We start from the raw sequence: 72,089 nt of genomic DNA on the forward strand, positions 1-72,089 counted from the left end.
TCAATCTCCGGGTCAGAGTCATGGCATTCTATTATTGATATCTGAGCTCCTGAAAAAATAATGAAAGAGAAGATATATACATATACATATGGGAGGATCTTTTCCCATATAAAATAAATAGAAATAAATAAATACATACATATATATAACAAAGAAGAATGAATGAAATGCATGGGAAAATGTTTGCCATTTGGAACTAACAGAATGCATCTTTTATTGAAAGCAAGAAAAAACAAACAACTTAACCCTTTACATGAAATCACCTATTTCCCAGGGTATGAACAACAAGGAGAAAGTTCCAGTGCATTACTCTGTAAAAGATTGTAAACTACAGGCAGTTCTTCCGCGGTCCAATATCAACACGAAGCCCGGCGGTGCAGGATAAATGCTCATAACTCTCATTCCTCAAATCATCATCAGTTATAACGTTAATGCCTAAATCTCCCAAGGCATCCTCAACTATCACCTCGGTTTCCTTGAATCCCTTGAAACTATGTCCCCCAGATATGAAAATGCTGCTCAACGGCGGGAAGATCATGGGTTCCCACTAAGGTCTTCATCAGCCAATCTGGCCTTTTCATTTCCTGACCCTTCTTAATTCCCCTCAGCTATCCTCGGAGTTGGCTGAACCCCAAACCAAATCGATCTCTTTTAGTAACAGGGCATATTGGATTCACTGGTCCTTGCAACTGTCGACCTAACCCTTTCCAACTTTCGCTCTCTTCCAAGAGTCAATTTAAGCCCCATTTGTACAGTTTGACAATCGCGGCTTTGGTATCTTCTGCCTTCGGCCACAACGTAGCATTGACAAACTCCAACGATCTAAAAGAACACTCGACGCTTGCTCATCCACTTCAATGTAGAGCAGTAGTAGAAACAGAAGCAATAATGTCTCTTCAGCATGAATACATACCAACCTTCCATCAATCAAATTTTTCTCTTGGTGCAATGTGGACGGAACTGCACCGGCCTGATGAATCCAAGGCCTTCCCAACAAACAATTGTACGTAGGCATAATGTCCATTACGAGAAATTACACTTCATAAGTTGCTGGACCAATATTTAGAGGAACATCATCTTGCCCAACACTCTTTTTAGTCCCATTGAAAGCTCGAACCACACTTGACAAGTTCTCATAAGTGTACTATCTAATGGAAGCTTCTTTAGTCACTAAGGGCATCACTTCAAAGCTGACCATTATCAACCAAGACCCGGGACAACACATGCCCTTTACATTTAACTGTAATGTGCAAAGCCTTCTGACTACCATCATCCAGAAGGGATTTCATCCTCAGAAAAAAGAAAAATTATCAGCTTGTACATTGGAAACTAACCGATCCAACTTTTCAATGGGCAACTCTTCGGAACAAAAGTCTGGTTCAAACCTTTAACGAGCATTCCTATGGGCCTCTGAACTCAAAGTAATGATAAAACAGAAAAACGGGCAGGCAACTTGTGTAACTGTTCCACAACATATCACTGTGTTTCAAAACTTCAAAAATTCTACCGCTTCTCTCTGGTTACTGGTTCATTGATAACAGGCTATCTTTTCTATCTGCACGTCAACCTTTTTCCCTTTATCAACTGCAACCCTCTTCTCAGATCTTTAGTGGATTAAGAGAATAACACCTACCACTTCTAGTAAAGCGTCCCACCTCATTCTTCTCATTCTCTTTTGTTACATCTCCATCTGGCAATCATAACTCCAAGGCACTTGTTTATTATCCCGATATGGGAATGGAGATGGAGGGTGTAATAACCTTTCGGGGTACCTTCTCAGCAACTCGATTTTGGGAGTAATTAGGGGACAACTGGCATTGTATACCCCTTTGACGATCCTTCTGAAGCGCAAACTTCCACTTCCTCTTCTTCAGCAATCTCTCTAAAGAACTCTTCTTTACTGTCCATCATGTTGTACAAAAGATAGGAAGTCAGGACATGCTGAATATTGTGTCCCTCGCTGTTATGATACAGACATACCTCCACTGTTAAACTGTTCACCTGTCAAACTGGGCTTCACAATCCTACCTTGACCATCTGCACCACACCCAACTCATGGGTGATACCACATCACTAACATTCCTTACAATCTCTTTCCTTCTCTTCAGTAATCACGTTAACTCCTGCCCCTGCATGGCTTGGCAACGGATTCTGAGCTATATTTGGCTGCTCACTGTCACCAAAGTTGATGACATCCTCGTTCTCAAAGCTTGGACAACCTTCTTAAAAGCAGTACAATTCTCAATGGAATGCCAGGGTTCCCTGCATGGTACTCCCACTGAGCACTAGCATCATACATTGGGAAAAGGAGGTGCATTGGTGTCACGTGATACGGCGAAACCACATGCCGATCATACAAAATCTGAAATAATTCCTATAAGCATTGGGGATGGGGTCAAATTGAGGCCTCTCTCTCCTCTGGTCCCTTGCCCCTTGTCTATGTCATTTTGTGTCGATGACCTGCTCCTTGAGGACGGGAAACAGTGATGTTATTAGAATCGTACTGCCTCACATTACTGACTTCGTTTTCCTTTTTCCTCGTTGGTGGCCTCTTACTAGACTTCCTCCTCGAGCTTCCCACTCTTAACAGCCATTTCAATCATTTTCCTGCGTCACTACATCAGCAAAACTTCGATAAGGATTACCGATAAGATGCGAGAAAAAAGGAGCCTTTAAGGTGTTGACAAAAGCATATTTGTTTCTTCCTATTCCAATGGCGGGGGACTTGCACTACTAATCTCTCCATCTTTGAGCATATTGTCTAAAAACTTCGTTAGACTTCTTTTCCATTCCTTGCAACATCATCCTGTTGGGCCTAAACCTTCCATGTTGTATTGCTCAAGAAAGGACTTAGCCAAGTCTTTCCACGATTTATATTAGCTCTACTCAGCGGATATACCGGATTGCCGAGCCAGTTAAGCTTTCCTGAAAGCAGTGTATCACAATTGATCGTCCCCTATGTATCGGTCATCTTCCTACAAAACATCGTGATATGCGCAGAGGGGACACCTAGTACCATCAAACTTTTCAAGTCAGGAACTTTAAACTTTGGAGGCAAGACTAGATCGGGAACTAGACTTAACTCCTTTGCGTCAAATCCATAGACACTGGTATCTTCCTTCATGGCTCTGATCTCTTTCTAACTGCTTCCATTTCTTCCAACAGATTGTTTTGGTCCTTCTTGGCTTCTTCATCAAGGTCCGAAAATGTATTGATGTTCTTCCTGATACGAACTAGATCCAGGTTGTACGTTAACAGAAGCACCGACTGGATTAATGTGCACCTTCCCGACATGAACAGGGGTCACTTGAACATTCTGAGATTGTTCTGGGTTAACCCTGGATGATGAAGTGGGTCTTCAGTTACACCTTCTGGCATAGGGTTTTCCCATGTTCTGGATTTCTTCCATCCAACCCATACTCGCAAATGCACATCTCTTTTGGCATCATATCTTCTTGCATTTTCTTGATATTATCTTGTAACTCCGACTGAGCCTTCTCATTTGGGCAAGTTTGTCTCTTAACTTTCTTCCTGGTTTTGTAGATTACTTTGGATTTCCAGTATTACTCTGTCACAGAGTCATTTTGTTTCGCTGATATTATTTAATGATATAAATGAATGATTATGAATGAATAAAATGCAATGCAAAAATTAAATGCATTAAAAATGCATATGCAAAATGCAGGGTGTTGATCTGGAACGACTCCTTAGAACAACTCTTTATAGAACGACGTTCAATTACAAAGTTGAAACATATCACAAATAAATCTGCACCATCTCTCCTATTTCTTGTACGTGTGCTAGTAACTCTACAATCTTCTGGTTTTCTTCAGCCTCAGGATCCAGTTCTTCAGTTACATCAGCAGCTTCCTCAGATAAAATGACCAAATATTGAGCTATTCCCCGTGCGTGTTTAGGTAACAAGTAATAAAGTCCCTCTCTGCTTGACTCTCGCCTGAGCTCGCTCCCATCGAAAACGCCATTGTATATCCCTCATAGGGAACTATCGATAGCTCACTTGTTGCCTCTGAAACTCTTGAACATGGCTTCAAGCGCTCACTTGTCTCTTCAAACTTTCAACCTCCACGGCTCGAGCTACCTTCCGCTTCGGTATCGTCGTAATGCGATCTCTAAACTTGAAATTTTCCCTTCAAACTTCATTCGGGCTTGACTCTCTTGTAACCCTGCTCTAAAGAATCATTTTCCTTCGATAAAATCTTCACTTGGTGCCTGCTTTGCTTGAGCTCTTCTGACTCTCTCCGGCTAATCTTTTGAGGCTCGCCACCTCACCCTTAATTCAACAGACTTACTCGAACTAGAACTGTTGAGCTTTTACCATTCGCTGATAAGTTGACCGAAGATCGTCAAAATCTAGCCGAAGTTGCTTCTCTACTTTTTCAATTCGATTTTCCCCTTCAACTTCTCATTCGGGCTTGACTCTCTTGTAACGCTGCTCTAAAGAATCATTTTCCTTCGATAAAATCTTCACTTGGTGCCTGCTTTGCTTGAGCTCTTCTTGACTCTCTCCGGCTAATCTTTTGAGGCTCGCCACCTCTTGCCTTAATTCAACAGACTTACTCGAACTAGAACCTGTTTGAGCTTTTACCATTCGCTGATAAGTTGACCGAAGATCGTCAAAATCTAGCCGAAGTTGCTTCTCTACTTTTTCAATTCGATCTGCTCTACTCTTCTGAATGTCAATCTCCAATCCTTTTTGATACACTTCATCTTCTAGCTTCTGCAAAGTCATTCTCCATTGTCTCCGTTCTGCTTCGAAATCGCACTTGGCTAACTCTAATGGAGATGGCACCACTCTCAAATGTTCCTCCACCGGCTGAATATTTTCAGGATTCACCATCGGGATATTTCATTTACTCGACCGCTTCTCCTGCTCGTACTCTTGAGACAACTCGAGATCATAGGTAAACAAATTCACGCGACGAGTTTGCTTCCAGGCCTCAGCAACCCCTTTAACTTTACCCTTATACTGATCTCCTTTGAATGCAAAATCCGACCCTACCAAGTCCCATGTGGCTGGAATGAACTGCCTTGACCCATACTGTTTGGAAACTAGTAGCGGTGCATACCCAACAGAGCCCCATATACCTGGCAAAGGAACCCAATCTCGCTCTCCACATCTGTAAAGTATATCCGAAGAGGTATTCCACGAAGCTCGCCACAAAATATCTCCATCTCTGATATCCTTGAAGATGACCGTCCATTTTTCTTCAGTGAAACCCCCAGGCCACTCTTTAGAAAGAAAATCTTTCAAAGGTGAGAAACCGTCTAAAAATACTCGTCCTGGTGCTCTTTCAACATGTTTAAAATGACTCAAAATCCACACTAGCAGCAAAGGCGCACATCCTATAAAGCGTCCTTCTCCCTCGCGCCTACAAGAACTCAAAGACCGGAATGTCTCAGCTAGAATAGCTGGAACAGGATCCACGCGCTTGTCTAATCTTTCAAACAGGTCAACAACTGATATGTCTACATATCCTAACACTTTTGGAAAAATAACGAGCCCATAAATCCCTAAAGCAAACAAGTCAAGCTTCTTTCTCTTATCAGGATGATGAGCAATTACTTCTTTCAGAGCAGCCCAAGAGATGCACTCACTCTCTCCCTTCTTCTTAATGTTTCTGATTACCCAATCTTCACTCATTCCGGTCATCAATAGTAATTTCTTCTTAAATGAAGGAGTGACTGGCAGCTTGGTATATACTCTATCCATCTGGGACCTCGGACAACGAACCAATGCTTGATACTCCTCTATTGTTGGTGTCAGGTCTACTCTACCAAATGTGAAACAGCTATAAGCCGGATTCCAGAACTGCGCCAACGCTCTAAACAGATTTCGGTCAATAGAAACATCCAGAAGATAAGGAATATCGCCGTACAACTGATAAAACATCTCCTTATCAGCTGCTTCCCATCTTCCCCATATCTCTCTTAGCTCACTCAGATCATTCTGGCGTACGTTGATGTGAGTGTAACCAAATAACTCTGACACATATCCAGGCATCACGCTGTCTCCATTGGTCAATTGGGACTGTTCCGACCACCTCAAAACATCTGCATTGTCCTCAACCTCTCTCTGAACCGTTCGTTCCATATTACTGGCCTTCTATATGGACATCGACCCCAAATCAACACCATGTAATGGATCGTGCAATGCAAAACATAAAAAAAAAACAAGGCAAAGATAACAAAAGATCGGTTAGTAAACATAAAGCCATTAAGTCGGGATAATAATTTATTCAAAAATCCTACCCACATGCTGGCTACCAATCATGCTTTATCAGATCCTACCCAACATGATATCTACCCCCATGCTTTGTTATCCACAAAAAAGAAATCCTAACCGCATGATATCTAATTCATGCTTATTCAAAATAAACCTAACCGCATGATACCTAGTTCGCATGCGTTTATTCGAAAAAAAAACGAAAATAAATGACTCAAAAAAAAGCTTTTCCTTGTGTACCCTCCTCACGGGATTCTTAAGATTCGGGTTTGGTTCAACCTAAGTTCGGGCTCTACGTTCACTATATGCCGGGTTAGGTTCTAAAGCAATAGGTTCTCGAATTGTCCTTGCCGGCGCCCCCTTGGGCTGCCGAACCCTCAATCCTGGCCCATCACAGGCTTTAGGGGATCGAGTTCAATTTCGAGGGAACACACCTCCTTATGTCCATGCGGAGGTGATTACCATCACGAGGACCATAAGGCGTGAGCTCCAGGAGCGATCCACTATCCCATGCAGAGGTGAAAACCACACGAGGGCATAGTCTCTCACTCCTACTTAAATAGGACGGAGCGGGGTTTTAGCTCATGTTATGACAATGCAGCTGTGCAGTGTGTGAGGAAAGCGAAAAAAAAAAACAAACAATAAAAACACTCAAATTTCCTAAATTCACACAATTAATCTGAAATCATTAACAAACAGATCAGTACAACTATTTAATTGTCAATCAAATTAAATTAAAGAAATCAAAATACAAACAAAACTTATTAAAAACCAAACAAGGGATCAAAAATCAAATTAAAACGAATTTGTAATTTTCAATTGCAAAGACAATTAATTAATCGACTATCGGCTTGACTCTCTAAAAAAAGTCCCCAGCAGAGTCGCCAAGCTGTTGAAACGATTCTTTTCTTAAAAGGTGAAAAACGGTGAGATTTTAAAAACCACATTAATTCTTAATTATCTCTTTTTAATTTAAAAACAAATGCGATTTAAAAGACCTCTCGTTTCGAAATTTTTAGATTTCCTTACGATCGAAAAAAAATACAATTCAAAGAGTCGCCACCAATCTTTGATTAGGGTGTGATGGGCACCCAAAAATGATGTCATTTTAAATAAAAATTAATTTTAATTAAAACAACAAATTGAGGTCTGCGTTACCAAAATCCGAGTTCGAGAGTCGGTTACGTGTAGGGAAGGATTAGCACCCCCACAACGCCCTAAATCGGTACCTAGTCGATTAATTAACGTCTTTGCAATGAACTTTACAAATTCGAATTTATTTTAATTTTTGATCCCATAAAATAAAAATTTAAATTTAAAACATTCGAAAGCACTCAAATAAATTAAATTAAATTTACCGAATCGTTTTAGAAAGATAAAGAATGTTCGATTATTTACAAATACGAGACCAGATCTTAAAAGTTAACAAACCTTTCTCGATATATTTAAATAAACGAACATTTCTTTTCTCTCGTTCCCAAATTTTAGGCGACGAATCAATTTTTTGGTTTCACTTTCGGGATACACTTTTAATTTAAAATCATTAGAAGCGGACTTCAAATCAGTTATGACAGCCCCCTTTGAAATAATTTTAAATTAAAAGTATGTTACCCCTAATCCAATTATGAATATGTCGAGTTATGCAAGTGAGGCTATCATGCAAATTATGCAAAAATGATGTCATGTAAAAATTAATTAAACATGCGATTAAAATAAATAAGTAAATAAATCTAAAGCTAAAATTACCATTAAACAAAGACCATAAAAAAAAACTATCAATGCATTACATTACCAAGATCAACATAAAATGAGACCACTTGTAAAACTAAATGAAAACCGAGAAAATGTTATGCCAAATATGCAACATCACATAAACTTAAAATAACATACCCACCTGACTAAAATGTGACATGCAAAAACCTTAAAGTCTAATATCAAAACAACGTAAATTAAACAAAATCAATATTTAGGACGAATTAAATGAAAAATAAAATAAATAGACATAATTAGATACATGCAAACTTCTACCTAGGACTAAAAGTAACATGCAAAAATTAACAATTTAATGTTTAAAACAGCAAAGATTAAATACAGAATACTTAGGGCTAAAATTAGATGCGGGTAAAATAAAGAGACAAAACTATAAATATGCAAATGTGATTTATGGACTAAACGAACATGCAACCATTCAGAAGTTAAATGTCTAAAATAACAAAAACTAAATAACATAACATTTGGGACTGAAAATTAAAACGCATAAAATAAAGATGCAAAATTGGAATAGGAAAACATTCGGTTTGGGGACCAAAATGAAAACAAACACAAGAACTATAGGGATAAACGAAATTCTAAGGACTCGGTGGCTAAAAGCTAATTAACCCTAAAATTTTAACATATAACCTAAATAACAAACCTAACCTAACTCTAAACTAAACACACAGCCGCAATGCTCTCTTCTTCTCCTCTCTCTACGCCCGATCTCTCTACCCTGTGATAACCTTAAAGCCCTATACGGGCATGATTCACCTCCCCGACCACCGTGATAGTCACCAACGATGAAGCACCGAACCGACCTAATGAGCCTAGACGCCTCCTTCCTCTCTAACCCTCAACCAAAACGAAACGACCAATGCCGCCTATAGACTCCGACGAGGGCCTAAACCAGTAAGGTAAGCTAAGCTGAACCTTTCCTAACTCTCTTCTGATTTTGCTTCTAGTCTAAACAAGATTTCAAAACGTAGAAGCCAACATGACTCGGTGTTGAAACCAATCTCAGACCAGGAACTCGAGAGCTTCGGACCCTAAACACCCAAAGAAAAATGAACCAAACGGGACAGAAAACCCAACCTGGACGCAGCAAAACTGACCTTGACAATCAATCAAACAGAACCAGAGGTAAATCTAACTGTCTATTTCTATCTTCCTTACCTTTAGTTTGTTTTTTTTTTTGGTTTAGAAATAAAAACACTCATACAAATTACTAGAATTTGAAATAAAGAGAGAATATACCAAAAGAATGGCTCTTTGCTTGTTATTGCTTTCCTGAAAAACGACGATTCCCCCCCTCTGTTACAATGCTTGACCTTGTAATATCGAAAATGTTGTTTTTTTTAGAATGGTCTCTGTTTTTCTCTATCCTCCCTGTTCTATCTGTTCTCTCCCCGTGAAGTATCCCCTTTCTGATGGTTTCCAGTAGTTAAAAAAACTGACCTCCCCCTCCATTTACAGTTTTTTGATAACTCAAAATACCCCCCACTCTCTACAAAACCGTTCCTCTCTTTTCTGCTCAAAACTGCCTGTCTTAGTGGCCTAATCCAACTGAGCACGTGTTGGATTAAATATCATGTTGGGCTTGATTCGAATTGTCTAATCTGCTATAAGCTCGGACAAAACGAGCATCTACAGCCTCATCAAATGAACTTTGTTTGAGGCTGATAGATTCTCATACATACTGGAGAGAGCCGCCATAAGACATGCCATGGTATTTTCCTTTGCTATGTTGAAAGCAACATTGCGGGATAACGTCAGTCGGATAACTCCGAGGGCTTGTCTATTGAGAAGAGCTTAATCTTCATTCTTCATGCCCTCTGGTTGCTTTCCTGAGAGAGGTTGATATAGATTTTTCTGGTACAAAAAATCTTCAATCTGCATCTTCCAAAAGTCAAAGTCTGCACCATCGAACTTTTTAATTTTCACCTTCCCTTCGTCTGTAACCATCGCTCCCACTAGAATATGGCTTCGTTTGGATCGTTTCTGACAATTCTTGCGAGTGAATAGTAATGAATAGTAATCTCGTAAAAAATTGACAAAATTCACAACCAAAAGCTATGATACTAGTTGTTGAGAAATAAACGAGTAAACGAGTAATTTCCCTATAACCATATTAGTGAGAATGCGAAATAAAAACAGAAAAATAATACCCAGAATTGATAACGGAGTTCACCCAATTATGCCTACGTCTCCAGACTGCTGCAGATCTTTTTCTAAGAGAGAATATTTACAGGTGTTTACAAAACACTCACTACTCACAAGAAAGCTCTCTAGTATTGAGAGAAAGAAATGATTTGGGATTTTGGGATGGTTTAGAAGCTAAATGAGCTAGGGTATTTATAGTTGAAGCTTAGAGACTAATATTTGAAAATACCCTAAAGTGCAATGACTAAAAATTAACTATTGCTTAAACTCAAAAAAATGGGTTGCCTAACTTTGAATTCAAGCCGCCCCACTTGATTGAAGAAAATAAGTCATCCAATTTGAAATTCAGCCGGCTGCTTTGAATGCTTTGATTTTCAATGCTTTGAATTTTTAACACTTGTAGCAACAAATATTCTTGAACCAAGTATCAAGGCCGTGGCTAATACTGCTTAGTTTTTGGGGGCAGAGCCTTCAGTCATTGTCCAAATTCAAATTACTTCTTCTTCACAAGAGTCCTCAAGCAGCCATGAAGCTTCGAATTTAAAGTGTCATCTTCGTGAAATAGTTTTCCTTGTTGTAGTGTCTACTAGTAATGGACAATGTTAGAGAAAATGTAACACCCCAACCCGTACCCGACCCGGATACGAGTCCGAGGTGTCATATTGACTTTTCAAACTTTGACTCATGACAAAAACTCGAGAATATTTAAAACTTTCATTAAAGTCACAACGGTTTGTTTAACTCAATCAATTAGTACATGCCAACTATATTCAATATACAAAATACATCTAATTCAAGACATCTTTTCTGATCTGATCTTCAATAAGAAGTAACTGACCGGTCTTGCTCCTCTTCACTTGTCTTTTAGCTTTCCGAAACCTACGTGTGAAACACTCACACGCTAAGTCGATAACTTAGTGAGGCATAAAAACATATAACCACTACTAATGCATTCATAATCTATACTTATTATATCATACAAAATCAGACATTCTGTCATGCAACCACTATCCACTTGTACACACACATCATTCACATATTCTTATGACAGGTTTCATAGCACAAAACATGTAAATCATATGTAAGGTGTTTATTATTATCTCTTTATTAGTCTTATTTTCGTTCTTTATCTTTTTGTCATATGTTCTTGCATCAATTCCTCTTAACCAAGCTATATACACATCATCATATCAGATATATCACTTCACACCATAAAGATTACAAACCAATCACATACTATCATGCAAGGTTCTTTTATATTATTTCCTTTATTAGTCCATGTACACATGTGAGTCTATAGAGGTTGTGCACTAATACTGTCACCACAGCTTATATAATTGCACCGAAGTGCCACGTAGAATTTCACCAAAGTGCCGCATAGAATTGCACCGTAGTGCCATATAATAATGTCCATAAGGACCACATATCATTCCTTAAAAATCATATAGATATACTATGGATCAAGTATGTGTCTCACAAGACTTCACACATGTTCCAAAGAATATATATATATCCCGAAGGACCGCGAAGACCCTCGACTCTTGGCATGCCAACTACACCCCTAGCTCTCAAGACACATAACATGGACATTTTCTTTTATACTTATCATTTCACATAACATATAGTTCACTTTCACATATCACATAGCTTATATAACTTTTCGTGTCATTTTACATTTCTTGACACCTTGCTTACATTCTATTATTATGACTTTTCATAATTACATATACACATAATCTTATAGTTTATTCACATGGCTCATCATAAATTTTCATAAGATCACACCCATTCACGTAGTTCATTTCCATATAATTCACCTGTACCTATTTGATTTCTCATATAATCACAGAGTCTTATAATATTTCATACGACCTCATACATCATATCACCTAGATACATATTCAAATACTCATAGTTATATAGTACTTAAATTATTCCTATTCACATCATTCATGGTCATATTTATAAATATGCATTTTATATTCTATGTGCATATCATCACTTTATATCCAAATCTCCTAAGTGATATATTATTCTCAGTTCCTTTTATAGTTCAGTCTTATCTAGTTTTCCTCCATTCTCCATAAATCTTATAACTCTAATGCACAATTTCCCATAATTGATCATATCATTACTTACTTGTCTCATTTATATTTCTATTATTTATATAACCTTTACACATGTTTACCTAATTCAGTTTCACATACTTATCACATATGCAAGTCTTCTAATAAATTATCATCAAAAGCTCCTATAACATCTTCCTATAGCTTCATAGATCTTTACCATATAATTGGTCTTACATATCCCTATAACCAGTTCTATCAATATCTCCTAATATATATATATATATATATATATATATATATATATATTAATCTCATACTGTTCTATAGGTCAATGTTATTTAACTTATCTTACATTTTATTTAATCCCTTAAGTTGATTCCACCAATTCCCTTATATCTAAATCGGGTAATTTATATCTTGTTCCATATTTTGTCACTTTCTCTTGTTAACACATAAGTCGTGGTTACCTTACATAATTTGTGATCCTATAACTTATATCACATGTTCATATAACAATTTTCCTATAATAATATCATATAAATTCATACCACATAACATATAATACGAACAAAACATATTCACACAATATCAAACATAATCATACTTCTACTCCTACAATCATATTGGAAACAAACTTGTCGCAAGTCCAATTTCCATATTCAATATGTATATTATAATAATATGCACTCACCTGGCCTCACTAGTCAATACCGATCTCTTATCTTTTCCTTGATCGATCTTACTTGCCAAATATTCCGGAATTGCTTTACGCTTGGAATTTACATAAATGTACATTTTAAGGCAATTATTAGATACCTACACCTTGTAATTGGATACTAGCAACTTACACGAACCTATTAAACCAATATTCACAACTTTCCTTTAGGGGGAATCGGTTCCCTCCTGTGGGGGTATCGGTTCCCCCATGACATTCTAAAAATTCTGGTTCGTTTGAGGGGGTATCGGTTCCCCTTGTATGGGTACCGATTCCCCTAGCCCAGAAATCACATTTTGAGCTCGAAAATAACTTCATTTTCAGTTCCACACTTCCTATTTCACTTCCTTTAATATTCTTAACTCAAATATACATACCTAAACTAATAAATTTTCATTCAATATCTCTTTAACTTAAAAATCCACTCCTCCACATAGCATTCAAGAATCATATCAATTTTTCCATGTTACCCAAACTTAATTCTAACACTTCTAGCTTCTTATTCTCATAGATGACAAGTCAAATTCAACTTCCAATTTGAGTAATGAACTATATTTCAAAATTTCATTCAAAAACTCTTAATCTTTAATCTCTCTTAATTCCACCATCATTTGTTTTTAAGATGATTTAAGCTTTCCTTAAGCTTAATTATCATCCAATAATCATAACCAAATCCTAAATTCAGCTAAATATCAACTAACAAGAGATCTTACCTTTGCTTATGGCTTCACGGTGGAAAAGAAGAGAATGAAGAAGAGAAGTCTGGAACTTTCTCATATTCCCCACGTTTTATAATACTCAAAAAGGGAAGATAAAAATATTTCCCCATGAAAAGACCATTTTGCCCCTTTAGTTCATCAATCTTTGCTATTTAATCCAATATTAAAATTCTTTACTTAACTCCCGATACTTTTAATTTATTTCTAAATTGAGCAACAAACTTTTAAAATTTGTAATTTAGTCACTGACCTTGATTTGAAATGTTACAGAAAACATACAAAAGGTGCGTTAAAGAATAGTCTGGGAAAGATTGCATCCATAAATTACACGCCAATTCTCGGTCAAGTCGTTCTCTAATATTACTTTCAGCTCTTTTCTCACGTTCCCAGGTAATCCAAGAGCCATAGAAACCTATATCTAGGATCCCACAATCATCAATTATATCACAGACAACCCTCATTTGCCTCTTGGATTAGACCATGCACCGTCATTTTCGAAAGAGAACATAATCTTATTAAAATCACCAATCACCAATCACCATCCATGAGATACCTGGATAATTACTAAGTCGTCTCAACAAGTTCTAGGAGTTAGTCCTTTGAGCCTCCTCTAGTGCTCCATAAAAGTCTATGCATTTGCAAGTAATACTCGTACTACTATCAGTAATTAGTACATCAATATGAGAACACAAAACTGAACATAACACAATATAAATGAATCAAACACACATCTGTTCGTGTTCATTCGTTTATTAAACGAACATAAAAATTTTATTCATACTCGTTTATTTAACTTAATAAACAAATATAAATGAACATTATACGAACAATTTACGAACAATTCATCGAACGTTATGTTTGTTTACACCCCTATCTACGAGACTCAAGTTCAATACTTAGTAATTTGCAAATTTTGATTTCCTCTATTTTTATTCTTAAACCAATCATATGATGACATTTGTTATTGTTTGATTGGTTCTAATTAATGTAATTAAAAATAATTATATAAAATAAATTAAAAAATAAAAATATTGATGTGATATGATGACGTGACATGTTGTTGATATATTGAAATGATATGTTGTCATACACGTGATATTTTTATAACGTGACATGATGATATGGATATGCTACGTCAGTATTTTGTCCATTTGTACATGTAGTTAGCTTCATGTATTAACCGTTTGTTGACCAGCGATTTTCATCTATGTAGGGATTTTAACCTCAAAATGAAATGTTAAGAGACAAAATGATCATATAATCAAACGTTAGGTATTATTTTTATCATTATGCCTAAAAAAGAAAAAAACTATCTTTATTGATATTAAATTTCAAATTTAAATGTGAAAATTTTATTTATTTTATTTGTATATGTAAAAAAAAGAGGGAGTTTTCATGCGTATTTTTCTTTCCATTTGGTTTGAGTCCATTATTTTTAACTAATATGAGGTAAGTGTAATGTGATATCTGTTTAAGGATAATTCTCAACCTTTTGAAATTGAGCGTTCATATTTCTAACATTCATGATACTCGAATATAAGACCTCAAAAAATTACAATAATTATTTTATTATCGATGTCGTTTAATTCGTGTCTACAATTGAGCTCATTGTTGTTAAAAAAAATTTAGGGCTCAACTACAGGCCCATCTTCAATTACACCGACTTAAAATCTAAAAAACCCAACGGTTATAAATTATAATTGATTGATACGTCTATAAATAGATCCGTTGGGTCAGGGTTACTTCATTGTTAGGTAGACACGATTATCGCCTTATACTACTTTTAAATTCCCGCCTTAATCACTCCCGAAGTCTCTTTGTACGATCTCTTTCCAGAGCTTCAATTTTTTCGTTTCTTGCGAATTGTGATTGGTGATCGCTAAACCCTAGTATACAACCGTGGGTAGTTCTCGGGCTTAGGCCGGTGGCGCTCAAAGATCCGGGGCGAGTACTATTAGAAGGATAAGGTGGAGAACTTTATGTGCCATAGTAATCTTGAAATCGAACTCGGAGAGTGGGTTAATTTCATTACCGGTCAAAATGGAAGTACGCATCTCATCTCTCTCTCTCTCTCTTATAAAAACTGGCTGCAGGTTTATTCTTCTTCTTCTTCTTTTGCTTTTAATTTTTTTGGTCTAGTTACGGGTAATCTGTTTGATATATCTGATATCTATCTTAATTCTCAGTTATTCTATTGTTCAAGTGGATATTAAAAATGAAGGGATTGATTCTTTTAAGCCAGATATTTTCGGAAATACCATTATTATAGAACGCAGGATTACTGACACTACGAGCTACAATGTTTTGAAAGATTGTCAAGGTTTGAATCATTTCCTTTCAAGTTTGCTTTAATGTCCAATGGCATGGTCTTATTACTTCTGAATGACGTGTTTTTTTTAATAAAAACCCAAACGAACAATTTTTCACATCATTAAGCGGATTAATTCAAATTTTCAAGCGATTCAATTTTGTGTATTATGTGCTCATCATGGGTCTTTCTTTGCTAAATGCCAATTTGGGTGATACCTCTATTTACTTGATTTGATTTTTTTTCCAGGTATCCAGTTTTAGTCGTTAATTTTTATTCTCCTTGGTGCTTCTGGAGTACTCGCCTGGTAATCTACTATTAGCATGTCTGATCTTTCACTCGAAGATACTTGTTGAAAACATTATTTGTTTAGCTCGTGTGTGTAAAGTGGTCCTCAAGCATAACTTATTATACTGATATAGTTGCCATATCTTCTAATTATTGTAATCCATTTTCTGACTTTGTATTCTTCATTCATACTATTATATTTAACAACCCCTCTTTTTTCTTTTTTTAGAATAAATGAGCATTTTAATAACCTCTAATATGCTTTATAGTGCGATATTTTCTTTAGTGGACCCTACTTTGTGAAGCCCCGTGTCTACCTTTAAACAAACAAATATTTGTTTCAATATTAAAAAAAAACACAATAGCATTTTGTATGAATTAAACCCTTGCTTCTAATGAGTTTGAAATCTTAGGTCAAACTGATAGTAATGACATGCTTTGAGCTGTTATGAATTATGACTAACTATATTTGCTCTTTTCTACCACTGAATGCTTCGAGGATTCTTTACTTGTAGTAGCTTCACCATGTTCTTTTTGGGTTTCAGAGCTCGCCATGGGAGAAAACTACCAATATAATAGAAGAGAGGTCTGAGAATGCATGATTTCTCTTCCATGGAACAGATTTATAAGTACTTTCTTGATTTGGCAATGAATTTTGCACCCTTGCTTTTGACAGATATGATCCAGAAAGTGATGGACGTATTCTTTTGGCAAAGGTTGATTGTAGTGTAGAAGTTGACTTTTGTAGTATGTATTTCCTTGTTTCATTTTCTATCACATATAAACTGATGCTTTATTGTTTGATAATATGTCATCATTTGACATGTTATAATCTAAGAAATAAACCGAAAGAGAGGGGAAGAATAAAAGAGGTAATGCAAGAGAAATCTGATTGTTGAATTAAGAGATTACAACAGTTTAAATAAATTGAGTTGCTGACTTCTAATACTTTTCTGCTAAAGATACAATTCTATCTAGTGATAGAGATTATAAAGACTCCTAAGACTTATCCTTCCTAATCATAAAAGACTCTTAAACAAATGAGACTTCAACACGGCTGATTCTGACATGACCATGCATTCTGATCTCTTTAACCATATTGTTGCATTCTGATCTCTTTGACGTTGCAGATACATATTAATATTTATCACATCATATATTTAAACTATGTTTTCTTGCTTGTTGTATAGAATTATTTCCCAAATTTTTCATCTTTTTATAGCTTTACCACATGTTTAATCTTTCTCTTTCTTCCTTAACTAGTTTCTTCATTACTATTGTGCTCACTTGTTCCGTCTTCTTCTCAACACAGTCATCACATCCAAGGGTATCCATCCATTCGTATTTTTCGTTAAGGCAACGATGTGAGGTTAAAGATTGTATAATCCATTCTTCCTCATTCCACCTTTTTCTTTATGCCACTTGCTACTTAATAATATTATATTCCAATATGTTAAGCTTCCACTTCTCTTTGACCCTTATACTTTCCTTTAGGCTATTTAGTACCACTGAACTTTATGATCTGTGCAATACAGACTCGCCTTATTCTCTGACCTGTAAGTGTTTCAGGGAATCCCATGGACACCACGAACAAGAATCTTATTATGGAGATCGTGATACAGAAACCCTGGTTAAGGTATGACTAAATTAGTTTTGATCTGGCCATTTGAGTTTATAGATCGGTTACAGAAATCTTATAAGATAAAGGTGCGTACATGACCTAATGTTGCTGCCTATTTCTTCCAGATGATGGAAGAATTGGCCACTTCTATTCGGCAGGAGAACCAAAAGCTGGCTTTAGAGGATAAATCCAGTGTTACAAAACGACCAGCACCGTTGACGGGAGGATGCAGAATTGAAGGATACATGCGTGCAAAGATGGTGATAATTATAATATTAGATTAGACTGACAATTGTACTTATTATTTGGCATATAATTAGTTTGTTGAATCATTTAGGTTTAACCTTAAGATAAATGAGGAGCTGAAAGTATTACTTGAGTTGCACCTTGCAGGTTCCTGGCAACCTTATCATCTCTTCAGGAGCCCATTCTTTTGATGCTTCTCGAATGAACATGTCTCATGTCATACGCCATCTTTCTTTCAGTAAAACAGTTTCACCTCAGGTATTAAGTGATGTCAAGCGACTCATACCTTTTCTTGGTAGAAACCATGACAAGTTGAATGATCAATCGTTCATTAATCACCAAGATGTAGATGCCAATGTCACTGTAAGTTTTCCCTTTCTTGCGACCCTTTTTGCATGTGCAATTTGTGTGGAGAATAGTTTTGACAAATGTAAATTGACTTTATTGTTGTTTTTCTTTGCACGTGTTAAAAGGTTTTAGAGGATAAGTGATCATGGGAAATAACAGGTCCAACAATATAACATTTCAAGATTATGGGACATTCTCAGGTTAAATTATTGATTCTAGATACTCTTCTGTCTGATTACTTCTGAATGACGTTGTTTTTATTATATAAAAAAACATACAAACAATTTTTTTTGCATGTGCAATTTGTGTGGAGAGTAGTTTTAACATATGTACATTGACTTTGTTGCAATTTTTCTTTATTGATTAAGTTCTTGTAATTTTAGGATTTATAGAAATAATTTCGTTTTGAAGACCTTCACATCACTGATCCATTTTCCCTTTTATAGATTAAGTACCATGAAACAAAGCAGCGTGAGATTGATCATCAAATTCGTGAGCATCATCTACATCAAGCCAACAGGGTCTGGGTAACTCTTGTTTTCTTTTTTATTTATTTGGTTTACATGAAAAACATGAGAATGCTGTGCTTTTTTGTTCCCCTAAACATTTTAAGGACAACTTTAACTTGATTTTCTTTTCTTGGACTGGTTACAACTTTTGGTGGGGATGGAGTGCTACGTCTTCTACGTGAAATTGAGAGGCTTCGCCTTGCATTTACCGTGCCACCTATTGGTCCAATTGGTGCTCATGTGATAAGTGATGGAAAATTACTACAGAAAATTTTGAGCACACTTCTTACGCCTAGGAACTAAGCAACTAAATCTTTATTTGATAATATAAGATCTGCTTGTTCATTTGGTGTTGGCTACAGAATGCTGAATGCTTTTCATATTTTCCTTTCTCTAGATCTCTTTGTTAATGGTATAGGCAATTTAGGGATTTATACAGTATAAAAACATTTGCTCGCATGAGCCGTATTGAAGCTTCTTTTTCTTTTTTTTTGGAAAAATCACTTAGAAATTGTTTTTAGTCTGCACATAGATCTCTTCTGATTCCATAGGCTTTTTCCTATGAAAGTTTCTCCATTTTTAGTTTTTTTATACAAGTACAACCATAGGTATCACTGTTTCCATATTAAGTAATTCTTGACGACTTTCTGGAAACTATTACTAGTTTTGTGGTTATTGTGTTGCAGACAGACATCAGTCAATGGTGATACATGGGCTCCTGCTGTTGAACAAGCTATTGGAAAGTTGCTAAATGGATTCATTGTGACAAATTCTCAGGATACTCGTTCTCTTAGAAAATGCGCAAAGAAGGCAAGATATAATTACTTTCTGACTGTTATAAATAGGTTTTCGAGACCAAGGTGAAAGGATGAGAATTCTATTTTTTTTTTATAAAAAAAAGCCTCTTTTCATAGTACTGATGTTTCAATACAATTTCCTTGATATTTGGTTCTGCTTTCTTTGTTGGTTGATTATACTAGATCATTCACTCTCCCAAACAAATCACACAACCTCCCAATCTCTTTTACATTCTGATAATCCTACTGTTTTCAATGTTTTGGTAGATGTGGTAATTTCATGTTTTCATCATGGATTTCCAATCTAAATCATGCTATTAGGAAATTTACATTTTAACTACCCTTTCTGCCTATTTCTTTTCTTTTATCATAATCCAATGTAGTGGTTACTGGTCTGTTAGTTTAGCAAGAGGCACAATGAACTTGGTCCATGAATTTTTTCATGCTTGCTCTTAAGAAGCTATTGCTGCAGGCTTATGTGTAGCACTAACATTTTCTGTATTCTTAGGGTAGAGCTGAGAGGCAAGTTCTTGTCGAAGATTACAACAGGGGGAGGGCTGTTGCATTTGATCGAAGAATACAGAACGTGTTGGAGGTTTTCACCTTAGATGGGTTTAAAATATAAGTCGGGAACTAATTTTATATATTGTTTCATGTCTTATCCTTTTTAAAAATGTTACCTGGTATGTTCAATATCGTCTTTGTAGGGACTAATTTTTAAGAGAGTGGGAATTGAATTTGGTTTGTGAATCAAATTACATTGTTTAGATGGATTTCAAGTTGTACTTGTTCTGAAAGGCACAAATCTAAGTTCTCTAATCTTTTATTATAATTTTTATTTTGTTTTCTTTATGTTTATGCTTGTCAAATTCTGCCTGAAGAATTTTGTTCATTTCTCAAATCTAAGATTGTTCTCATCTTGAATTCAATCTGAATGTAATCGTAAAGCTTGAATTTAAGAATTTATGATAATTTGATTACTTAAAATTCCATCAATTCTATCCAGATGTAGTTATGCTGAAACATGTTTATAACAAATGATTAGAAGATATTGTAATTTGGATGCTTTCTTTGCTTGTTCTCTTCCCCACCTGCTAAACATTGATTTTCATTTCCTTGGGTGTTCTGTTAATTTCTAAGGTTTTCACGAGGTTCAGTTTAGACAGTTCTCCTTGTAAAGAAGAACCTTAGAATTGGCCGTCTTTGTGGTTCTTTTGATGATCAAATTAAGGAGTTTGAAAGTCATGTATCAAATATTAAATAAGATATTGATCAGAGCAAGAGTAGAAAGAGGGAGATAGAGAAAAAACTTAAAGATTTTACATCGAAGATGATAAGAAGGTAAAAATAATGTGCTAAATTTTTGTGCAGACCTTTTCTATTTTTTAACATTTATTTACTTTATTTGTTCAAGTGGTGCCATCCCACATCCATCAAGTTTTAGGTTTTCTTTGGTTTTATATTCATGTTGGTATGTTCACTTATCATCAATTGGTTTTAGGTTGGATGCTTAACATTGTATTAGAACTTAGGCGTGTTATGTATTCTTGCTAGTCTCATATAAGGTCAATTGCACGACAGAGCGCGATACTAACTGTTTTATGTATAGCGTTCGGCAGAGAAACTCAAAGGGCTTCGAAGTTGAAGGAATTTATAAAAACTGGCTGCAGGTTTCTTCTTCTTCTTCTTCTTTTGCTTTTAATTTTTTGGTTTAGTTACGGGTAATCTGTTTGATATATCTGATATCTATATTAATTCTCAGTTATTCTATTGTTCAAGTTGATATTAAAAATGAAGGAATTGATTCTTTTAAGCCAGATATTTTCGGAAATACCATTATTATAGAACACATGATTACTGACACTACGAGCTACAATGTTTTGAAAGATTGTCAAGGTTTGAATCATTTCCTTTCAAGTTTGCTTTAATGTCCAATGGCATGGTCTTATTACTTCTGAATGACGTGTTTTTTTTAATAAAAACCCAAACGAACAATTTTTCACATCATTAAGCGGATTAATTCAAATTTTCAAGCGATTCAATTTTGTGTATTATGTGCTCATCATGGGTCTTTCTTTGCTAAATGCCAATTTGGGTGATACCTCTATTTACTTGATTTGATTTTTTTTCCAGGTATCCAGTTTTAGTCGTTAATTTTTATTCTCCTTGGTGCTTCTGGAGTACTCGCCTGGTAATCTACTATTAGCATGTCTGATCTTTCACTCGAAGATACTTGTTGAAAACATTATTTGTTTAGCTCGTGTGTGTAAAGTGGTCCTCAAGCATAACTTATTATACTGATATAGTTGCCATATCTTCTAATTATTGTAATCCATTTTCTGACTTTGTATTCTTCATTTATACTATTATATTTAACAACCCCTCTTTTTTCTTTTTTTAGAATAAATGAGCATTTTAATAACCTCTAATATGCTTTATAGTGCGATATTTTCTTTAGTGGACCCTACTTTGTGAGGCCCCGTGTCTACCTTTAAACAAACACACATTTGTTTCAATATTAAAAAAACAAAATAGCATTTTGTATGAAATTAAACCTTGCTTCTAATGAGTTTGAAATCTAGGTCAACTGATAGTAATGACATGCTTTGAGTTGTTATGAATTATGACTAACTATATTTGCTCTTTTCTACCACTGAATGCTTCGAGGCTTATTTACTTGTAGTAGTTTCACCTTGTTCTTTTTGTGTTTCAGAGCTTGCCATGTAACAACCCGAAAAAAATATATTTAAATCGATGTAATTTGGTGAAATTTAGTGATTAAATTAAAAGTTTTCAAAACTTATATGTCATTTTAGAAGTTGGAAAAAAATTTAATGGCCAAGCCCTGCATTATACCTTTGAGTGTCGGCAGGCTTTTCTTTTAAAGGAAATGAATTGGTTTCTGCGTGAAAACACAGAAAACCAATTCATAAAATTTCCTTTCCAGCAGCCTTCTTTAAAGTCTGATTCCGACGCGTCCGAGCTCCATCGTAAATTAAACCACCGTCGTGTTCATCTTCGACCCGATCAAAACCCAGTAAACCAATTATAGCGAAACGCTGCCAAACGACGGAATTTCGAGTCAAAGTCTCGACGTTTTTTTAGCATCACCGTCGAGAAAATCTTAAATTCATCTTCGATCGTTGATCGGTTTTCGACACCTCCCGCACCATCGTGTTCTTTGTGTCGTTCCGAGTCCGACGGTGTCCTCCTTGTCTCCGTAGGCGGCGACGCGTGAGGGAGGTGAAGCGGTCAAAGTTCCGATCGAGTTGAAATCAAGCTCTTTGACTTGCTTGACCGGTCCAAACCGGCCTGACCCGACCCGACCCGTTGACCAACCCGACCAGTTGACCGACCCGTTGACCCGACACAGTGACATTTTGGGAATTATTTTGAAAAAGTGACATTCTGGGAATTATTTTGAAAAAGGTGACATTTTGGGAATTATTTTGAAAAAGTGACATTATGGGAATTATTTTGAAAAAGTGATATTTTAGGAATTATTTTGAAAAAGGTGACATTATGAGAATTATTTTGAAAAAGGTTGCATTTTGGGAATTTTCGAATGTGGACTATTGAACCCCTTTGACCATAACTTTGACCGGCTTTAAAACGACCTTTGATTTTGTTCGAGTATACATATTCTGACATTTTTCGACGTGCCGAATTCGTTTCCGAAGTCCGTTTCGCCAAATTCGAACTCGAAAGCCTCCAAATCATCAGTCAAACCCGTTGATTTTGACTAAGAATTTGAATTTTTGAAAAGTCATACTTTATGTTTTTCGACGTCCTTATTCCGATTCCGCAATCTGTTTGGTCAAATTCAGACTCAAAATCCTTCAAATTGATAGTCAAACCCAGAAAATGCTTATATACTTAAGAATTTTAGCTTTGATCAATTAAGTAAGACTTGGGGTATAAATTATTATTGTTGAAGGTACAAGAGACTTTCCGGATCGTGCTCGACCCAGTTCTTCTAGATCAGTTAAACCACGTGTGCCAGTATTCACCCGTAAGACCCGTAAATTTTATGATTTTAGAGATTAATTATGTTACCCATTAGTAATATAGTGTTATTATAAATTAGGTTCGAAAACTGTAGCAGAGCGTGGCGAGACCATCAATCAGTAGATCTACTACTTGAACCTATTATCGAGGTGTGTTCCCTATTTATTACTGAACTGGTTTATTTGGTTTAATATGTGGTACACTGAATTCTTTGGTTACTATTTTACTGATGCACCGATTTAATGTGATAGTGACTGCTATCTGATTTTTGTTTTGAAATGGTATATGATTACCATGTTTATGGATTTATGGAATTTATGTCACGGTGCAATTAAATTTTTGGAATACGAAGTTATAAAGTACAACTCTGATCAAGATGGAAAATTTTACGGACCTAATGTGACTCTTAGGTAGGCTCTGCGGCTCTGAGATCATTCTCGGGTAGGCCCTGCGGCCCTAAGATGTGTTCTTAGGTAGGCCCCACGGCCCCGAAATTTATCTTGGGTAGGCTCTCAGGCCCTAAGATGTTCCCTTAGGATAACTCTTTTATGAGATTTACTGCAGTATAATTTTATGAGATTTACTGGACTATGATTTGTTTAGTGTACCGTACCTATCATGATTTTATAGTAATGTTGGGACACACTGAGCCTAGCTCACTTTTCGAAAATGTTTTCCCCTTTCAGATACTGTTGGTTAGATTCACCTGATTGAGCACTTGGAGGATCAACATATCTCTTGAAGTATATCGTATTGTAATGTTTTATCTTTTAAGTTGACACTATTTTGGTAACATGGGCCTTATTTTAAAGTATTGGATTTTATAATGATTGCTCATTTGCTATTTATATTTGGTTTATCGTAAATTTGGATTTTTAAGACATGTTTAAATTAATTTGTTTTTTTTAATTATATTTATAGTATAAATTATTATAATTTCATAAACGTCATTTATTTTTACCATGATTGAATAATGGTTTCGGAACAATATCTTTAAGAATCATGAATGTGATTCACTAGACTTAGTCGAAACGCATAGATCGGGTCTAGGGGGTTACACGCCGTGGGAGAAAACTGCCAATATAATAAAAGAGAGGTCTGAGAATGCATTATTTCTCTTCCATGGAACAAATTTATAAGTACTTTCTTGATTTGGCAATGAATTTTGCACCCTTGCTTTTGACAGATATGATCCAGAAAGTGATGGACGTATTCTTTTGGCGAAGGTTGATTGCAGTGTAGAAGTTGACTTGCGTAGTAGGTATTTCCTTATTTCATTTTCTATCACATGTAAACTGATGCTTTATTGTTTGATAATATGTCATCATTTGACCTGTTATAATCTAAGAAATAAACCGAAAGAGAGGGGAAGAATAAAAGAGGTAATGCAAGAGAAATTGGATTGTTGAATTAGGAGATTACAACATTTTAAATAAACTGAGTTGCTGGCTTCTAATACTTTTCTGCTAAAGATACAATTCTATCTAGAGATAGAGATTATAAAGACTCCTAAGACTTATCCTTCCTAATCATAAAAGACTCTTAAACAAATGAGAGTTCAACACGGCTGATTCTGACATGACCATGCATTCTGATCTCTTTAACGTTGAAGATACATATTAATATTTATCACATCATAATTCAAACTATGTTTTCTTGCTTGTTGTATAGAATTATTTCCCAAATTTTTCATCTTTTTATAATTTTACCACATGTTTAATCTTTCTCTTTCTTCCTTAACTAGTTTCTTCATTACTATTGTGCTCACTTGTTCCGTCTTCTTCTCAAACACAGTCATCACATCCAAGGGTATCCATCCATTCGTATTTTTCGTAAAGGCAGCGATGTGAGGTAAAAGATTGTATAATCCGTTCTTCCTCATTCCACCTTTTCTTTATGCCACTTGTTACTTAATAATATTATACTCCAATACGTTAAGCTTCCACTTCTCTTTGACCCTTATTACTTTCCTTTAGGCTATTTAGTACCACTGAACTTTATGATCTGTGCAATACAGACTCACCTGATTCTCTGACCTGTAAGTGTTTCAGGGAATCTCTCAGCAGAAATGGATGCAATGAAGAAATATTAATGAAGTCATATGGGGAAGTTTAGATATTATTAAAATTTATATGAATTTGAATTTTCTTTTTCATTTTGACTCTTTGGTATTGAATTATGATTTTTATAATATAATCCTACATATCTGCAAAACATAACCTTCTATGATGTCTTTAGGTGATAAAATTTAGAAGATAAATGGTCATGGAAAATGAAAGGGTCTGGTTCCTTTCTCAAGTTAAGTTATAATTACTTCAAAAATTCACTTATGTCTGATTACTTTTGAGTTCTGACTGTAGTAATCTTTTTAAAAAAAACTTTTTTTAAAATGCTCTTATATCTGATTACTTCTGAGTTCTGACTGCAGTAATCTTTTAAAAAAAACTTTTTTACTCGTTCATTTTCTGCGGTGAGGATTTAGTTTAGATTGTAAAGGTTTTAGGGGATAAGTGATAATGGAAATTGAAAGGTACAACATCATAACATGCCAAGTAAAGACTACCAAACATTCTCAAGATAAATTATTGGTTCAAACTCTATATTCGAGCACTTATGACTGTTGTTAATTTTCTTTTTAAATCTTTTTTTACGTGTTCAATTTGAGTTAAGAGGAGTTAGTTTAGATGATAAGGTTTTAGTGGATAAGTGATCATGGAAATAAAAGGCCCAACATTCTAACATTCCAAGATTGTGGGACAATTCTCAGGTTGAATTATTGACATTTAAAAAAAAACAATTTTTTTGTATGTGCAATTTGTATGGATATAGTTCTGACATATGTAAATTGGCTTTGTTTCTGTTTTTCTTTGCAGAGTAAGTTCTTGTAATTTCAGGATTTATTTCTCTTAGCTTATAGAAATAATTTCGTCTTGAAGAGTACCATGAAACAAAGCAGCGTGAGATTGATCATCAAATTCGTGAGCTGTCTACATTAAGCCAAAACAGTTTGGGCAACACTTATTATTTATTTATTTGTTTTACATGAAAGAAATGAAGATGATGTGTTTTTTTATTCCCCTAAACATTTTAAGGTCGCCTTTGAATTTGATTTTCTTTTCTTGGACAGGTTACAGCTTTTGGTGGGGATGGAGTGCTATGTCTTCGACGTGAAATTGAGAGGCATCACCGTGTGTCTACCGTGCCTCCTATTGGTCCAATTGGTGCTCAAGTAGTGAGTGATGAAAAATTGCTACAGAAAACTTTGAGCACACTTCTCTTGCCCATGAACTAAACAACTAAATATTTATTTGTTAATATAAGATCGACTCGTTCATTTGGTGTAGGCTACAGAATGTTGATTGCTTTTTCAGATTTTTCCTTTCACTAGATATATCTGTTACTGGTATAGGCAATTTAGGGACTTTTATGGTGGAAGGACATTTGTTCGCAGGAGTTGTATTGAAGCTTCTTTTTTCCTTTGGAAAAATCACTTAAAAATTCTTTTTAGTCTGAACATCTTTTCTGATTCTAGAGGCTTTTTCCTATGAAAGTTTCTCCATGACCGAACAAAGCATGTTGAGATTGATAGGCATTTTATTGCTGATCAAGTCAATAAATATACAACACCCTTTCATACATTCCTTTAGAAGGACAGATTGCAGACATTCTTACTAAAGCTTTGTCAAAGTCTTTTTTGATAAATTCCTATTCAAGCTGGGATTATACAATGTATATTCTCTAGCTTGAGGGGGAGTGTAGGAATTATTGAATTATATGAGCTGTTACCATCCCTTTAGTTAAGGGATTCTAGAAATATTCTTTCAATCCCTTATTTTAAGGGATCATATCTCCTAGAATTAGTATCTTTCCTAACTCGAGTTTCCTAATTTAGAGACATAGTTTGTATATACAGATGCAATACATCCTATTGAATTAATAAGAAAATACAGAGACTTACTCTGATTTCTACAGTTTTCGAGACCAAGGTAGGATGAGAATTCCAATTTTCTTAAAAAGGCTCTTTTCATAGTACTAGTGTTTCAGTGCAGTTTCCTTGATATTTGGTTCTGCTTTCTTTGTAGGTTGATTATACCAGATCATTCATTTCCCCAGACAAACCACCCAACTGCTCAATCTCTTTTACATTCTGATAATCTTATTATTTTCAATGTTTTGGTAGATGTAGTAATTTTTCTCCTTCTGTTTAAAATTCTTTTTCGAGCTTAATACTAGTCTAAAATGTGTTTCCTTGCACATAATGCCTATCTTTGTTGTTTGTATCTCTTTTTGGGTTCATATATGTCACTATGCCCTATGGTCAATGCTTCACTTGCTTTATGCAGAAAAGGCGCGTGGATGTGGAGCATGATTTCTTGGTTAAGAGAATGAAACTGTAGGATGTGCAGAAGTCACATGATGTCGATGCTAGTGTGTTGCCTGAGTCAACTACTAATGAACTTCAAGAAATTTCAGTTTGTTCCATGACTGACTTGGCTTACAAACCTTGCTTTTATGCTCATATTCCAGTAAGTTATAATCCTTTTCTAACGATATCTTCGTCATTGAATCGTCTTTAGGATGCTAAAATGTTGATTAAGAAGAAGAAGGTGTTAGTAGAAACGCTTAAAGAGAGCTTTAATGCAGTAGAAGAAAAAGCCAGAACTCTTAAGTTATCATTCGAAGATTTTGAAGATATTATTTTACTAAACTATATTTAATGTTTAGTTCAATTTTGCATGTGGCTTTACTTGCATTCCATTGTCTCCTTATGCGTATCATATAATCAACAAAGGAGGAGGTTGAAGCTTTTCAGAAAGCATAGGAGGAACTAACAAAGATAGAGAAAGGGAGAAATAATGCAGAAGCGGTTTACTTTCTGCTCCATTTACTTTTTATTCATTTACTTATTCAAGTATCGTGTGGAAACTTGAATTCATAAAATCGAAGTTTTTGTTTCAGAATAAGGTCCAGTACGAAAATGTTATGAAAGAAAAGGTTCTTCCTCAAATTAAGGAGGTAGAGGCATAATATGTGGAACTAGAAAAGAATCAAGGTTGATATTTATGCCTTTATAGATATACTAACCAATTGTAGCCCATGTTATACTTCTGCAACTATCCTGTGGAAACTTGAATTCAGAAATTGAAGTTTCTGTTTTAGAATTGAGTCCAGTATGAAAATGTTATGAAAGAAAGGTTCTTCCTCAAATTAAGGAGGCAGAGGCAGAGGCAGAAAATGTGGGACTAGAAAAGAATCGTAAGGTTGATATTTATGCATCTCTAGATATACTAACCAATTGTAGCCCATGTTATATTTTGCAACATTGCGGGAGAGCTACAGAAAGGCTTCTTTCATTTGTCCTGAGAGTGAAATTGACGCTTAGAAGACGTGGATGTAAGTACAAAAATCAGAGACTTATGCATGAGGGCAATCGGCATGGGGTGGTTAATTTTCGATAATTTGCTTTGAAAATACCCCAATATTTGTTTGTAGTTGGATTCCATGTTAATTTTTGATTTTCTGCAGATATTCAAAATTGATTGATGATCTTTGGTTGTTGTATCTGGAGAAAGAGCATGGAATTTTAAGGAAATTGCATACTTATAAAGCCTTTCGAGAAAGATTAGATGTAAGTTCCACTGTTGTTCAATTTGCCTGTAATTGGACATTTGGTCTCTATTATACAATGAAAAGACCTTAATAGAGTTCTTTATTTTGTAATCTCAACTAATCTTTTCTAACATTTAGAATTATGGATTGTGATGTGAACTTTTTTCTGACTGTTTTATAGGTTATATGGCATTTGATAGTTGTTTCATTGTAATGTCATTTCTCCTAAATGTGAATTCTGAAAGAAATGATTGGTGCCTTACCTGAAGGCTTGTTTAATGTTGCTAAAAGTTTCTTAGCTTTTTTCCTTCCCATGCTTCGGTTGTTATATTGTAGGCTTGCCAAAATGCTCTTGATTTGCGTAGGTTTCAACATAATGCAGAACTTCTAAGACACGAGTTGACTTGTCATATGTATTTTGTTTCTGACAATTATTAATTTTCTTTCATTATGATTATTTATTTTATTATTCTTGTTGGGTACAATTAGATTTAATGGCCATTTGGGGAAGAAAGGTGTCAGCAGACACATTAATGTTAATTATGCTATCTACTCAGCATTTTACAATGAGTTTGATGATTCCATTTGGTTTAACAGGATAAAATGCCTCAAGATGCATCAAGCAACACTGTTCGTGATACAAGGGGACTTTCAGGTTTTTAAATTTTCCATCCCATATACTCTTTAAAATTTGTTTTTCTGGCTTTCAGTGTCATGACTACAAAAATTTATCTACATATGGCTTCTTGGCTATTGTTTAATCCAAATAAATGTTCTATCTTTTTGGGAACTCTTTACTCCCAAATAATCTATAAGTTAAAGAGGTTAGAAGAGTCTTGACATTTTTATAATTGATTAATGTTGAACTTCACTGATGATTTGTTAACTAGGAGGGGGAGCGCTTCTCAACATTATGCTTTGCGCTGGCTCTTCATGATATGACCGAAGCCCCATTTCAAGCTATGGGTGAGTTTGATGTGTTCATGGTGAGTGTTTTTTTCCTTTTGGGGTTGGGGACTTGGGGTTGTAGTCATTAGCATCACATACCTTGGGATTAAGGTAAATGCTATTGCCCGTCAAGAAGCAATAACTCGTGGACTGAGCTGTTCTTTTATTTGTATATTTTCCTCCAGGATGCAGTTAACCGAAAAATCAGCTCGAATGCTTTAGTTGACTTTGCATTTTCTATTGGTTGGTTAGACTAACATTTTTTTCCCAGTCATGATAGTGAATGCTTATTTTTTTCTTTCATCTTTTCCCCTTTTTTTAGTTAGTCTAGTAAAAGTTAGCTCTCATTCATTGACCATGGAAATTTTTATTATTTGCAGGAGAAATTGGAGAAGTTGGACAAACGCTTTTCAAAGAAGAAAATTCAAGTTGCTTCTTTGGTGAAAAAAATCTGAAGTTAGAAAAAGGAAAGATGAATTGTCGGATGCTTTTTGCTTTGTACATTAATTGTTTTCAATCTTTGTTCTTCCAAAAGTCAGGTTGAATCACAAGTCTTGTTGTGCATTAATCCTTCGGTGATTACATGATTTTCTTAACATTGTTGCTAGGCTTATTTTCAGTTTTTTTAACTGAGGGCAAATATTGTACAACTGTTTATTTCGATTTGTTTAGTCACGATTAAATATGAATAAAAGCTGAATTTTGAGTTTTCGAAACAGATTCTTTCCTTGTTAATTTTTTATTGGGCACCAAAAAATGTTTTGTCATTTTAAGTAAAAATTAATTTTAATTAAAACAACAAATTGAGGTCTGCGTTACCAAAAAAATGAGTTCGAGAGTCGATTACGTGTGGGGAAGGATTAGCACCCCCACAACGCCCTAAATCGGTACCTAATCGATTAATTAACGTCTTTGCAATGAACTTTACAAATTCAGATTTATTTTGATTTTTGATCCAATAAAACAATGATGTAAAATTAAAAAAAACATTCAAAAGCACTCAAATAAATTAAATTAAAATTACCGAGTCATTTTAGAAAGATAAAGAATGTTCGATTATTTACAAATATCGAGACCAGATCTTAAAAGTTATAACAACATTTTCTCGATATATTTAAATAAACGAACATTTCTTTTTCTCTCGTTCCCAAATTTTAGGTGACAAATCAATTTTTTGTTTCACTTTCGGGATACACTTTATTTTAAAATCATTAAAAGCGGACCTCAAATCAGTTATGACTGCCCACTTCAACAATTTTAAATTAAAAATATATTACCCTTAATCCAATTATGTCGTATGGCCGAGTTATGCACATGAGGATATCATACAAGTTATACAAAAAGTATGTCACATGCCAAAAATTAATTAAACAAATATTATAATTAAAAATATCATACAACATTCAATCAAGATAAAATGACTAGTCCTACATGTACGCAAATGAATAAAATGGAACTTAAATTAAGCATTATACTATCTTACCTAAATTAAATATATGAAGTCTAAGCATACAAAACCAATATAGCATATAATAAACATCCCCAATGCAAATTCACGTAATTGTTAAAAAGAAATATTCAACATATTACAATTGATATTTACTCAAGTATATTAATTCAAACTTAAACCTAATTTGAATATATATATATATATATGTTTATTTACACGCATTGTGTCTTAAACATGCATCAATGAATTTACGTACAAAATATTACAAACATCGGGACCATAAAATAACAATTCGCAAGGGATCAAAGCATAAACTTTCAAAGTAATAGGCTAGAAACACAAATAATGCAAAATTCGATTTAACAAACCAAATGGACTAAAATCCAACATGTAAGAATTTAAAAGGTCTAATATCTAAAGAGCAAAGACTAAGTACAATAAACACTTTAGGACGAGAATTAAATGTGCATAAAGTATACAGACTGAAATAAAATAAGTGTAAAACAAGGTTACAAAATCAGAAACGCGGTGGTTATGGACCAAAATGCATAATATTGGAATATTGAATGATCATCCCACAGATAAACCACACGTAAAATGTATGCCCTATACACTACCTTTTCAATGAATTCATATATATAAAATATAGGGTGAAAACTGAACCCTAAATTAATTGCTTTCATTCCCAGCCGTAATACCCTCTCATCTTCTCCACTCTCCCTCTCGCCTCTTCTCTCGACCCTCTGTGATAACCCAGGCACGATTCCCTTTTCCGACCACTACCGTGGTGGTCACCAGCGATGAAGCACCCGAATCAACCTAATGAGCCTAGACCTCTCTAGCCCTCAACCAAAACGAACAACCAACACCACCTATGGACTCCGACGAGGACCAGAACCGGCGAGATAAGCTAAGTTGAACCTTTCTTTTAACTTTTCTTCTGATTTGCTTCTAGTCTAAACAATTTCAAAACGTATGAAACTAACATGACTCGGTGTTAAACCAATCTCAGACTACAAACCCGAGAGCTTCGCCCCCTAAACACCAAAGAAAAAAACGAACCAAACGGGACAGAGACCCAACCTCGATGCAGCAACGACATCGACAATCAATCAAAACAGAACCTGAGGTAGATCTAACTGTCTATTTCTATCTTCCTTACCCTTATTTTCTTCCTAAATAAATACCACATATACGAATAGTTAGTAAAAATAAACAAAATAAGATGAAATACCTCCTTATTAATGCTTGATGTTTTTTTTTTGTTGTTTTTGCTTGAAAGAATGCTACTGCCCTTTTGTGAATGATTGATATCCTTGCGATTGTGAGAATGAAAATCAGGAGAGAAAATAAATGTTTCTTTTTATTGCTTTTCAAATGTTGAACCATAAACTTTTACAAATTCCCCTCTTTCCTTTTCGTTATCTCTGTAATCTCCTGCTCGTTTTTTTTGCTGTCTGATCTTTTCCTCCCCCCCCTCTGTTTCTGGTGATTAGTCTCCCCTTAAAAACTGATGGTTTCCAGTAGTTAAAAAAAATGACCTCCCCCTCCATTTACAGTTTTTTGATAACTCAAAATACCCCCCACTCTCTACAAACCGTTCCCTCTCTTTTCTGGTTTCTTAACTACCCAGACAAATTAAGCATCTACAGCTGCCCCTCTTTGTTCATTGTCGTGTAACGAGAATAGATCAAAGATCAAAAGATGACCGAATTTGTCTGGTCTTGAGAATGTTACGTCAGGATAAATTCTTGAAAAATCTTCAAATGACGAGCCTGCTCCCTATTCCTTCAGGAAGTATAAGACTCGAACAATCTTCATAAAACGTGTCTGCTCTCTATTCATTCAGAGAGTATAAGACTTGAACAATCTTTAATAAAACGGGTCCGCTCTCTATTCCTTCAGAGAGTATAGAACTCAAAAAATCTTCAATAAACAGGTCTGCTCCCTATTCTTTCAGGGAGTATAGGACTCAATCCTCAACGAACTTGTCCGCTCCCTATTCATTCAGAGAGTATAGGACTCAATCTTCAACGAACTTGTCCGCTCCCTATTCATTCAGAGAGTATAGGACTCAATCTTCAACGAACTTGTCCGCTCCCTATTCATTCAGAGAGTATAGGACTCAATCTTCAACGAACTTGTCCGCTCCCTATTCATTCAGAAAGTATAGGACTCAATCTTCAACGAACTTGTCCGCTCCCTATTCATTCAGAGAGTATAGGACTCAATCTTCAATGAACTTGTCCGCTCCCTATTCATTCAGAGAGTATAGGACTCAATCTTCAACGAACTTGTCCGCTCCCTATTCATTCAGAGAGTATAGGACTCAATCTTCAACGAACGAATTTGCTTCACTACTCTTTCGTGAAGGCTTATAGATGATTTGCTTCAAAGGTCAAACCAGTTATCTTCATCTCGATACTTTCATATCTTCAATCCTCAATTATCCCTGGGAAACCTGTAGATATTTAAGCCATCATGCGATTATGAATGCCATGATCCTACTCATGCCTAAAATGTATGCAATTATGCAATTCAATGCGTTTTCTTCTTTGAAGGAACTCTATCTCCTTTTGATCTCGATGGAACTCGGCTTCATCTTGGGCACAGAACGTTTGACCAGTTCACCCCAGTTAACAATCTCAATTCCATATCTCTCGGCTTAACAGTACCTTGACTTATTTCTTCTTGAAACCCGCCAGTATCCCTGACCAACTTCTCAACAAACAACAATCTCTAGGGTCAACTTTTAATGGCTGAAATTTTCTACGAACTTCAAGATTTCATTTTCCCGTAACCACACAAGCTTACATGTTAAAACCATCATCAGCTTCAGAATACCTGCATTTTCCGAAACCTTTTACACAATAATACAAATGATCTCATGTACTTCAAGTTAAGCCATATGTTTTAACCTTTCAAAATAAGATGTTTGCAAAAGGGAAATTATCAAGAAAAGACATCTCTTTATATAATACAGAGAATTTTAGGCAACTAAATGACAACTTTTAACTGGAAACAGTAAAAGAACAAAGAGTAGGCGTCTTCAAATATCAATAATGCAAATGCTTTTGATCTGACACGCCGTTAGAATATCTCGAGTGTAGCTTCTGTCAGAAGGATCTCCAAAATTGTGATGCTTACGAGTATGAAGCTACTTCTAAACTCCCAAATCTCTATCATTGGATGCCCTAAACCAGTATTGAATCTCATATGCATTCAATTTCTCTTGGTTATTTCAATCGAGACTCATTAATCTTTAGTCTCATTCCTGATCACCAACTGTCATTGTTACTATCCATATCAGGAGCTCTTTCCACTTCCAAAACTGATTCAGAACCTCCACCATGCCGAATTCTGAATTCCAAACTCAACTCAAGTCGCCCTTTGCGGTTTTCAACTTGAGACCTCCTTGGTTCCAAGACGCCCTTTTCGGGTTTTCATCTTGAACCCTCCTTTATTTCTCTTTTTTCATTTTCTCTTTTTCTTTCTTTTTTTTTTCTTCCCTTTCATTTTTTCTTCTTTTTCTTTCTTTTTTTCCATCATTTATCTTTTTTCTTATTTTCTCATTTTTTTCTCTTTTATTTCTTCTTCAAGCAAATATCTCTTAACAACATCGGAATTCACTGGATATGGTAATTCTGATCCGTCCATTTCAGTTAGGACTAATTTATCTTTTTCTTATTTTCTCATTTTTTTCTCTTTTATTTCTTCTTCAAGCAAAATATCTCTTAACAACATCGGAATTCACTGGATATGGTAATTCTGATCCGTCCATTTCAGTTAGGACTAAAGCTCCCCCAGAAAAGGCCTTCTTGACAACATAAGGTCCTTCCCAATTGGGCATACATTTTCCTCTGAAATCCTTCTGAATAGGCAAAATCCTTTTAAGCACCAATCTCCCTCATGGAATTCTCGAAGGCGAACTTTCTTACCATGTGCCCGTATCATACGTTTTTGGTACATCTGACCATGACAAATAGCTTTCAATCTCTTTTCTTCAATCAAATTCAAATGGTCATACCTAACTTGGACCCATTCTGCCTCATCAAGCTTTACCTCTGACAAAATCCGAAGTGAGGGAATTTCCACCTCAATAGGTAAGACAACTTCCATCCCATAAACCAAAGAAAACGGAGTTGCCCCAGTTGAAGTCCGTACTGAAGTTCGATAAGCAAACAGAGCAAAGGGCAACTTCTCATGCCAATCCTTATAGGTCTCAGTCATTTTCTCTATGAGCCTTTTGATGTTCTTATGGCCGCCTCTACTGCCCCATTCATCTTTGGGCGATAAGTGGTGGAATTATGATGCTTTTTTTGAACTGTTTACAGACCGAGTCCATCATCTTATTATTTAAATTCAACGCATTCGGAGATAATCCTCTCGGGCAAACCATATCTACAAATGATCTCCTTCTTCAAAAATTGCATATTGTAGACTGGGTAACATTTGCGTAAGAAGCTGCTTCTACCCACTTGGTAAAGTAATCTATGGATACCAGAATGAAGCGATGACCATTTGAAGCCTTGGGTGAAATTTGTCCAATAACATCCATGCCCCACATTGAGAATGGCCACGGAGCTGTCATTACATGCAACGGATGAGGAGGAGTATGTATCATATCTCCATAAATCTGACATTTGTGACATTTTCGAGCATAATTGATACAGTCTGTTTCCATAGTTGACCAATAATACCCAAATCTCATAATCTGCCTAGCCATAACATGCCCATTAGCATGGGTACCACATATTCCCTCATGCACTTCTTCAAGAATCAATTTGGCTTCTTTTGCGTCCACACATCTTAACAAGACCTGATCCAGACTTTTCTTGTATAGAGCCTCACCATCAAGCACATACCCTGATGCCATTCTTCTAATGGTTCTCTTATCATTCTCAGTAGCCTGTTCTGGATAACTCTGATACCTTATATATTGCAAGATATCATAATACCAGGGGTTTCCATCTTCTTCTTCTTCAATATTAAAACAATGGGCTGGATACTCATAAGCCTTCATTTCAATGGGCATCATATTTGAATGCTCGTTCATCTTAAACGCTGCTGCCAGTGTGGCTAAAGCATCTGCCATTTGATTTTCTTCTCTGGGGAGTAATTGAAAGTTACTTCTTCAAATTCTTCAACAAGCTCCATAACCAATTTACGGTATTCTACAAGCTTGGGATCTTTTGTCTCCCATTCTCCTCTGAGCTGGTATATTACCAAAGCTGAATCTCCATACACCTTGAGCATTTTTACTTTGCGTTCAACAGCAGCTCTAAGACCCAGAACACAAGCTTCATACTCAGCCATATTGTTAGTACAATCAAAATTAAGCCGACTGGTGAAAGGATAATGCTCTCCCTCTGGTGAGACCAAAATTGCCCCGATTCCATGTCCCATGGCATTTGAAGCACCATCGAAGTTCAATTTCCAATATTTGCTAGTGGATACAACTGCTTCTTCTACCGAAATAGCCATTAAATCTTCATCCGGGAAATCAAAGCTCAACGACTCATATTCTTCTGAAGCCCTGCTTGCAATGAATTCCGCTATAGCACTTCCTTTAACTGCCGTCTGGTTTACATACTGGATGTCAAATTTGGACAATAAGATCTGCCAACGAGCTAATCTTCCAGATAATGCAGGCACACCCATTAGATATTTCAAGGGATCAAGCTTGGATATAAGCCAAGTAGTATGATACAACATATATTGCCTAAGCCTTCGGGTAGCCCATACTAAAGCGCAACACAACTTTTCAATGGGTGAGTATCTTGTCTCACATTCAGTGAACTTCTTGCTGAGATAATAGATAGCCCTTTCTTTCTTCTCAGTTTGGTCACGTTGCCCCAGCACACACCCCATTGAATTTTCATAAACTGACAAATAAAGAATCAAGGGTTTGCCTGAGATGGGTGGCGCTAAAATTGGAGTGCTCGACAAATATATTTTCACTGCTTCAAAAGCTCTTTGACAGTCCTCACTCCATTCTCCTGAGTTATTCTTGCGAAGAAGGCGGAATATGGGATCACACTTTTCCGTCAGCTGTGAAATAAACCGAGCTATATAATTCAATCTCCCCAAAAATCCTCTGACTTCTTTTTGTGTGGGGCTGGCAAGTCTTGAATAGCTTTTACTTTATCTGGGTCTATTTCAATTCCTTTTCGGCTTACTACGAAACCCAACAACTTTCCAGATGTCACCCCAAAAGTACATTTATTTGGGTTGAGTTTTAACTGGCATCTTCTTAGTCTTTTAAAAAGCTTTCTCAAATTCCCGATATGTTCTTCCTCTGTCTTAGCTTTGACTATCATATCATCGACATAAACTTCTATCTCTTTATGCATCATGTCGTGAAATAACGTCACCATGGCCCTTTGATATGTTGCCCCTGCATTCTTCAGTCCAAACGGCATTACTTTATAGCAAAACGTTCCCCACATGGTAACAAATGTCATTTTTTCCATATCATCAGGGTTCATCTTAATTTGATTATAGCCAGAAAAACCATCCATAAAAGAGAACAAAGAATTTCCAGCAGTATTATCCACTAGAGTGTCTATATGTGGCAAAGGAAAATTATCTTTTGGACTAGCTCGGTTGAGATCCCTGTAGTCAACACACATTCGAACTTTCCCATCCTTCTTCGGTACTGGGACAATATTAGCTACCCATTCAGGATATTTGGCCACTTTAAGAAACCCGGCATCAAATTGTTTCTTCACTTCCTCTTTAATCTTGAGCAGCATCTCAGGTCTCATTCTTCTCAGTTTTTGCTGTACCGGTTTACATTCAGGCTTTATTGGCAGTTTTGTGAACAACCAACTCTGTATCTAACCCGACATATCTTCGTAGACCAAGCAAACACATTCTTGTATTCTTGAAGCAATTCTATCAAATCTTGTCGACCTCCAACTGACAGAGTGATACCAATCTTTATTCTCTCTTATCTCATCTGTCCCCAAATTCAAAATCTCAGTAGACTCTTTATGAGGCAGAATCTGCTTATTCATTCTCCACCATTTTCAGCAATTCAGAAGGTAGTTCACATCTCTCATCATCATCACAATCTTCGATTTCCCCTTGACATATAGGCTTCTTGAAATCAATCCGGGTCAGAGTCATTGGCATTCATATTATTGATATCTGAGCTCCTGAAAAAATAATGAAAGAGAAGATATATATACATATACATATGGGAGGATCTTTTCCCATATAAATAAATAGAAAGAAATAAATACATACATATATACAACAAAGAATGAATGATGAAATGAATGGGAAAATGTTTGTCATTTGGAACTAACAGAATGCATCTTTTATTGAAAGCAAGAAAAAAACAAACAGCTTAACCCTTTACATAAATCACCTATTGCCCCAGGGTATGAACAACAGGGAGAAAGTTATAGTGCATTACTCTGTAACAGATTTGTAAACTACAGGCAGTTCTTCTGCGGTCCAATTGTTCAACACGAAGCCCGGTGGTGCAGGATAAATGCCCATAACTCTCATTTCCTCAAATTCATCATCATTATAACGTTAATGCCTAAATCTCCCAAGGCTCCTCAACTATCACCTCGGTGTTCCTTGAATCCCCTTGAAACATATGTCCCCCAGACATGAAAATACTACCCAACGGCGGGAAGGTCATGGGTTCCCAGCTAAGGTCTTCACCAGCCAATCTGGCTTTTCTGATTTCTTGGCCCTTCTTAATTCCCCTCATCTTATCCCTCGAAGTTGGCTGATATCCCAAACCAAAATCTTTTTTAGTAATAGGGCATATGGATTCACCGGTCCTTGCAACTGTCGGCCTAAACCCTTTCCAACTTTTGCTCCTCTTCCAAGAGTCAATTTAAGCCCCATCTTGGTAGTTTGACAATCGAGGCTTTGGTATCTTCTTGCCTTCGGCCACAAACGTAGCATTGACAAACTCCAACGATCTGAAAGAACACTCGACGGCTTGCTCATCACTTCATATACGGAGCAGTAGAAGAAACAGAAGCAATAATGTCCTCTTCAGCATGAATACATACCAACCTTCCATCAATCACAAATTTCAGCCTCTGGTGTAATGTGGACGGAACTGCACCGGCCTGATGAATCCAAGGCCTTCCCAACAAACAATTGTACGTAGGCAATGTCCATTACGAGAAACTCTACTTCATAAGTTGCTGGACCAATATTCAGGAACATCAATCTTGCCCAACACTTCTCTTTTAGTCCCATCGAAAGCTCGAACAACACTTTGACAGGTTCTCATAAGTGTACTATCTAATGGAAGCTTCTTTAGAGTCACTAAGGGCATCACATTCAAAGCTGAACCATTATCAACCAAGACCGGGACAACACATGCCCTTTACATTTAACCGTATGTGCAAAGCCTTCTGACTACCCATCATCCCAGAAGGGATTTCATCCTCAGAAAAGATAAAAATTATCAGCTTGTACATTGGAAACTAAACGATCCAACTTTTCAATGGGCAACTCTTCGGAACAAAAGTCTGGTTCAAAACCTTTAACAGAGCATTCCTATGGGCCTCTGAACTCAAAAGTAATGATAAAACAGAAATACGGGCAGGCAACTTGTGTAACTGTTCCACAACACTGTATTCACTGTGTTTCAGAAACTTCAAAAATTCTACCGCTTCAGTCTCGGTTACTGGTTCATTGATAACAGGCTTATCCTCTTCTATCTGCACATCAACTTTTTTCCCCTTATCACACAACCTTCTTCTCAGACTCTTTAGGTGATTAAGAGAATAACACCTACCACTTCTAGTTTAGGTGGATTAAGAGAATAACACCTACCACTTCTAGTAAAGCATCCCACCTCATCTATTTCCTCATTCTCTTTTGTTACATCTCCCATCTGGCAATCATATCTCCAAGGCACTTGTTTATTATCCCGATATGGGAATGGAGATGGAGGTGTAATAACCACTTTCGGGGCTACCTTCTCAGCAACTCGATTTTTGGGAGTAATAATTAGGGGACAACTGACATTGTATACCCCTTTAGACGATCATTCTGAAGCGCAAACTTCCGCTTCCTCTTTTTCAGCAATCTCTCTAAAGAATCAATTTCTTTACTGTCCATCATGTCCTTGTACCAAAGATAGGAAATCAGGACATTGCTGAATACTGTGTCCTTCACTGTTATGATACTGACACACCTCTCCACTGTTAAACTGTTTCACCTATCAAACTGGGCTTCAACAATCCTACCTGACCATCTGGCACACACCCAACTCATGGGTGATACCACCTCACTAACATTTTTTTGATGACATTCCTCATTCTCAAAGCTTGGACAACCTTCTTAAAAGCAGTACAATTCTCAATGGAATGCCCAGGGTTCCCTGCATGGTACTCACACTGAGCACTAGCATCATACCATTTGGGAAAAGGAGGTTGCATTGGAGTCACGTGATACGGCGAAACCACATGCCGTCATACAAAATCTGAAACAATTCCTTATAAGTCATCGAATTGGATCAAATTGATGCCTCTCTCTCCTCTGGTCCCTTGCCCCTTGTCTATTGTCATTTTGTGTTGATGACCCTGCTCCTTGAGGACGGGAAACAGTAATGTTATTAGAATTGTACTGCCTCACATTACTGACTTCGTTTTCTTTTTTCCTCGTTGGTGGTCTCTTACTAGACTCTCCTCCCTCGAGCTTCCCACTCTTAACAGCCATTTCAATCATTTCTCCCGTCGTAACTACATCAGCAAAACTTCGATAAGGATTACCGATATATGCGAGAAAAAAGGAGCCTTTAAGGTATTGACAAAAAGCATATTTGTTTCTTCCTCTTCCAATGCGGGTGGACTTGCACTGCTATATCTCTCCATCTTTGAGCATATTGTCTAAAACTCTCGTTAGACTTCTTTTCCATTCCTTGCAACATCATCCTGTTGGGCCTAACATCCTTCACATGTTTGTATTGCTCAAGAAAGGACTTAGCCAAGTCTTTCCACGATTTAATATTGCTCTACTCAGCTGGTTATACCATCGGATTGCCGAGCCAGTTAAGCTTTCCTGAAAGCAGTGTATCAACAATTGATCGTCCCCTATGTATCCGGTCATCTTCCTACAAAACATGTGATATGTGCAGAGGGGCACCTGGTACCATCAAACTTTTCAAAGTCAGGAACTTTAAACTTTGGAGGCAAGACCAGATCAGGAACTAACTTAACTCCTTTGCGTCGAATCCATAGACACTGGTATCTTCCTCATGGCTCTGACCTCTCTTTCTAACTGCTTCCATTTCTCTTCCAACAGATTGTTTTGGTCCTTCTTGGCTTCTTCATCAAGGTCCGGAACTTGATGATATTGATGTTCTTCCTGATACGAACTAATCCAGGCTGTACGTTAACAGAAGCACCGACCGGATTAATGTGCACCTTCCCGACATGAACAGAGGTCACTTGAACATTCTGAGATTGTTTTGGGGTTAACCCTGGATGATGAAGTGGGTCTTCAGCTACACCTTCTGCATAGGGCTTTTCCCATGTTCTGGATTTCTTCCATCCAACATACTCGCAAACTTGGCAAACATCTCCTTTTGGGCATTCATCATATCTTCTTGCATTTTCTTGATATTATCTTGTAACTCCGACTGAGCCTTCTCAATTGGGCAAGTTTGTCTTCCATAACTTTCTTCCTGGTTTTGTAGATATACTTGGGATTTTCCAGTATTACTCTGTCACAGGGTCATTTTGTTATCGCTGATATTTATTAATGAATAAAACATATGATTATGAATGAATAAAATGCGATGCAAAAATTAATGCATTAAAAATGCATATGCAAATGCAGGGTTGATCCCGGAACGACTCCTTAGAACAACTCTTTATATTAGAACGACATTCAATTACAAAGTTGAAACATATCACAAATAAATCTGCACCATCTCTCCTATTTGCTGTACATGGCTAGTAACTCTACAATCTTCTGGTTTTGTTCACCTCAGATCCATTCTTCAGTCACATCAGCAGCTTCCTCAGATAGAATGACTAAATATTGAGCTATCCCCCGCGCGTGGTCTAGGTAACAAGCAATAAGTCCTCTATTTGCTTAACTCTCGCCTGAGCTCGCTCCCACCGAAACGCCACTGTATATCCCCTCATAGGAACTATCGATAGCTCACTTGCTTGCCTCTGAAACTCTTGAACCATGGCTTCAAGCTCACTCACTTGTCTTTTCAGACTTTCAACCTCTCCCTGGCTCGAGCTACCTTCCCCGCTTCGGTATCGTCGTAATGCAGTCTCTAACTTGAAATTTTCCCCTTCAACTCTCATTCTGGGCTTGACTCTCTTGTAACCGCTGTTCTAAAAATCATTTTCCTTCGATAAAATCTTAACTTGGTGCCTGCTTTGCTTGATCTCTTCTTGACTCTCTCCGCTACTCTTTTGAGGCTCGCCACCTCTTGCCTTAATTCGACAGACTTACTCGAGCTAGAACCTACTTGAGCTTTTACCATTCGCTGATAAGTTGACCGAAGATCGTCAAGTCTAGCCGAAGTTGCTTCTCTACTTTTTCAATTCGATATGCTCTACTCTTCTGAATGTCAATCTCCAATCCCTTTTGATACACTTTATCTTCCAATTTCTGCAAAGTCATTCCATTGTCTCCGTTCTGCTTCGAAATCGCGCTTGGCTAACTCTAATGGAGATGGCACCACTCTCAACTGTTCCTCCACCGGCTGATATTTTCTGGATTCACCCATCGGAATATTGTCATGTACTCGACCGCTTCTCCACTGCTCGTACTGTTGAGACAACTCGAGATCTCCACCGGCTGAATATTTTCTGGATTCACCATCGGAATATTGTCATTTACTCGACCGCTTCTCCACTGCTCGTACTGTTGAGACAACTCGAGATCATAGGTAAACAAATTCACACGACGAGTTTGCTTCCAGGCCTCAGCAACCCCTTTAACTTTACCCTTATATTGATCTCCTTTGAATGCAAAATCCGACCCTACCAAGTCCCATGTGGCTGGAATGAACTGCCTTGACCCATACTGTCTAGAAACTAGTAGCGGTGCATACCCAACAGAACCCCATATACCTGGCAAAGGAACCCAATCTCGCTCTCCACATCGTAAAGTATATCCGAAGAGGTATTCCACGAAGCTCGCCACAAATATCTCCATCTCTGATATCCTTGAAGATGACCATCTATTTTTCTTCAGTAAACCCCCAGGCCACTCTTTAGCAAGAAATCCTTCAAAGGTGAGAACCGTCTAGAAATACTCGTCCTGGTGCTCTTTCAACATGTTTGAAATGACTCAGAATCCACACTAGCAGCAAAGGCGCACATCCTATAAAGCGTCCTTCTCCCTCGCGCCTACAGAACTCAAAGACCGGAACGTCTCAGCTAGAATAGCTGGAACAGGATCCACGCGCTTGTCTAATCTTTCAAACAGGTCAACAACTGATACGTCTACATATCCTAGCACTTTTGGAAAAATAACAAGCCCATAAATCCCTAAAGCAAACAGTCAAGCTTCTTTCTCTTATCAGGGTGATGAGCAATTACTTCTTTCAGAGCAGCCCAAGAGATGCACTCACTAATCCCTTCTTCTTAATGTTTCTGACTACCCAATCTTCACTCATTCCAGTCATCAATAGTAATTTCTTCTTAAATGAAGGAGTGACTGGCAGCTTGGTATATATTCTATCCATTTGGGACCTCGGACAACGGACCAAGCTTGATACTCCTCTATCGTTGGTGTTAGATCCACTCTACCAAATGTGAAACAGCTATAAGCCGAGTTCCAGAATTGCGCCAATGCTCTAAACAGATTTCGGTCAATAGGAACATCCAGAAGACAAGGAATATCGCCGTACAACTGATAAAACATCTCCTTATCGGTTGCTTCCCATCTTCCCCATATCTCTTAGCTCACTCAGATCATTCTGACGTACGTTGATGTGGGTGTAACCAAATAACTCTGACACATATCCAGCATCACGCTGTCTCCATTGGTCAACTGGGACTGTTCCGACCACCTCAGAACATCTGCATTGTCCTCAACCTCTTTCCGAACCGTTCGTTCCATATTACTGGCCTTCTATATGGACATCGACCCCAAATCAACACCATGTATGGACAATGCAATGCAAACAAAAAGAACAAGGCAAAAACAACAAAAGATCGTTAGTAAACATAAAGCAATTAAGTCGGGATAATAATTTATTCAAGAATCCTACCCACATGCTAGCTACCCAATCATGCTTTATCAGATCCTACCCAACATGATATCTACCCCCATGCTTTGTTATCCATAAAAAAGAAATCCTAACCGCATGATATCTAATTCGCATGCTTATTCAAAAATAAACCTAACTGCATGATATCTAGTTCGCATGCATTTATTCGAAAAAACGAAATAAATGACTCAAAAAAACTTTTCCTTGTGTACCCTCCTCACGGGATTCTTAAGGTTCGGGTTTGGTTCAACCTAAGTTCGGGATCTATGTTCACTATATGCCGGTTAGGTTCTAAGTAATAGGTTCTCGAATTGTCCTTGCTGGTGCCCCATTGGGCTGCCGAACCCTCAATCCTGGCCCATCACAGGCTTTAGGGGATCGAGTTCAATTTCGAGGGAACACACCTCCTTATGTCCATGCGGAGGTGATTACCATCACGAGGACCATAAGGCGTGAGCTCCAGGAGCGATCCACTATCCCATGTGGAGGTGAAAACCACACGGGCATAGTCTCTCACTCCTACTTAAATAGGACGGAGCGGGGTTTAGCTCATGTTATGACAATGCAGCTGTGCAGTGTGTGAGGAAAAGCGAAAAAACAACAATAAAACACTCAAATCAATTCCCAAAACACACAATTATTCTGAAATCATTAGCAAACAGATCAACTATTTAATTGTCAATCAAATTAAATTAAAGAATCAAAATACAAACAAAACTTATTAAAACCAAACAAGGGATCAAAAATCAAATTAAAACGAATTTGTAATTTCAATTGCAAAGACAATTAATTAATCGACTATCGGCTTGACTCTCTAAAAAAAGTCCCCAGCAGAGTCGCCAAGCTGTCGAAACGATTTTCCTTAATAGGTGAAAAAAGGTGAGATTTAAAAGCCACATTAATTTTTAATTTACCTCTTTCAATTGTTTTAATTTAAAAACAATGTGATTTGAAAACCTCTCGTTTCGAAAAAATTCAGATTTCCTTTACGATCGAAAAATATAGTTCAAGAGTCGCCACCAATCTTTGATTAGGGGTGATTGGGCACCAAAAATGTTTCGTCATTTTAAGTAAAAATTAATTTTAATTAAAACAACAAATTGAGGTCTGCGTTACCAAAAAATGAGTTCGGGAGTCGATTACGTGTGGGGAAGGATTAGCACCCCACAACGCCCTAAATCGGTACCTAATCGATTATTACGTCTTTGCAATGAACTTTACAAATTCGGATTTATTTTGATTTTTGATCCAATAAACAATGATGTAAAATTAAAAAAACATTCAAAAGCACTCAAATAAATTAAATTAAATTACCGAGTCATTTTAGAAAGATAAAGAATGTTCGATTATTTACAAATCGAGACCAGATCTTAAAAGTTAACAAACCTTTTCTCGATATATTTAATAAACGAACATTTCTTTTCTCTCGTTCCCAAATTTTAGGTGACAAATCAATTTTTTTGTTTCACTTTCGGGATACACTTTTATTTTAAAATCATTAAAGCGGACCTCAAATCAGTTATGACTGCACACTTCAACAATTTAAATTAAAAATATTACCCTTAATCCAATTATGTCGTATGGCCGAGTTATGCACATGAGATATCATACAAGTTATACAAAAAGTATGTCATGCCAAAAATTATTAAACAAATATTATAATTAAAAAATCATACAACATTCAATCAGATAAAATGACTAGTCCTACATGTACGCAAATGAATAAAATGGAACTTAAATTAAATTATACTATCTTACCTAAATTAAATATATGAAGTCTAAGCATACAAAAACTCAAGTATTAATTCAAACTTAACCTAATTATTGAATATATATATATGTTTATTTACACGCATTTGTGTCTTAAACATGCATCAATGAATTTACGTACAAAATATTACAAACATCGGGACCATAAAATAACAATTCGCAAGGGATCAAAGCATAAACTTTCAAAGTAATAGGCTAGAAACACAAAATGCAAAATTCGATTAACAACCAAAGGACTAAAATCCAACATGTAAGAATTAAAAGGTCTAATATCTAAAGCAAGACTAAGTACAATAACACTTTAGGACGAGAATTAAATGCATAAGTATACAACCGAATAAAATAGTGCAAACAACAAAAATCAGAAACGCGGTGGTTATGGACAAAATGCATAATATTGGAATATTGAATGATCATCCCACAGATAAACCACACGTAATGTATGCCCTATACACTACCGTTTCAATGAATTCATATATATAAAATAGGGTGAAAACTGAACCCTAAATTAATTGCTTCATTCCCAGCCGTAATACCCTCTCATCTTCTCCACTCTCCCTCTCGCCTCTTCTCTCGACCCTCTGTGATAACCCAGGCACGATTCCCTTTTCCGACCACTACCGTGGTGGTCACCAGCGATGAAGCACCCGAATCGACCTAATGAGCCTAGACCTCTCGAGCCCTCAACCAAACGAACAACCAACACCACCTATGGACTCCGACGAGGACCAACCGGCGAGATAAGCTAAGTTGAACCTTTCTTTAACTTTTCTTCTGATTTTGCTTCTAGTCTAAACAAAATTTCAAAACGTATGAAACTAACATGACTCGGTGTTAAACCAATCTCAGACTACAAACCCGAGAGCTTCGCCCCCTAAACACCAAAGAAAAAAACGAACCAAATGGGACAGAGACCCAACCTCGATGCAGCAACGACATCGACAATCAATCAAAACAGAACCTGAGGTAAATCTAACTGTCTATTTCTATCTTCCTTACCCTTATTTTCTTCCTAAATAAATACCACATATACGAATAGTTAGTAAAAATAAACAAAATAAGATGAAATACCTCCTTATTAATGCTTGATGTTTTTTTTTTGTTGTTTTTGCTTGAAAGAATGCTACTGCCCTTTTGTGAATGATTGATATCCTTGCGATTGTGAGAATGAAAATCAGGAGAGAAAAAAAAATGTTTCTTTTTATTGCTTTTCAAATGTTGAACCATAAACTTTTACAAATTCCCCTCTTTCCTTTTCGTTATCTCTGTAATCTCCTGCTCGTTTTTTTTGCTGTCTGATCTTTTCCTCCCCCCCTCTGTTTCTGGTGATTAGTCTCCCCTTAAAAACTGATGGTTTCCAGTAGTTAAAAAAAAACTGACCTCCCCCTCCATTTACAGTTTTTTGATAACTCAAAATACCCCCACTCTCTACAAACCGTTCCCTCTCTTTTCTGGTTTCTTAACTACCCAGACAAATTAAGCATCTACACATATGCTGCGTGATCATTGGTCTGACCAAAATATTTATAATTTTACGTTCAAGTTTTTGTTTGTTTGTTTGTTTTTAATTTCTGAATTTTCATCTATTGTTCATTATAGGCAAGAAATGGGAAGGTTGAGCTTGAAGCAGAGCATCGCTGTGGCACTCAGAAAATAGACAAGATGTTGAATGATGTTAGGATGCTTGAAGAAAAAGTCCATGATATTCAGGAGAATCATATTAGAAATACACAGGTCTTTCATGATTTTTTTCTTCAACGTGATTTGTTAGTATTTTCTTTTTGATGACTGATGAGGTACCATTCATTTTCAAATAACATATATGTAAGGTATGCTTATTCTCGTAATATTCATGTATTGTGTGCATGTTTTAATTTGATATTCTGTGAAGAATATTTGTATTCTGAGTTCAATTAGAAATATGGATATTTTTATGCATATAAAAACATGGAAAAATAAGATCTTGTTTACAATCTTTAAAAGAGTACACACTAGTAGGGCTTAGTCATGCAATATAGAAATACGGAAGCTATTTTCCTCCATATGATACAATGTTTTTGAAAATTTATCTCTATTTCATGTTAACCTTTTTCATTGGTAGCAATATAAAAAGTTTTGTGATTAATGCTTTCCAATCTTCTGTTCTTATATTCAACAATTGTAAGTATGAAAGATGTTTTGTTTTAGAAACTTTGCCTTTTGCTGTACTAATTTAGAGAACTGTTAAACTGGGATGGTCTGTGCTGTATTGTAGACTAACCTTCTCCATCCAGCTGATAATAGCTCTACTATGTAGCTTTTGTATTTTGGATCCTTATTTTGTTTATTATTCCTTATCTAGTTGTTAGACAATTAGTTTGATCTATTAATATAAAGTGGCAGGTGAATGGTTTGTTTAATTTTGGTATACTTTGGAGGAATGTAGGATTCATGCTTTTTCTTTTGTTGCTCCGCAGGCCGAGGAATCAGAAATAGAGGAACAGATAAAACTACTTGAATATGTTGTTGATAGTGTCAAAACAATACTTCTAGGTTATTCACCTTTTCATTTCCTTGCTTATTATGCCCCTGTTACCAATTAGTTATTCTAGATCTCTTTAACCCTTAAAATATTTTTACCTTTCATTTTGAAGGATAAGGAAAATACTTTATCAGAACATCTCCCAACAGAAATGGATGCAATGAAGAAGATTAATGAAGACATATGGGGAAGTTTAGAAATTATTAAAATTTATATGAATTTGAATTTGCTTTTCCATTTTAACTCTTTGGTATTGAATTGTGAGTTTTTTTAATGTAATCCTACATATCTGCAAAACATAACCTTCTATGGTGTCTTTAGGTGGCAAACGTTTAGAAGATAAATGATCATGGAAAATGAAAGGGTCTAGTTCCTTTCTCACTGCAGTGATCTTTTTTTTTTAAAAAAAAAATTTACTTGTTCATTTTCTGTGGTGAGGATTTAGTTTAGAATCTAGATGGTAAAGGTTTCAGGGGATAAGTGATATTGGAAAATTGAAAGGTAAAGCATTATAACATGCCAAGTAAAGTTTACCAAACATTCTTAAGATAAATTATCGGTTCAAACTCTATATTCGAGCACTTGTGACTGCTGTTAATTTTCCTTTTAAATCCTTTTTTACGTGTTCAATTTGTGTGAAGAGAAGTTAGTTTAGATGTTAAGAGATTTTAGAGGATAAGTGATCATGGAAATAAAAGGTCCAGCATTCTAACATTCCAAGATTATGGGACATTCTCAGGTTAAATTATTGACATTTAAAAAAAACAATTTTTTGCTTGTGCAATTTGTATGTATAGTAGTTTTGACATATGTAAATTGACTTTGTTACTGGTTTTCTTTGCAGAGTAAGTTCTTGTAATTTCAGGATTTATTTCTCTTAGCTTATAGAAATAATTTAATCTTGAAGATCTTCACATCACCGATCCATTTTCCCTTTTATAGATTAAGTGCAATGAAATAAAGCAGCGTGAGATCGATCATCAAATTTGTGAGCTCCGTCTGCATCAAGCCAACAGGATCTGGGCAACTATTGTTATTAATTTTTTTGTTTTACGTGAAAGAAATGAGGATGATGTGCTTTTTTGTTCCCCCAAACATTTTAAGGTCAACTTTGAACTTGATTTTCTTTTCTTGGACAGGTTATAGCTTTTGGTGGGGATGGAGTGCTACGTCTTCGATGTGAAATTGGGAGGCATCACCGTGCATTTATCATGCCTTCTATTGGTCCAATTGGTGCTCATGTGGTGAGTGATGGAAAATTGCTACAGAAAACTTTGAGCACACTTCTTATGCATGGGATTAAACAACTAAATGTTTATTTGTTAATATAAGATCGGCTTATTCATTTGGTGTCGGCTACAGAATGCTAAATGCTTTTCAGATCCTTTCACTAGATATCTTAGTTAATAGTATAGGCAATTTAGGGACTTTTATAGTGAAAGAACATTTGTTTGCAGGAGATGTATTGAAGATTTTTTTTTTAGGAAAAATCACTTAAAAATTGTTTTTAGTCTGAACATAGATCTCTTCTAATTCTAGAGACCTTTTCCTATGAAAGTTTCTCCATTTTTAGTTTTTCTATAGGTACAACCGTAGGTATCATTGTTCCATATTAAATAATTCTTGATGACTCTGGCAATTGTTATTAGTTTCGTGGTTATTGTGCTGTAGACATTACTCAATGGTGATACATGGGTTCCTGCTGTTGAACAAGCTATTGGGAAGTTGCTAAATGCATTCATTGTGATAAATTCTCAGGATGCTAGCGCTCTTAGAAAAATGTGCAAAGGAGCCAATATATAATTACTTTTCGAGTATTATACATAGGTTTTCGAGACCAAGGTGAAAGGATGAGAATTCTAATTTTCTTAAAAATCCTCTTTTCATAGTATTGATGTTTCAGTACAGTCTCCTTGATATTTGGTTCTTCTTTTTTGTAGGTTGGTTATACCAGATCATTCACTCCCCTAGAAGAACCACCCAACTGCTCAATCTCTTTTACATTTTGATAATCCTACTGTTTTCAATGTTTTCATAGATGTGGTAATTTTTTTCCTTCTGTTTAAAATTCTTTTTCAAGCTTAATACTAGTCTAAAAAGTATGTTTCCTTGCACATAATGTCTATCTTTAAAAGTAAAATTGTGTCATTGTCACTGGCTCTGCGTGCCTTAATTGCCTTGTGCAAGCTCGTGGGTGTAATAATTATCGATGACAAGAATTCCCTTCATCTTTCCTAAGCATATCTTTTAATCATTCTCTTTGTATCTCTTTTCGGGTTTATATATGCCATTATGCCCTATGATCAATGCTTCACTTGTGTTATGCAGAAAAGACGTTTGGATGTGGAGCGTGATTTCATGGTTAAGAGAATGAAACTGGAGGATTTGCAGAAGTCACATGTTGTCGATGCCAGTGTGTTGCCTGAGTCAATTACTAATGAACTTCTTCAAGAAATTTCAGATTGTTTCATGACTAATTTGGCTTACAAACCTAGCTTTTATACTTATATTCTAGTAAGTTATAACCTTTTTCTAATGATATCTTCATCATTGAATCGTCTTTAGGATGCTAAAATGTTGATCAAGAAGGAGGCGTTGCTAGAAACGCTTAATGAGAGGTTTAATGCATCAGAAGAAAATGGCAGAACTCTTAAGTTATCATGCGAAGATTTTGGGGGTATTATTTTAGTAAACTACATTAAATGTTTTGTTCAAATTTTCATGTGGCTTTACTTGCATTCAGTTTACCCCCTGTGTGTATCATAGAATCAACAAAGGGGGAGGTTGAAGCTTTTCAGAAAGCATAGGAGGAACTAACAAAGATAGAGAAAGATAGAAATAATGCAGAAATGGTCTACTTTCTGCTCCATTAACTTTTAATTCATTTACTTCTGCAACTATCGTTTGGAAACTTGAATTCAGAAATTGAATTTTCTGTTTCAGAATAGGGTCCAGTACGAAAATGTTATGAAAGAAAAGGTTCTTCCTCAAATGAAGGAGACAGAGGCAGAATATGTGGCTCTAGAAAAGAATCGTAAGGTTGATATTTATGCCTTTCTAGATATACTAACCAATTGTAGCCCATGTTACACTTCTGCAACTATCCTGTGGAAACTTGAATCCAGAAATTGAAGTTTCTGTTTCAGAAAAGAAAAGGTTCTTCCTCAAATTAAGGACTTAGAGGTTGGATATGTGGAACTAGAAAAGAATCGTAAGGTTGATATTTATGACTTTCTAGGTATACTAACCAACTGTAGCCCAATTTATATTTTACAACAGTGCAGGGAAGTGAGAGAAAGGCTTCTGTCATTTTTTCCTGAGAGTGAAATCAACACTTAGAAGACTTGGATGGAAGTACAAAAATCAGAGGCTTATGCACGAGGGAAATCGGTATGGGATGGTTAATTTTCGATGTTTCATTTTGAAAATACCCCAATATCTATTTGCAGTTGGATTTTATGTTAACTTTTGATTTTCTGTAGATATTAAAAATCGATTGATGATCTTAGGATGCTGTATCTGGAGAAAGAGCATAGAATTTTAAGGGAATTGCATACTTATAAAGCCTTTCGAGAAAGATTAGTTGTAAGTTCCACTGTAGTTCAATTTGCCCTGAGTTGAACATTTGGTTTCTATTATACAATGAGGTCACTAACCTTGTTCCAACTGGGTTTTGAGAAAGAACCGTGAAAGAGATTAAGGTTAAGAAAGACCTTAATAGGGTTCTTTATTTTATGATCTCAACTAATATTTTCTAATATTTGGAATTCTGGATTGTGATGTGAACCTTTTTTTGATTGTTTTGTAAGTTATATGGCATTTGATAGTTGTTTCATTATAATGTCATTTCTCCTAATTGTGAATTCTGAAAGAAATGATTGGTGTCTTACCTCAAGGCTTTTTTGAGGTTGCTAGAAGTTTCTTCTGCTTTGGTTTTTATATTGCAGGCTTACCAATATGTTCTTGATTTGCGTAGGAAAAAATTTCAATGTAATGCAGCGCTTCTAAGACGCGAGTTGACATGACAATATGTATCATGTTTCTTGCAATTATTAATTTTCTTTCATTATGATTATTTATTTTATTATTTCTTGTTGGGTACAGTTAGATTTAATGGCCATTTGAAGAAGAAAGGTGTCAGCAGACACATTAATGTTAATTATGACGAATAGACCCTTTCAATTGAGGTCAGCTAGCTAAATTCTACTTGTTCTTTTGGGCGTACTTACAATTCGCTGCTTGTGCATTTTCCATGGTTACAATGCCCTTTAAAAGTCGTAAGGTGTCTACTCAGCATTTTACAATAGGTTTGATGATTCGATTTGGTTTAACAGGTTAAAATGCCTCTAGATGCATCAAGCAACACTGTTCGTGATACAAGAGGACTTTCGGGTTTTTAAATTTCCCGTCCCATATACTCTTTTAGAATTTGTTTTTCTGGCTTTCAGTGTCATGACTACAGAAAATTGTTTACATGTGGCTTCATGGCTATTGTTTAACTCAAATAAATGTTTTTATCTTTTTGGGAACTTTTTACTCCCAAATCATCTATAAGTTAAAGAGGTTTAGAAGAGTGACATTTTCATAATCGATTAATATTGAACTCCAGTACTATTCTGATGATTTGTTAGCTAGGAGGGGAGCGCTTCTTCTCAACATTATGTTGTGCGATGGCCCTTCATGATAGGACCGAAGCCCCATTTCTAGATATGAATGAGTATGATCTGTTCATGGTGAGTGTTTTTTTTTCTTTTTAGGTTGGGACTTGGGGTTGTAGTCATTAGCATCACATACCTTGGGATTAAGGAAAATGCTATTGCCCGTCAAGAAGCAATAACTCGTGGACTGAGCAGTTCTGTTATTTGTAATATTTTCCTCCAAGATGCAGTTAGCCGAAAAATCAGCCTGGATGCTTTAGTTGACTTTGCGTATTCTATTGGCTGGTTAGACTATCATTTTCTGCACCAGCCATGATAATGAATGCTTATTGTTTTCTTTTATCTTTTCCCCTTTTGTTAGTTAGTCTAGTAAAAGTTGGCTCTTATTCATTGACCATGGAAATTTTTATTATTTGTAGGAGAAATTGGACGAACGCTTTTCAAAGAAGAAAGTTCAAGTTGCTTCTTTGTTGGAAAAAACATCTGAAGTTAGAAGAATAAAAGATGAATTGTGGGATGCGTTTTGCTTGGTACATTAATTGTTCCCCATCATTGTTCTTCCAAAAGACAGGTTGAATCACAGGTCTTATGTTGTCCATTAATCCTGTGATTACTTGATTTCCTTAACATTGTTGCTAGGCTTATTATCAGTTTTTTTAACTGAGGGCAAATATTGTACAACTGTTTATTTCGATTGGTTTAGTCACGGTTAAATACGAATAAAAGCTGAATTTTGAGTTTTCATAACAAACTCTTTCCTCATTAATTTTGTTTCCTTAACATAAATGTTTGCTTGAAGAAAAGATTACCAAACATTATCAAGATAAATTATTGGTTCAAACTCTATGTTCGAGCACTTGTGATTACTGTTAATTTTGTTAGGAAATAAACCGAGTACGAGTAATTTCCCTATAACCAGATTAGTGAGAATGCGAAATAAAAGCGGAAAAATAATACCCGAAATTGATAACGGAGTTCAGCCAATTTGTTTACGTTTCCGAACTGCTGCAGATCTTTTACAAAGAGAGAAAATTTACAGGTGTTTACAAAACACTCACTACTCACAAGAAAGCTCTCTAGTATTGGGAGAAAGAAATGATTTTTGGGATTTGGGATGGTTTTGAAGCTAAATAAGCTAGGGTATTTATAGTTGAAACTTAAGGACTTAATCTTGTAAATACCCTAAAGTCTAGGGATTAATTGTGATTATCCCATTATCATTTTTCAAAGAAACATCTACCAAACTTTGAAAAACTATTTTTCAAAGAAACATTTACCAAACTTTGAAAACCATTTTCAAAGAAACATTTACCAAACTTTGAAAACCAATTTTTCAAAGTTGGTTGCCAAACTTGAAAACCATTTTTAATAATACTTTCAACAATCTCCCACTTGAAGACTGGTTTTAATCTGTCTTCACACCTCGATCAATGCAGCAGCATTTGTTAGTCTAGCATGCCAACTGAAGCTGAACACAACTTCAGTTTGTCCGTGGTTACCGTCTTTGTCAACATGTCTACCGGATTTTGAGCTCCACTAATCTTTTCAAGTTTCAAAATCTCATCTTCCAGAAGAGACCGGATAAAATGATATCGCAATTGTATGTGCTTCGTTATGGAATGAAAAGACAGATTCTTTTGTTAGATGGATAGCACTTTGACTGTCACAATACAAGACATTGTTTTCTTGTTTATTGCCTAACTCTTCCAAGAAACTTTGGAGCCAAACCATCTCCTTACTGACTTCCGTAACAGCGACATATTCTGATTCAGTTGTGGAGAGAGCAACTATCTTCTGTAGTTGAGAAACCCAACTCACAGTACCTCCTAGAGTATAGACATGCTAATAGCTCCCACTGCATGAGCAATATCTGGTCTGGTACAAACTATGACATACATTAGACTTCCAATTGTTGAGGCATACGACACCTTCACCATGTGTGCACGTTCTTCCTCCGTCTTTGGTGACTGTTCTTTGGAGAGTCTAAAATAAATACCTAAAGGTGTACTTACTGGTTTAACATCTTGCATGTTAAACCTGGAGAGTACTTTGTTGATGTACTCAGCCTGTAACATCAAGTCTCCGACTTTGTGTCTCTCTTAATCCTCATCCCAAGAATCTGCTTTGCAACGCCCAGATCTTTCATAGCAAACTGCTTCGACAATTTTTGCTTCAAGTTTATAATCTCTTGCATGTCTGATCCTGCAACGAGCATGTCATCAACGTACAACAATAAAATAATGAAGCTATTGTCAAACCTCTTGATGTAGCAAAAATGATCTGCTTGACATCTGGTAAAACCACTGCTACTCATGAAGCTATCGAACTTCTTGTATCACTGTCTAGGAGCTTGTTTTAAACCATACAAGCTCTTCTTCAACCTGCATACTAGGTTTTTCTTGCCTGCCTCTATGAAGCCTTCTGGCTGCCTCATATAGATTTCTTCCTCCAAATCACCATGAAGGAAAGTTGTCTTTACATCTAACTGCTCAAAGATGTAAATTCTCTGCAGCTACAATTTTCAATACCAGTCTGATTGTAGACAGCTTCACGACTGGAGAGAAAATTTCATTGTAGTCAATACCTTCTTTTTTTTGAAAACCTTTGAAAACCAATCTCGCTTTGTAGCGTTTGCTCCCATCGTGCTCTTCATTGATCCTGTAAATCCACTTGTTGTGGAGCGCTTTCTTGCCTGGTGGTAATTCAGCTAATTCCCACGTCTGATTTGACATAAGCGAGTCCATCTCATCTTTCATGGAAGACTCTCACTTGACTGAATCCTCCACTTGCATTGTTTCATCATAGCACTCTGGTTCACCATTGTCAGTCAGTAATAAGTAGTGCAAAAAAGGAGAATACCGTTGGGTTGGTTTAGGAATTCTGGAGGAGCGTCTCAGTTCTGGTGTGCCTAGTTCTTCTTAAACTGCTTCAGGATTGATCTGAACATCATTTCTAGAAAACTCCTCGAACTCAGCAAATTCCTTTGTTTCAGCTTCGGTATTGGAGCTACTTGATTCTACAGTTGACATGTCTTTGTACATAATATTCTCATTGAAAATGACATCTCTGCTTCTGATGATCTTTCAATTTTCGTAGTCCCAAAACCGGTAACCAAACTCATCACCTCCATAACCAACAAAGACAACTTTCCTCCAAAATCTACAAATTTTCGTAGTGCCATAGGTTTAATTTTCCCTCAGCATCTGCTACTGCAATGATATTCTCTAAATTTGAGGTTACATAGAGAGTACCGGTCTTCTTACCATGAGTAATGACGAGTGCTCCTTTGGTAATCTTCCATTCACAGCCTGAAAAGGTTGTGCTATATCATTCTCCATCAAGTTTTTCTACAGAAATCAAAATTTCTTTTGAGGCCAAGAATATGTCTCACTCCTTTCAACGTCCAGGTGGTCTGGTTTGGCAACTTTAATCGGATGTCTCTTTTTCCGACGATCTTCAAGGTTTCTTCATCAGTTAGATGAATATTCCCAAAATCACCATTGACATAGTTCTCCATGATTTCTCGGCATGGGGTAGAGTGAAAAGATGCTCCTGAATCCAAGATCCATGATTCAATCGGAGTGTTGACGCTTAGAATCATGGCATCACCTGTCTCCTCTGTCATGTTGGCATATTCCGATGCACCGGTATCTTTCTTCAGTGCTCGACAATCTCTTTTAAAGTGACTCTTCTTGCCACAATTATAACATGTAAAATCTTTCTTTCCTGTTCTTGATTTGCCTTTTCTGGATTTCGATCTGCCACGATTTGAATTTCTTTCTGAAGTTCTCCCTCTGGACTCCGTGTGCAAGGCTGAGGAGGTGATGCTTCACCCGATTCTCTCCGTCGAATTTCTTCGCTCAGTACCAGATCCTGACCATCGTCGAATTTCTCTTGCCACAATTATAACATGTAAAATCTTTCTTTCCTGTTCTTGATTTGCCTTTTCTGGATTTCGATCTGCCACGATTTGAATTTCTTTCTGAAGTTCTCCCTCTGGACTCCGTGTGCAAGGCTGAGGAGGTTGATGCTTCACCCGATTCTCTCCGTCGAATTTCTTCGCTCAGTACCAGATCCTGAACATCGTCGAATTTCAATTTACTATTTCCCGACGAGCTGCTAACTGCTGTAAAAGTAGCATTCCATCTGTCTGGTAGAGATGATAAGAGAATTAAAGTTCGAACTTCATCATCGAATTCAATTTCCACTGAACTCAATTGGGTTGTGATTGTGTTGAGTTCATTTAGGTGTTGTGCCATCGATGCCCCTTCTGTCATCCGCAAATTGAATAATCGCCTCATCAAGTGCATTTTGTTTGAGGCTGATGGCTTCTCATACATACTGGAGAGAGTTGCCATAAGACCCGCCGTGGTCTTTTCCTTTGCTATGTTGAAAGCAACATTGCGGGATAACGTCAGTCGGATAACTCTGAGGGCTTGTCTGTCGAGAAGAGTCCAGTCTTCATTCTTCATGCCCTCTGGTTGCTTTCCTGAGAGAGGTTGATATAGATTTTTCTGGTACAAAAAATCTTCGATCTGCATCTTCCAAAAGCCAAAGTTCGCACCATCGAACTTTTCATTTTTCACCTTCCTTTCGTCTGCAGCCATCGCTCCCACTCGAATCTGGTTTCGTTTGGATCGTTTCTGACAATTCTTGCGAACCACCGTGTATTAGAACACTTCTGTCGACAAACTCGTATCGCCGACAAAATTTTTACTATTCACGAAATTCACTATTCACGTGAATAGTATTGAATAGTAACCTCGCAAAAAAATTGACAAAATTCACAACCAAAAGCTCTGATGCCAGTTGTTAGGAAATAAACCGAGTACGAGTAATTTCCCTATAACCAGATTAGTGAGAATGCGAAATAAAAGCTGAAAAATAATACCCGAAATTGATAACGGAGTTCAGCCAATTTGTTTACGTCTCTCGACTCCTGCAGATCTTTTACTAAGAGAGAAAATTTACAGGTGTTTACAAAACACTCACTACTCACAAGAAAGCTCTCTAGTATTGGGAGAAAGAAATGATTTTTCGGATTTGAGATGTTTTGAAGCTAAATGAGCTAGGGTATTTATAGTTGAAACTTAAGGACTTAATCTTGTAAATACCCTAAAGCCTAGGGATTAATTGTGATTATCCCATTATCATTTTTCAACAAACATCTACCAAACTTTGAAAAATTATTTTTCAAAGAAACATTTACCAAACTTTGAAAACCATTTTCAAAGAAACATTTACCAAACTTTGAAAACCAATTTTTCAAAGTTGGTTGCCAAACTTGAAAACCATTTTTAACAATACTTTTAACAAAATTTTCATTTAAATCATTTTTTACGTGTTCAATTTGTGTGAAGAGGAGTTAGTTTAGATGTTAAGAGGTTTCAGAGGATAAGTGATCATGAAAATAAAAGGTCTAGTATACTAACATTCCAAGATTATAGGACATTCTCAGGTTGAATTATTGACATTTAAAAAAAGCAAACAATTTTTTGCACGTGCAATTTGTATGGATAGTAGTTTTGACATATGTGAATTTAATTTGTTGTTGTTTTTCTTTGTAGAGTAAGTTCTTGTAATTCATGATTTATTTCTCTTCGCTTGTAGAAATAATTTAATCTTTAAGATCTTCACATCACTGATCCATTTTCCCTTTTATAGATTAAAGTACAATGAAAAAAAGTAGCGTGAGATCGATCATTAAATTTGTGAGCTTCGTCTGCATCAAGCCAACAGGATCTGGGCAACTCTTGTTATTTATTTATTTGTTTTACATGAAAGAAATGAGGATGATGTGCTTTTTTATTCTCCTAAACATTTTAAGGTCACCTTTGAACTTGATTTTCTTTTGGACAAGTTACAACTTTTGTTGGGGATGGAGTGCTACCTCCTCGACGTGAAATTGAGAGGCATCACTGTGTATTTATCGTGCTCCTATTGGTCCAATTGGTGCTCATATGGTGAGTGATGGAAAATTGTTACAGAAAACTTTGAGCACACTTCTTATGCCTAGGATTAAACAATTAAATCTTTATTTGTTAATATAAGATTGACTTATTCATTTGGTGTTGGCTACAGAATGTTGAATTCTTTTCGGATTTCCTTTCACTAGATATCTATGTTAATGGTATATGCAATTTAGGGTCTTCTATAGTGAAAGAACATTTGCTCGCAAGAGTTGTATTGAAGATTCTTTTTTTTCTTTGGAAAAATCACTTAAAATTGTTTTTAGTCTGAACATAGATCTCTTTTGATTCTAGAGGCTTTTTCCTATGAAAGTTTCTCCATTTTTAGTTTCTTTTCTAAAGGTACAACCAGAGGTATCTTTGTTTCCATATTAAGTAATTCTTGACGACTTTCTGGAAATTGTTGTTAGGTTTGTGGTGCAAACATTAGTCAATGGTGATACATGGATTCCAGCTGTTGAACAAGCTATTTGGGAAGTTGCTAAATGCATTCATTGTGACAAATTCTCTGGATGCTAGTGCTCTTAGAAAAATCTTCAAAGGAACCAAGATATAATTACTTTCCAATTGTTATACATAGGTATTCGAGACCAAAGTGAAATGATGAGAATTCTGATTTTCTTAAAGAGCCTCTTTTCATAGTATTGTTGTTTCAGTACAGTTTCCTTGATTTTTGGTTTTGTTTTTTTGTAGGTTGATTATACCAAATCATTCATTCCCCCAAACGAACCACCCAATTGCTCGATCTCTTTTACATTTTGATAATCCTATTGTTTTTAATGTTTTCATATATATGGTAATTTTTTTCCTTCTGATTAAAATTCTTTTTCAAACTTAATATTGGGCTAAAAAGTGTGTTTCCTTGCACATAATGCCTATCTTTAAAAGTAAAATTATGCCATTGTCACCGACTCTGTGTGCCTTAATTCCTTGCATAGGCTCATGGGTGTAATAATTACCGCTGACAATAATTCCCTTCATCTTCCCTAAGCATATCTTTTAATCATTCTCTTTGTTGTTTGTATCTCTTTTTGGGTTCATATATGCCAGTATGCCTTATGAACAATGCTTTACTTGTGTTATGTAGAAAAGGCTCTTGGATGTGGAGTTTGATTTCATGGTTAAGAGAATCAAACTCAACTAGTAATGAACTTAAAGAAATTTCAGTTTGTTCCATGATTGACTTGCCTTACAAACCCTTTTTTTATTCTTATATTTCAGTAAGTAATTATCATTTTCTAATGATATCTTCATCATTGAATCGTCTTTAGGATGCTAAAATGTTGATCAAGAAGGAGGTATTGCTAGAAATGTTTAAAGAGTGGTTTAGCAGAAGAAAAAGCCAAAACTGTTGAGTTATCATTCGAAGATTTTTGGGGTATTTTTTTCAGTAAAGTATATGTTGAGTTAATCAATCGATGGAATTGGCCAAGAGGGGGTGAATTGATAATTAAAATTTTGGTGGAAGCTTGTAGAAAATTGAAAATATTTGTTCAACGATTTAGAGTGGTTCGACTTTCTCAACCAAAGTCTACGTTCACTACCTTAACTATCCACACTAAGGATTTTCTAATAAATTCATTAATTTGTTCTTTCTTTTGAGGCCAAAGAGATAATCTTACAACTCCATCAAGAATATACCCCAATTATTGAGAACACTCTTTCTCAAAGAGAATATTACAAATTTGCAAACTTACAAGGAAATCCTCACAAGGTAGATTGTTTGCACAATTCTAGAACAATGAAAAGAACACTAAAAAATGAAAACCATTGAGTACAAGTAGTGTTTTTGAAAGCAAAATGAATATTGAATGAAAAATATGCTTGAAATGCTCAAACTTGAGGTTTGATGTTTTCTCTTTGATTATCTCTTGATTCTTGTTTCTTGTGTTTTCTTGTTGTTGATCAATGGCTTCTAAGCTTGTTTAAATAATCCTTAACATTGGAGATGATTAGTGGAGTCAATAGAGTTGTTTAAGTGTGAAAACAATTAATTAAATCAGTTGGGAGCGTCAATGCATCGATGCATACCCAATGTGCATCGGTGCATCAAGTGTAAAATTCAAATATTTTGACCGTTGGACCCTTAGTGCATCGGTGCACTAAGAGTGCATTGATGCATAAAATACATTCGATGTTTCAAAATAGCCTGAGTGCATCGATGCATGGCTGGTGCATTGATGCATGGCTGGTGCATTGATGCATCAAATGCATTCGATGTTTTCATAAAACTATGAGTGCATCGATGCATAGTATGTGCATTGATGCATGAAATGCATTCGATGTACAATTTATTCCGTGGTGCATCGATGCATGGATTGGTGCATCGGTGCATCACTTTGAAAAATTGATTTTAGGCTTGATTTTAGTTCAAAATACTTTGTGAAAATTATTTCAAAAATATATTAAGTATAATACACAATTTTACACATTTAGTAAGGTTTGAAACTGATCTTGACTTGGAGTAATAATTTGATATTCGAGTAATTAAATCGAATATACTTTAGAAAATCATTTGTAAAATCTTAAAATTCATTTATACTTAATTTGTTATAATAAAACATCAAAATGTTTTCAACAATCTCCCCTTTTTGATATAACAAAACATGTGTAATTTTAAGATTTTCTTTGAAAATAAATTTTGAAAAATTACTCCCCTTACTCTAACATTTCTCCCCTTTAACACTTTTACACTTCTCCCCCCTTTTTGTTAAATCAAAAAGACTTTAAAACGTTCTAAACCAGGTTTTGAAAAACATAGCCAATTGATTAAATATATATATATATATATATCTTAAGCTGCTAAGATCAAAGATCAAAAGAGAGATTAACCATTAGCTTTCATAAACAATATTCATAATCAAATGTGAAATGGCATAATTGGTCATATATGTCTAATGATGCAAAAATAAGAAAATTCAACCAAACCAAATATATATATATATATATATATATATCAATTTCAAATATCCAATCATCCAACTCCTAACAAATTCAAACATTTAACAAATCAAAACAAACAATCCAGAAACATCAAAATCAATCCAAGTTTTAAAATCAAGAAAGCATAACTAGGATAGATCTACTCCATCGGAGGATCAAGAGGAGGAGGAAATCGTGCTTGCATCTCAAGAGAGAGAGTATCTATACGTGCAAGCATCTGCCGTTGAAACTCCATTTATTGAGCTTCCAACGTGTCCCAGCGATGATGCACGACTTTATTGTTAGCAGTCAAATGGGATTCGATGGAAGCAAACCGTAAATCAAATGTCTCCAAAAGCGAACGAAAATATGGAGGCACTTGATCCTCTTGTGGAGCAGGTTCCGGTGCAGGCTCATAATCTGGTACGTGATCGTCGATATCTTGCATAAGCTGTTGAAGTTCGGGATCATCGTCAGCAGCCGGAGCCAGAGGAGGAAGAGCACGAAAGGAGCTACGAGCAGCTCGTGAAGAACTCGCTCCCAGAGTTTGCTTACCGGGTCGAAAGACCCAAAGATCGGTTTCCTCGTCTTGTTTCCAATCCGCTTTCTTCAACGAGGTGAGATTGATTTGATTTTGGAGAGGGATGGAATTGTCGAGAGAGACGTTTAGACCGAGTTTGATAAAAGGGTTACTAAGAAGACATCCATAAACTAATGTTTCGACATGTTTTGAAGGAACAATGTTTATGATATCTACTAGCTGACTAAATATAATGTGGGGCAGATTTATTTTGTTCTTATTCTTGAGACAGTGCATCCACCACAAATCCCTCATACGAAGAGTGGAGTACCTATCTCCGGATGGTCTAAACCACCAAGAGATCATCAAATGAAGAAAACGATCGTGATGAGATCGTAGAGTACTAACACTAGTGTTTGGAATATAGGGATAATCCACAGTTTCATTCTCATTATAAATAACATCGTCATCTAACCCAAAATGGAAAGTTATAGCCTCGGGGTCAATATTAATATATTATCCTAAAAGGTAGGATCTGATTGCTATAGTTCCACACTGAGTCTGGTTTTGAATGCATACTGCATTAGAGTAGAAAATGCAAACTAATTGATGATAGACGATAGGTTTAAGGTGAAACATTTTATCAAACCTCCATGCTTTGAGAATCAGACGTTATTCGAAGTCAATATCAATCATGGCTTGAAGAGAATGAATACGCTCTTCCCGGATTCTAAAAGATTGGAAAGAATTTATATACCTATGGTACAAGTCGTCTCTATGACGTTCAGGCATATTAAAACAGGATCTTATAAGACTATTAGGTGGAGGAGGAATGGGATTAGGAGGTCGGGTTGAAGGACTTGATGAAGTCCTAGGACGTTTAGGATTGGACATGGTTAAGGTATCGAAATAAGGATTGAAACCTGCAATTTGAAAACACATGTATGCACAATAATTAATCCCAAAACTCAATTGAGTCCTCAATAATTCAAGGTTCTCTAAACCGAATCCTAATGGGCAAGGTTTTGAAAACTATTTGAAAATAATTTTTGAAAAACCATAATATGTATAGTTTTAATGAAAACAACATAATTAAATCAAAAACATCAAATTTTAAAATTAAATTCAGATTTTTAGTTTTTTTTTTTATTTCAAAAATTCATTTTTTTTTTGAAAATTTGCGAGTTTTTAATGAAATTGGTTGTAAAATCTAGTTTGAAATCGTCAATCAATCAATGCCCAATATAATGTTCATCCTAGAACTAATTAAAACTAGTCATAAGATCAAAATATGATAAACTAGAAGTTTTTAGAAAAATACCTTGAAAATTTTGGATTGATGAGAATGAGATGTTGTGTTGCACGATTTAATGATAGTAGCAGGATATAGAGATGAAAAACTCGAGGATCCGAAAAATTTTCGTTGATTTTGAGCAAATGGAGATTTAGGGAGAGAGAGGGGCAAACGACGCAAGGGAATGTTTTGAAGAGTTTTTGAGAGAATGAAGAAAATCAGGGTTTTTATCCAAAAACCCAACGGATGCATCGATGCACATTCAAGGCGTGCATCGGTGCACCTTCATGGTGTATCGATGCACCTTCAAAGGGATGTATCGATGCACTGTTAAGTGTATCGATGCACTAAGCACTAAAATGTCAAAAATCCGTTTTAAACACTCAAAATCCTAAATTAATTAACTATAGTGGTATTGGCAACTCATATATTGAAAATTAATCATGTTCAATCAATCAAATTAATCCATAAACTATATTTGAACATAAAATTAATTTTCACCAAAGAACATAAACTCACCCTAACTAATAGCAAAGAATGCAATAAAAAATTATTATTATAAGCATTTTTTTTATTTATTCTTAAAAGTGCTTAAATTATTTTAAACACTAAGTGAAGATAGATCAGTTAAATCTAATTCTCTCTTAAGTGTACAAAATCTTTCCTTGTCTAAAGGTTTTGTAAAGATGTCCGCTAATTGGTGCAAAGTATCAACAAATTTTAGAACTACATCTTCTTTAGCGACATGGTCTCTAATGAAGTGATGTCTTATTTCAATATGCTTAGTTCTAGAGTATTGGATGGGATTTTTAGTGAGACAAATAGCACTAGTATTGTCACACTTGATAGGAATAGTACCTACTTCAATTGCATAATAAAAAAGTTGTTGTTTCATCCATAAAACTTGTGCACAACAACTACCAGCTGAAATATATTCTGCTTCAGTGGTAGATAATGCAACACAATTTTGTTTCTTTGAAAACCAAGAAATCAACATATTTCCAAGGAATTGGGAAGTACCGGAGGTGCTTTTCCTATCTAATTTGCATTCTCCATAATCCGCATCAGAAAAGGCATGCAAGCTAAAGCTAGAGTCTCTAGGATACCAAAGTCCTAATCTAAGAGTGTCCTTAAGGTATCTAAAGATTCTCTTAACAGCTAGTAAATGTGATTCCTTACGGCATGATTGAAATCTAGCACATAAGCAAACATTAAACATAATGTCCGGTCTACTTGCAGTTAGATAATAAAGCAAAGAGCCAATCATTGACCTATATAATTTAACATCCACATTTTTACCTCCTTTATCTATGTCAAGCTTTGTTGATGAGCTCATTGGAGTGTCATGAGGTTTCTCATTTTCCAGTCCAAACTTCTTGAATATATATTTGACGTACTTAGCTTGATTAATGAAGATGCCATCTTTTATTTTCTTGATTTGGAGTCCCAAGAAAAATGAGAGCTCTCCCATCATGCTCATCTCGAATTCACTTTGCATTAGCTTAGAAAATTCTTGGCAAAGAACATCATTAGTAGAACCAAATATTATATCATTAACATAAATTTGAACTACTAATAAATCTTTACCTTTATGCTTTAAAAACAATGTAGTGTCAACATTCCCTTTGCAAAAACCTTTTTCAATTAAAAAATTTGACAATCTTTCATACCAAGCTCTAGGGGCTTGTTTTAAACCATAAAGTGCTTTTGTCAATTTAAGAACATGATTTGGAAATTTTAAATCTTCAAAATCAGGAAGTTGTTCCACATACACTTCTTCTTTTATAAAACCATTTAAAAATGCACTTTTAACATCCATTTGATATAATTTAAATTTATGAAAACATGCAAATGCTAATAACATTCTAATTGTTTCCATTCTAGCTACGGGAGCATATGTTTCATCATAGTCTATGCCCTCTTCTTGAGTATACCATTGAGCAACAAGTCTAGCCTTGTTTCTCACTATATTACCACTTTCATCAAGTTTATTCCTAAATACTCATCTAGTACATACAATAGATTTTTACTAGGCCTTTCAACTAATGTCCATACTTTACTTCTCTCAAATTGATTTAACTCTTCTTGCATAGCCATAATCCAATGTTCATCATTTAATGCTTCTTTAATATTCTTAGGCTCTATGCATGAGATAAGCAACATAATTACAAATATTTCTAAGAGAATATCGAGTTGTTACCCCTTTGGATGAATCACCTATAATCTCACCATCCTTGACATAGTTGTATTCCCTTGGGTAAGATATTTCCCTTTCTTCAATGGTTGGATTCTCGAGAGGATCTTGAGTTTTCTCATCTATCGTTTATTCCTTTGATGATGGTTATCCAACGTCATGTCCAACGTCATTTATATTTATAATGCCTACATCATCATTCACGCAAGAATCCTTCCTCGGAAGGGGATTATCATCGAAAACAACATGTATAGACTCTTCTACAACTAAATTTCTTTTATTAAATACTCGATAAGCTTTAGAATTTAAGGAATAATCCAGAAAAATTCATTCATCACTTTTAGCATCAAATTTGCCAAAGTTTTTTTTACCGTTGTTTAAAATAAAACATTTACATCCAAAAGGATGAAAATAGCTAATGTTAGGCTTTTTATTTTTGAAAATTTCTATGGAGTTTTCTTTAAAATCGGCCTAATCATTACTCGATTTATAACATAACAAGCGGTATTTGTGGTTTCCACCCAAAAATATTTTGGCAAATTGTTTTCACAAAGCATGGTTCTAGCCATTTCTTTTAAAGTTCGATTTTTCCTTTCAACAACTCCATTTTGTTGAGGGGTTCTATGAGCTGAAAAATTATGGCTAATACCATTAGAATTACAAAACTAAGTAAATCCAATATTTTCAAATTCAGTGACATGGTCACTCCTAACACTAGTTATAGAGTAACCTTTTTCATTTTGGATTATTTTTGAAAATGTGATGAAATGTTCTAATGCTTCATCTTTAGTACTTAAAAATAGAACTCAAGTATATCTAGAATAGTCATCTACCAAGACAAATGCATATTGTTTTTCACCCAAGCTAGTAGTTCTAGTTGACCCAAAAAGATCTATATGGATCAATTGTAATACTCTACTAGTTAATACATCATTAATGGATTTAAAAAAAAACTCGTTTTTATTTTCCTTTAGCACAAGCATCACAGATTTTATCATTATCAAATTTTAGTTTAGGTAACTCTCGAACTAAATCTCCTTGAATTAACCGTTGCAAAACACTCATACTAGCATGTCCTAGTCTCCTATACCATAACCAAATATCATGCTCATCCTTAGCAACTAGGCATAAATTAGTCATATCAATAGAGTCTAAATGCACCATGTATATGTTTCCTATTCTATGACCAACAAGCACAATCCGATTAGATGCAATGTCAATGACTTTACAACCATTAATATCAAACTTGACATTAAATCCCTTATCACACAATTGACTAATACTCAATAGATTATGCTTTAATCCATTCACATATAAAACATTATTAATTTGTATGGAAGATGTATTATATATAGTACCTATACCTTCAATGCGACCTTTTGAATTATCACCAAAAGTCAATTCTCCTCCATTTTTTGCGTTGAGCTCTATGAACCGGTTTTGTCTCCGATCACGTGTCTTGAGCATCCACTATCAAGGTACCACGAGTTTGAATTTGTTTCTCGTGCCTTATAGCAACGCTTCTTTTCCTACAAACATATATTAATTTTTGATTTTTGGTACCCAAATTCTTTTGGTTCCATATTCATTAGTTTCTAAAATCCTAGTCCCCTTAGGTATCCATTTGTGTAGGATATCCTTATCTTTAGTAGTAATGAGTCCTTTAGGAACCCATATACTTCTAACAATTTTTCCATTAGAGGTTTTTAGGGGGCCTCTATGATTGTAGTTTTTAAAACTTTTATAACAAATTGATTTTTGAATTTTCCCCTTTTTCAAAACATTTTGTTCCAACTTTATTAAAAGAAGTTTTAAGATCATCAATTTTCTTTTGATGATCATCATTGACCTTTGAAAGTAAATTTTGCAAATCTAAATTTTTCTTTTCAAACTCTTTTAGTTCGATTTGCAAATCACTAATTTTACTTTCAAAATCATTGTTGGTTTTGGATATGAGCTTATTTTCATTTTTCAATTTTGAAACATCATTTTATATTTTAAAAACAATTTCTCATAATCCGAAGTCAACCCATTATATTCCTCTAATAACTCATCATAAGATAAATCATCTAATTCAAATGAGTTAGATGTTACCTTAGAATCTTCCCCGAATGCCATCAAGCACAAGTTTGCTACTTCTTGTTCCTCTTCATCGGAACCTTCTTCAAAGCTCCATGTAGCCACATGAGCCTTGTGCTTATTCTTTGATTGACCCTTTCTCTTCAATTGTGGGCAATCATATTTAACATGCCCCGGCTTTTTGCATTCATAGCAAATGATAGGGTCCTTCTCTTTTGGTTCATTTTTTAGGCCTTCATTTCGTTTGAATTTTCTTCCTCAGTAAGGTCTCATCATTTTTCTGAACCGTTTGGCAAACAATGCCATTTCCTCGTCATCTTCATCCGAATCACTCTCATCTTTTATGGATTTGAGAGCAACTTCAATGTTTTTCTTCTTCTCCTCCTTTGGTGTCTCGTCAATCTTATCGAGGTCCACCTCATCTTCAAGCATCATTTCATGAGTGAGGAGGGAACCGATTAGCTCTTCAAGTGTTAAGGACTTTAGATTCTTAGACTCGATGGTTGTCGTCTTCTTGGATTGCCACGATTTTAGAAGTAAGTAAACTAACTTCCTCACAAGCTTTTCGTTTAGAATGATCTCTCCATATGATTTGAGACTGTTGAAACGATTTTTTTAAAAGGTGAAAAAAGTGAGATTTTAAAAACCACATTAATTCTTAATTATCTCTTTTTAATTTAAAAACAAATGCGATTTAAAAGACCTCTCGTTTCGAAATTTTTTGGATTTCCTTTACGATCGAAAAATACGATTCGAAGAGTCGCCACCAATCTTTGATTAGGGTGTGATTGGGCACCAAAAAATGCTTTGTCATTTTAAATAAAAATTAATTTTAATTAAAACAACAAATTGAGGTCTGCGTTACCAAAATCCGAGTTCGGGAGTCGGTTACGTGTAGGGAAGGATTAGCACCCCCACAACGCCCTAAATAGGTACCTAGTCGATTAATTAACGTTTTTGCAATGAACTTTACAAATTCGAACTTAATTTGATTTTTGATCCCATAAAACAAAAATGTAAATTTAAAACATTCAAGAACACTCAAACAAATTAAATTAAAATTACCAAGTCATTTTAGAAAGATAAAGAATGTTCGATTATTTACAAATATCGAGACCAGATCTTAAAGATATAACAACCTTTTCTCGATATATTTAAATAAACGAACATTTCTTTTTCTCTTGTTCCCAAATTTTAGGTGACGAATCAATTTTTTGGTTTCACTTTCGAGATACACTTTTATTTTAAAATCATTAAAAGCGGATCTCAAATCAGTTATGACTGCCCACTTAAAATAATTTTAAATTAAAAGGGTATTACCCTTAATCCAATTATGTAATATGTTGAGTTATGCAAATGAGGCTATCATGCAATTTATGAAAAAAGTATGTCATACCAAAAATTAATTAAATAAAAGAATATATTACATGGCCTAAAATAAAGTACGGTGATATGGTACATACATGCATACAACGATATTGACATACATTAGAATTATACAATAAAATATACTATTAATAACTCGATTTCATTTCTAGGCACCTCAAACCTAATATAACCCAAATGCTACATAGGATTACAACGAAAATTTCTAAGGTTTCATATCCAATGTCAAAACAACATGAAAATAGCCCTAGCATGATTTTGGATCAAAATGAAACACGATGAAAACTACAAGGAAAAATCATAAAATAGTAAAGTTCGGATTATGAACTATAACGTGGCAAATAAAAGTAGGAGGGATCTCTCAAATAATTACTCCACTTTGCTAAGGACGCTGATGGGTCTAGCCTCCTGAAACGCCGTCGTTTCACACCATCAAGGGACGCCGCCGTTTTGAAGCATTCATATATGACATTAGGGCAAACTTTAACTTAGCTATATACCATTTTCCTCTTCACTCTAGCTAGACACCAAACCCAACCGTTTTCCTATCTCTCAAATCCCTTTCTCAAACTCGGCTTTCTCTCTTCTTTCCTCTCTTTTTCTTCTCCAGACCCACGCAACCTAAACCCCTAGCCAACAACAGTGTCGATTATCTCCTTGAACCACCATCGTCGTTTCTCTTCTACTCTCTCATCCTTCTCATTCTCACCCCTGAACCGAGCCTAAACCTTCACCATAGCTTCCTTCCTCTCCCACAGCCGAGATTCCAAAAGCCTTGGTCCCCACCGGCCACCACTTAGAACAACTGAAAATGACTAAACCGACACCCAAGTCGACCTAAAAACCATATATTTCCCTCCTAATCTCGAATCAAACCCCAAAACAACCAAAACTGACCCAATCACCTAAGACCGTTCCTAGTCTTCCTCCTCTACTCTCCGGCTACTCACTCTTTCCAACGACCTTTGTCCTCTCTCGTGCTATGCTCAATCGTTCAACAATGGTGTGGTGCTCAAACATTACGGTAAGTTTAAACCTTATTTATTTCTATTTTATTTTTTGAAACCCCGATAGATGATAACCCATGACCCAAAAAAATGACATGCAAGGACTCAAATCACTCATGGCAATCCTACTCAACTTCGACGATCTATTACCTCGGCAGTGGAACCCTAGAATCTACGATCCATTCAATTTCAATAACAAAGCTATACCGAATGTATCTACTTTTATTTTCAGATTTTTGGATTTGCACTTTAAAAAAATTAAAACAATTGAAGAACATATAAGAAATTAATGTAAATAACAACGAAGAAAAACCTTGTATGAATTGAATTTATCTTTGTATTGCTCTGGTTTACCGAAAGGAAGGAATTCCTCTTTGATCTTCAAATGGAAAAAAAACAATACAATATTTTTTTCTGTTTGTTACTATTTTCTGTAAAGAGACGATAAGGAAGGTTTTTTCAATTCTACTCTCGGTTCCTTGCTGATATCCCTCTTCTCTTTTTTCTGTGTGTTTGTGATCTCCTTCTTTTGGTTAATTTTTTTTTGTGTTTTTTTTGTGATGCTTGATAGTTTTCCTCTATTTTTTTTTTGCTAATGATGAGTGGTTATATTTTTTTATGGATATCCCCACGTCCCTTATTTGTTACAGGTATCTCCAAACAGTTGCACGGTTATGGGACTTGTCTGGCATCTGCTGGATGGAAAGGAACTGCTGAAGCTTTTGGTGTTGTCTCCACCCTTGAGCCTG

At 35.7% G+C, this 72,089-nt stretch overlaps 2 pseudogenes; both read left to right on the top strand.

Annotated features, from left to right (window-relative positions):
• The first annotated feature begins 15,702 nt into the window (after positions 1-15,702).
• Positions 15,703-30,602, top strand: LOC120189033 (annotated as a pseudogene).
• Positions 30,603-30,618: 16 nt separating this feature from the next.
• LOC120189034 lies at positions 30,619-60,457 on the top strand (annotated as a pseudogene).
• The last annotated feature ends 11,632 nt before the right edge of the window (positions 60,458-72,089 follow it).

The sequence above is a fragment of the Hibiscus syriacus genome, unplaced genomic scaffold (assembly GCF_006381635.1).
Source record: "Hibiscus syriacus cultivar Baekdansim isolate YM2019G1 unplaced genomic scaffold, ASM638163v2 tig00116951_pilon, whole genome shotgun sequence".
Taxonomy (NCBI): Eukaryota; Viridiplantae; Streptophyta; class Magnoliopsida; order Malvales; family Malvaceae; genus Hibiscus; species Hibiscus syriacus.